A 71799-nucleotide genomic window follows, 5' to 3' on the forward strand; every position below is an offset into this window, starting at 1 on the left:
CCCTTATATATTTTAGATCAGATTTATAAATGTAGCATATTTGGTTTTATTTATAAACACTTCAAATACCTAAAAATCAGAACATTCCCCAATACTAAAACAATCCTATTAAGTATAATAAATTAAACTTAAAAATCCAGTGCATCTCAAGTTCTCATAAACATTCCAATATTGTTTATAAACCTAGTAAAATCACAAATCTAAACAATTACTCAGTTATACATTTTAAATTGCAATCATGAAGATAATATACTAGACTCCTTAATGCCAGCTCCTCTTAAACATTACAAACACTCAAAATGCCCAATATACACAAATCATTGCAAAATCCAATCGAAAAGTATTAATACTTAATTTGAACCCTTTCCAAGGTCAAAAGACACTTACTCATGGAGGAAACAGTAAAGTTGAACCAAGCAAGTTGTAGTTTCCATCTCAGCGGACTGAGGTGTTACAGCAAACAGAGATTTTGCTGTGGACACAGACTCCGGTTTTCCTCATGACCCACAGACAGGCTGAGTTGAACCCTTGCCTTGTAGAGGGGTTTGGAATCTCTGGCGTTGAGGGTATATATAGCCCAAGTCTCCCGTCTGGTCTGAGTCTGCAACTCTCTGCACCAAGGTTGCTTTATCTTATTTATTTATTGCCCAGTTCTGTTCAGAATCCCCCCACTCCCGTATATTCTTCCTGTCTAGTAGGACCACAACTCTCATGGCTATTTAATGATCCACATTTGCATTCTGTTTCCCTAGTGGCTTTGTGTAGCTCCACACTCGGGATCACAAAAGTCACGTTGGGGCTCTGAACCCACTTACTGTACTGTCTCTGTGACACACGAAGGTAGCAGATTGCCCAACCACGTCCCTGGGATAGGGCACAGGTCTTTTCTAACTCAAATCCCCAAAAACTGTCCTGGCCCTTGTCACCTCCTCACGTCTCTGTATGAGGGAGGGACAGAAGGCTCTTTATCCATGGACCACAGAATCTATATTCTCTTTCATGGCCTCTTGACCATGTTTCCCCTGTGAGTCCCTCAGCCCTAGGAGTATTTCCATGGTGTAAAGGTGAGTGGGGGACTTCCCTGGCCATCCAGTGGTTAAGACTCTGCAGCTTCCACTGCAGGGGGCAAGGGTTTGACCCCAGGTTGGGGAACTAAAATCCTGCCTGCCCCATGGCATGGACAAAAAAAAAAAAAGGTGAGTGGGATCACTTAACTCTTCTTAAACCCCCTGATCCCAAATACCTTGTGTACATCTCTTCTTTCCTCTAAGGAATGTTTTAAATTCCTAAATTTTTAGAAGACAAATGCAGAAAGAGATTCCCGGATTTCTTTTCTTTATCTTTTGACTTTTAGGAAACTATGAAGTATTTCAAGCATGCAAAAAAAGAATGAAAGTTAATATAAAGAATGCTAGCATAGGGCTTCCCTGGTGACGCAGCGGTTAAGAATCCGCCTGCCGATGCAGGGGACATGGGTTCAAGCCCTGGTCCAGGAAGATCCCACATGCTGTGGAGCAACTAAGCCCATGCGCCACAACTACTGAGCCCGTGCGCCTAGAGGCCGTGCTCCACAACAAGAGAAGCCACCACAATGAGAAGCCCATGCACCACAACGAAGAGTAGCCCCCGCTCATGGCAACTAGAGAAAGCCTGTGTGCAGCAACAAAGACCCAACCCAGCCAAAAAAAAAAAAAAAGAATACCAGCATACACACTTACTACCCAGTATGTCAGAGTTTAGCGTTTTTCCATATTTCCTTCAGAGATACATATATATGTATGTATATATATATAGGAAAAATATGAAAAACATTGTACAGTTGAAGCCCTTGCATACTCAGTGCTCATCTGATTCTCTTCTCTTCCCTGAGGATAGCACTATCTGGAAATTGGTGCTTAGCATTTTGTGTATACTTTTATACTTATATTTACTATATGCACGCATAACTAAGCATGAAATAGTTTTGCCACGCGCCACAGCTGCAGAGCCTGTGTGCCCTGGAGCCCGTGTGCCACAACGAGAGATCTCGTGTGCCGCAACTGAGACCCGATGCAGCCAAATAAATAAATAAATATTTTAAAAATTGGTAGGATGTGAATAATCCTGCTATTTTAAAAAAATAAAATAGTTTTACATATTATTGAACTGTAAATAAATAACATAGTGCATCTTTCTGCAATGTACTTCTTGTATTCAACAACACATTTTGAGACTTATACATGTTGATGCATATAGCAATAGTTCATTCCTTTTTTCACTGCTTTACAATAATCCATTGAATGAACATATCACAATGTATCCGTTCTTCTCCTGATGGACCTTTTGGGCATTTTCAGTCTGTTTATACAAACGTAATACACTGGTCGTTCTTACTCACATCCTCTCGTGCATGTGTGTGAGGATTTCTCTAGACTTTTTATCTAGGGTGGGGTTGTAGGGTCCTGCTGTCTGTGCCACTTGAATTTTTCTGGAGATGTCAAAGCTTGTACACTCTCTCCAGCAATTATGAGTTCCTGTTGCTCCACACCCTGGACAATGTACTTTAGACTTGTTTCTCTTTTGCCAATAGTATTAGGCATGAAATGATATCTCTTTGTGGTTTTAAATCCCATTTCCCTGATTAACAGTGAGATCTGATTACAGATCCTTGACTGTGAGGTTTTCTTCTCCTGTGGCCAAGAGCAAGGGACAGCCCAGCTGTTTTAAGGTGGGGGACAGACACAAGGGTGGGAAGGAACTAATAGCTTCAACAACCATACAAAGGATGAATTTTTTTTTTAACTGTTTTTTTTAAAAATTTTATTTATTTATTTTTGGCTGTGTTGGGTCTTTGTTTCTGTGCGAGGGCTTTCTCTAGTTGCAGTGAGCGGGGGCCACTCTTCATCGCGGTGCGCAGGTCTCTCACTGTCGCGGCCTCTCTTGTTGCGGAGCACAGGCTCCAGACGCGCAGGCTCAGTAGTTGTGGCTCACTGGCCTAGTTGCTCCGCGGCATATGGGATCTTCCCAGACCAGGGCTTGAACCCGTGTCCCCTGCATTGGCAGGCAGACTCCCGACCACTGCACCACCAGGGAAGCCCCAAAGGATGAATTTTGTTTTGTTATTCTATAAATATACAGTGGTTGCCTCGCCTGGAGGAGGTTCCATCCGCCACAGCCACCCTGTTGTCTGCCTATCTTTTTTTTATCACCCCTGCACTTCCCCCTCCAGCAAAGCTTCTCTCTCCTGATTGCCCATAATTGACCCGGAGTCGTAGATGAGGTTCTGGGGTATCCTTGGCTCTGAAGGCGTGGTACCTGTATGGAAAGGTCTTCATCTCTAGCCAGTGAGTTTTGTTTGGTTATCAATTCCAGGTTGGAGTCACCTGTGTGGAATAAGCACTGCAAATCTGGACACACTGCCTCCAGATTTGTGGTAGCTTCCTCTCCTCTCTAAAAGCCAGGATTCTAAACACACTAGACGCTCAGTGTTTCCTGGGGAAGTGCAAAGACTTTCATGGAATTCTAATCAGTGAACAACATCACTTTTTTATACCTATTGGTTTTATGACTCCACTCCTCACTGACTGGGGCCTTTTTTTTTTTTTTTTCCACAAAGAAACAAAGTGGTATTAGAATTTCAATCACTTCTCTTCTATCTTAATGTACAAAAGCCATTAATGCTGGCATCTGGTCTCCTCACTTGGCCCAAGAACTCCCTCAAGAATGTTAGCTTCTTGACTTATAGAATTCAAATTGGGCCCTGGCAAATTTTAAATGATGGCATGTTGTCTTCAGTACATGGCATGAGTATTCAAAGACAGGAATCCGAAAACTTGAATGGTAAAATTTTATTAAATACATTTATTTATTCTTTTAAAAAAAGAGCTTCATTGAAATATAATTTACATACCATACAATTCACTCATTTCAAGTGTACAATTCAGGGCTTCCCTGGTGGCGCAGTGGCTGAGAGTCCGCCTACCGATGCAGGGGACACAGGTTCGTGCCCCGGTCCGGGAGGATCCCACATGCCGTGGAGCGGCTGGGCCCGTGAGCCATGGCCGCTGAGCCTGCGCGTCTGGAGCCTGTGCTCCGCAACGGGAGAGGCCACAGCAGTGAGAGGCCCGTGTACCGCAAAAAAATAAAATAAATTAAAGTGTACAATTCAAGGAATTCCCTGGCAGTGCAGTGGTTAGGACTTGGCACCTTCGCTGCCATGGCCCTGGTTCAATCCCTGATTGGGGAATTGAGATCACGCAAAGCTGCGAGGCAGGGCCAAAGCAAATAAATAAAGTGTACAATTCAATGGTTTTGGGTCTATACACAGAGTCGTGCAACCATCATCACAGTCCTTTTTAGAGTATTTTTATCACCCCAAAGAAAAACCCCATACATTTCAGCCATCCCTCCCCAACCCCCATCTCCATTCCAGGTGTAAGCAACTACCGATCTACTTCCGGTCCCTACAGATTTGCCTGTTCTGGACATTTCATACAATGGAATGACACAGTAATGTGTCACCTTTTGTGACCGGCTTCTTTCACTTAGCGTAATGTTTTCAAGGCTCATTCATGTCGTAACACGTACAGCACATTCATCTGTTGATCGAAATGTATATTGTTTCCACCTTGCGACTGTTGTGAACAGTGCTGTGATGAACATTCATGTGTAAGCTTTTGTTTAAATACCTATTTCTAATTCTTGGTGGTCTATACCTAGGAGTGGAGTTGATGGGTCATATGGTAGTTCTGTGTTTAACTTTTTGAGGATCTACCAAACTGTTTTCCCTAGCAGCGGCACAATTTTACGTTCCCACCAGCAATGCACGAGTGTACCAGTTTTCTCACATCCTCGCTAACATTCATTTTCTGTTGTTGTTGTTGTTTTTAAATTATTATGATAATTATAATGGGGATGTGGCGTGGTATCTTCTTACAGTTTTGATTGGCGTTTCTCTAATGACTAATGACATTGAACATCTTCTCATGTGCTTGTTTGGTCATCTGTAGATCTTCTTTGGAGAAATGTCTATTCAAGTTCTTTGCTCATGTTTTAATTGGGCTGTTTGGTTTTTTACTATTGAGTTGCATGTATTCTTTCCAAACTTTTTTTTTGGCTGCGCCGTGCGGCATGCGGAATTTCCTTCCCCAATCAGAGATCGAACCCATTCCGCCTGCAGTAGAAGCGTGGAGTCTTAACCACTGGACTGCCAGGGAAGCCCTTCCATAAACATTTTCTGAGCACAAATTGTGTACGACACATGGGTAATGGCATTTGGGAGGAGAAATGCAAAGATGAATATGGTAAGATCCCTGCCTTTTTTTTTTTTTTTTTTTTTTTTTTTTTGCGGTAGGCGGGCCTCTCACTGCCGCGGCCTCTCCCGTTGCGGAGCACAGGCTCCGGATGCGCAGGCTCAGCGTCCATGGCTCACGGGCCCAGCTGCTCCGCGGCATGTGGGATCTTCCCGAACCGGGGCACGAACCCATGTACCCTGCATCGGCAGGCGGGCTCTCAACCACTGTGCCACCAGGGAAGCCCCAAGATCCCTGCCTTTTCATTGCTTTTAGCAGAGATGCGAACGGTGAGTTCCCCTAGCACAGACCTGGCACTCTGAGAGTTCAGCAGAGGGGGGGAGACTGCACTTCTGGTGGAGCAATTTTGGGGCCCTGTGGAAGGAGTGAGCCTGGGACCCCATGTTGGAAGTGGGAAGATAGTAGGAATGGCCTGTGGCCAAAGCTTAAAGAGCCCTAGGGAGACGGTAAATCCAGGACAATGTTGGGAATGGAGGCGGGGGGAAAACAGGTGTGGGTCGGATGCATGAATGAGATGATACACAATTAAGAATTGACGAGAGAAAGCTGCAGAGTAACAACAATAACGTGAACGGGAAGTTTCATCTGAGGATTTTAAGGGCCCAGAACCTCAGCAGCGACCTGCCAGGAACTATCCCCTAGATGCAGCGACAGAGCAGTTGTACCAGTTTGTGGTGTGGCCTCTATTACTCAGGTGCGTGAGTGTGGCTGAGAAAAGTTGGCCTGAAGACCTTGGAGCCCAGAGGTGTCCTGTTTCCTATTAGGTGACAGCTACGTTAGCACCTGGACCACTCTGCAGAGCCTGGGACAACTGGTGGCCTGCCCCCTGCCCTTGGGGTCCTCACTCGGATCGTCTGAGCCCACGGCTGGCTCTGTAGGCTGCCTGCGGGCTGTCGGTTCCCCACCAGGGCCTTAGCCTCGTGGTTTCTGGTCCTGCCTCAGGTCATTTCCAACTGAGGTGAGCTCTTGGGAAAAGTCGTTGTGGCTGCCATTACTTTCCACCCCAGGCCAGTCAGAGAGCTGGCTCCCAACTGGGTAAACTCTTTCCTCAGTTTGGGAAGGAAAACAAGTGTGCAAAGCAATAGCTCATGTGCCCTGAAGGCCTACTGGTTGCCAAACACTCAGAGGAAACCAAGATTCAAGCCTGATGCACGGAGAGCACTGGTCCAGCCAGGATCAAACACACAGAGGTGTAAACAGCAGCCCAATTCCCAGGGTGGCTGAGAAGCGGCTACCCCTCGGGACTGAGGGGTGTTCACGGTGCGCTGGGAACAGTCTCTGGCAGTGGAGCGCTTTTCTAGGAGCATCTCAGGAGACTTGTGGGGAAATGGTGCTGTATTTCCCGTGGGCGTGCTTGACATTATGAGTGGGGTGCAGCCTGGGAGCTGGAGAAGCCGCAGAAAGCCAGAGCCAGCAGCAGTGCTGGTCATTTAGAAAGTACACGTGGCAACAGTTTTTGCAATGCTCCTAGGGAAATCACTCCATCTGAGTGTCCGGCCTTCGATCCCCTGAGGATGTGTGTCCTGGTCACCTCTGCATCCTAAGTGTCCAGCATGTGGCATCAGCTTGTAGCGTTCGCCCTGTGATTTGAAACGCCGAGAGAGTGTTCGCCCTGTCTTGTCACAGGTAAGGAGGACGTCAGGTAAGGAGACCATCTGCTATGGCTACTTATGGATGGAATGTTGCCTTCTCAATAGTGGCCCCAAAGGCCAGGCCATTCAAGTGTTTTTTTCGTTTGTTGGTTTGTTTGTTTTGTTTTTAATCATAGTAAAATACACGTACAATTTACCATTTTGACCATTTGAAGTTTACACTTCCATAGGGTTAAGTATGTTCACATTGTTGTGCAATCAATCTCTACAACTTTTCCGTCTTGCAAAACTGAAACTCTGTACCCATTAAACAATAATTCCCCATTTCCCGTCCCCACTCCTGGCCCCTCAACCAGCCCCTGACAACCGCCATTCTACTTTCCTGTTGCTATGAATTTGACTACCCTAGGTACCTCATTTGAGTGGAATCATACAGTATTTGTCCTTTTGTGACTGGTTGATTTCACTTAGCACCATGATCTCAAGGTTCATCCCTGTTGTAGTATGTCTCGGGATTTCTTTCCAAGGCTGAAGACTATTTCATTGTATGTCTGTACCACATTTTGTTTATCCATTCATCTGTCAGTGGACGTGTGGGTGTCCTCCACCTTTTGGCTATCGTGAATAAGTGATGCTACGAACATGGGTTACAAATACCTCTTTAGGACCCTGCTTTTAATTGTTTTGGATATAGACCCAGAAGTAGAATTGCTGGATTACATGAAAATTCTATTTTTGATTTTCTGAGGGACCACCGTATGTCTTCCATAGTGGCCGCACCATTTTACATTCCTACCAACAGCACACAAGGGTTCTGTCTTTTGAAACAGCTGCTCTTCTAAGACTGAAGTGTGTTCTTTAAATAGCTGTCCGTTGAAGTTGGACACAGCAACTTTTTCTTCTCCTTTCCTTTTTCATCTTCCTGCCTCCCAAATTGTAACTGGTTCGACTGCAGATGAATCTGATTTTAGGGGTCTGATGCAATGAGAAAATACTAGAAACCCTAAGGCTGATTAAAGAATCTATCTCAGCCTATGAGCCTCCACTGCCAGAGGAGCCAAGTAGACTGGCCTGGGGGATCCGCAGTTGTGTGCATTTTTCTCTAGTCCATCGTAACTTCACTGTTCCCTCTTTAGGTGACACTTAACTGATCTTTGAAGTTACTCGATTTTTTTCATCCATCCATAAAATACTACTTCTTCTCTTCTAAGATAAATCATTTCAAATGGACATTTATTCATTGAGAATAGGCCAGAAGTACCCAAATTGCACACACTTTTTATTCTGTGGCTCACTGAGCTAAAACCTAGAGGTGCGAATGAAACTCATTCCCCAAAGCTCTGTCCCAGATAGGGGAATTGGGCCAGTCTGTCTTCTCCAGAATGTGCTGTGTTGCATCTGGAGCAGGTGAGGAGGAATGGTTCCTGGGCTTTCAGCTGGCTGCGGGAAGGTCTTCAGGGACAGACTCCAGGTGGTGGTGGAGCAGGAAGTCGGAGCAGCTGGAGGAACTGTGGTTAGGGAATCTCCCCCAGGGCCACAGGTTTTGCTCCATCTAGTTCTTTCCGTGACAGCCGGATTCATTTCTTCACTCCCTGGCCAGGTTCCGAGTTTCCCTGATCGCAGTGCTGGAGGGCCTCCCTCTGCTTCAGGAATGTTGAGGGCAGTGGGTTGGGCTCCAGAGGCTGTCATGAGAAAAGCATCTTTAGGTCCCCTCCCGGGGATGTTGCAAAGATCCTTTAGCATCCATCCTGCTGTAAAGCCCAGAAAATCTGACAATGCCATTGCCGAAGTCACAGCAAAGCAAGTAGAAAATGAAAGGCAGCGTCTGGACGATAGAAGCTTCTAGTTATTCTTTTTTTTCTTCTTCTTCTTCTTTTCCTCAAAGGATAAGCTTTCCATTGTCACTTCAAGCCAGAAGAAATGGCGTATTAGGAGTCCGATTCAACTTCTCTGTGTCTGTGTCAATGCTTGTCTTTTTCAAAACGTGGCTAACTTTTGTTTTTCTCTCTTGACTTTCCAAGACTGGTGAGATACTCAGAGGGGTTGGAAGGGCCAGCATCTGTAGGTGCTTTGCATACCAGTGAGGTTGATTGGAAGAAAGTCAACAAGGGCATGTGAATAGAAAATTCCTTTGTCCTTATAGTGCCTTTAGAAGCAACAGAGCAGAAAAAAAATTCCTTTAGTGCACAGAAGACTTGGGAAAGTTCCTTTTTATTTCACAGATGAGACGGCCACCAGGTAATATGTGTAAAGCACAAAGGTCATTCAGGTCAACATTGATTGAGCATCTAACTGTATGCTTGGCTCTATTTGAGGTGCAAGGACTAGGATGGTTGAGAAGAATAAACAGGACTCTTGTCCTCAGATATACAAATAATTGCAAAACAATTTGTGGTAGAATAAAAAGATAATATGTATATTTGTCCTTTGCCCCCAGTTCCTGGCATAGAGTTCCTAAAACTCTTGGAATTTCAAGAGTGAAGGAAGTGTCTTTTGTTATTCATAACAAGCCCCTTTCAACCAAACCTGAGTTTATGCTAATGAGGTGACAGAGGTTGGCATTTAGATAGTTTCAAGGAGGGGCCTGGCCTTGCTTAGAGGATTGGAATTTTCAACTACCATCTGTCACCTCCCACTTCCAACCTCTAGGGTGGGAAGAGGGGATGGAGATTGGGTTCATTCATCAGTGGCCCATGATGTAGTCAATCTTGCTTACGTAATAAAACCATCATAAAAAAATACTTTTTCCTTTGGCCACGCCTCGCATCTTGAGGGATCTTATAGTTCCCTGACCAGGATAGAACCCGTGCCCCATGCAGTGGAAGCATAGAGTCCTAACCACTGGACTGCCAGGGAATTCTTCAAAGCACCATAAAAATTCTTGAACTATGAGATTTGGAGAGTCTTCAGGTGGGTGCACACACTGAGGCGCTGGGAGGGTAATGTGTCTGGAGAGGGCATGGAAGCCTTATGCCACCTGCCCCGTCCCCTCCTTGATCTGTGTGTCTCTTCATCTGGCTGTTGATTCGTACCCTTTATAATGAACTGTCATCTTAAGTGCAGGGTTTACCCACGTTCTGAGTTGTTCTAGAGGATTAGCAAACCTGAGGAGGCACTGTGGGAACCCCCAAATTTGGAGTCAGCTGGACAGATGTGTGGGTAGTCTGGGGCCCCCGCTTGCAGCTGGCATCTGAAGTGGGTGCAGTCCTGTGAGACTGAGCCCTTAACCTGTGGGGTCTGTGCTAATGCTGAATGGTGTCAGCACTGAAATTGAACTGTAGGACACCCGGTTGGGGTCAGAGAGTGAGAACTGTTGTTGGAAAAACCAAACGGTATTATAAACAAGGTCTCTGTTCTCACCACCACCACCATCACTATCATTACTGTTAGGCTGGACCCTATGAAATTGCCTTTTGCTGTATGTAGGTCAAAACTAATTGAGTCACGGCGAGTTCATATAATTCAACCTAATGCCTTTTCTTCAGCATTTATAATTGACAGTAGGCACAGTACCGAGTGCTTTATGTGTGTCCTCTTGAATATTCCTTACAATACTCTTGAGATAGGTACTGCCATTATTCCCAGTTGATACATGAGGAGACTGAGACTTCCAGAAGTTAAGAAAAAGGCTGAGGATGAATGGCTAGGGAGGGGCAGAGCTGGGTTTGAGCTGAGGCCGGGCGTCAGCAGACTCTGCGTTCCTCTCCTAGGACTGCCTTAACAGAGTATCACGAACTGGACGCTTTTTTTTTTTTAATCTTAGGAGCCAGAGTAAATTTGAATATAGTTCACATGTTAAAAGAATAAACCTATGATGTGTACCAAATGAAAAAATACACAATGCGGTGAAACTAATACATATACAAAGTGATTTTTTGTGCATTTTTGATCACGAGGTTTATATTCTATATTAAATCATAAGATAAAAGAAGCTATATATAGTTTTTTTGGGTTTTTTTTTGTGGTACGCGGGCCTCTCACTGCTGTGGGCTCTCCCGCTGTGGAGCACAGGCTCAGCGGCCATGGCTCACGGGCGCAGCCGCTCCACGGCATGTGGGATCTTCCCGGATCAGGGCACAAACCCGTGTCCACTGCAGGCGGACTCTCAACCACTGTGCCACCAGGGAAGCCCTATATATAGTTTTTTGATAAATGTATTCTCTCACAGTTCCAGAGGCTAAAAATCAGAAATCAAGGTGTCGACAGGGTTGATTCCTTTTTGGAGGCTCTGAGGGAGAGTCTGCTCCTGGCCTCTGCCTAGCTGCTGTCCTTGCCGGCAATCCTTGACACTCCCTGGCTTGTAGCTGCATCCCTCCCCTCTTTGCCTCTGTCATCACATGATTTACTCCCTGCCTGTTTCCATCTTTCTTTTAAGGACTCCAGTGATTGGGCTTAGGGTCCCCCACCCCCCATGCAATATGACCTTATCATGACTACATCTGTGAAGTCCCTATTTCCAAATACCGTCACATTTACAGGATCTGGGGGTTAGGACTTCAGGACATTATCTTTTCGGGAGGGGAGGGACACATTTTGACCCAAAATGTTGGGGTCAGATGGGAAATCTATGGCTTCAGGATGCTGTGTGCCTGTGTTGGGGCCAGGATCCCAACATGCCCATTGGCCTCCTGGACCTCGCACGCCCTACGCACAGAGCCAGGCTAGCTGGGGTGACAGCAGAGGGCTGGGAGGGAGGGGCCAGGCTCCTCCTCTGCGGGGGAGGGGAGACCTCCCAAGTGCAGTCCAGGTGGACCACCCAGGACGCGTGGGCAAGGCAAGGGGGCATTTTTCATGGCTGCTATGACCACACATCTCTCCCTGCAGCATGGTTTAAATCACCTGGACAGGAAAACCTCAAACTTAGAGTCTGGGCTGAAGATGCTTTGTTTTTCTTGCTAATCAATTCTCTTGCTTTTGGCTAGTGGTTAGAAAGGTGTCAACACTGGACAGCTGAAAAGCCTGTTAGAAGCTCCTGGAAGACATCTTGGAAATACTCCACAGAAGCGGAGCAAGTTAAATGAGAAATAATTACCTAGCGAGTAGGACTCATGACCACACATTCTCAATGCTGCCCAAAGAGAGCGTCGGGAAAACGTGTTAAGTGTTATTGTAGTGTAGGAACTGTGAGGCCCAGGAAGGGTCATAATAAATAGTACCTAGGACTGTGGTCCCACACGGCTCTGCCTTGCCGTTTCCTGGGAGAGCTGGGGAGTGCTTGCATGTCCATCTTGACCTGGGGATCTGCCCGGAGCAGTTCTCGGCTGGGAGTTTAGTGCTTGCGGGAACCAGATAGGAGCGTGTCTCGTCAAGCAGACTGATAGAAGCTGGTTCTGTCCCATCTTTCTGGCACGTCAGAAGGAGTTCATCTGAGCTAACATGTATCCATCTGGTGATGCTTGAGAAGCATTTGGTTTTTCCCAGGTTCTCATGAAGCATGGCCTCCAACATTTAAGCAAGCCATGCTTCTGAGGCCAAGCAAAAAACACTGTCAAATGTTGAAGTCTCCAGGCTTCACTTAGGAAGAAATTCTACTTTGGTTATTTTAACAATGGCTTCAGTTACGAGGAACCCGGGTGCCCGGGTAGATAGACCCCTTGGGCTCTCTGCTGACACTACCCTTCACCTTTTGGGCCTCTGCCCCAGGGCTGGCCACACAGACTCTTTTTCTTGGGCCAGACTGAGGTCTCTTAAATGTGACTCAGACTGGAGATTAGGCCCAGCCAGAGGAGATCATTGTTTCTAGTCTGGTTTTTCCTCGGGAGGAGGAAGTTCCCCTCCGAACTTCGCTGAGACGTCACCCGTTATGAATTTCCCTTCAGCTGCTCCCTCCTGTTCCCCAGGTTTTGAGCACTGGACCTTGGCATTCTGCACGTCCCCGCTCCCAGTTTCCTTGAGCCCAGAATCCTAGCACCCAGCTCTCTCCTGAGGGCCAGGTCTAATGTCCCCGTGTCTGCCGGGGATCGATCATCACCTCGAATGCAACGTTTCTTACAGTCACTGTTCGTTCTGCGGCTCCCTTAGAAACGACCTGGCTCTCTCTGCCTGACTTACTTCACGTAGTATGATAATCTCTAGGTCCTATATTCACTATCTTGTAATAAACTATAATGGAAAAGAACACGAAAAAGAATATATATAGGTATGTATAACTGAATCACCGTGCTGTACGCCTGAAACTAACACAACACTGTAAATCAACTATACTTCAATTAAAAAACTTTAAGTTAAAAAAAAACAAAAAACAAAACCCTAACGACCTGGCCCGGGACGAGTGAGGCTTCAGTCACTCAAGCTTAAGTTAGATCTCATGGGCAATCAGCTGTTTGGCCTTGCAGGGTTCTTCTCCCTCCTAAATTCTCACTGTCTTCTTTTCCTGTCTCACCGCCAGGCTGGCTCACAGGCCTGTCACTGCTTGGCTGCAAGAGCTTCCCTCCTGACCGCTCTCTGGCTCGCGGCGACTCAAAATTCTTACGGCAGCTTGATTGGTGCTCTTAACTTCGCAACTCTGTGCTCCTGTCGCTTTCCTGCTAAGAAACCTCCCAGGGCGCCCCTCTTCTCCATCACGTGAAGCACCCATTCCTCCTCCTGGAATGAAGGCTCTTTTCAAAACGGGCCTTTTGTCGGGGAGGCATGGCATTCCCTTCGCGTGTTCTGTTTCAGGCACGATGACTATCATCGTCCTTTTTCAACCTCTGGGCCTCCCCTCTTTTTCTTCTTCCTGCCACACCGCGCCGCATGTGGGATCTTAGTTCCCCGACCAGGGATCGAACCTGTGCCCCCTGCAGTGGAAGCATGGAGTTTTAACCACTGGACCGACCGCCAGGGAAGTCCCGGGGCCTTTCCTGATAATCCATTCTTTGCAATGCCCAAGCTCTCATCCTCATCTCCATCTGTTTCATCACCAACCTTCAAGGCTTATCTCAGTTGCCTCCCCACCTTGCTGAAACCTCATCACACTTCTGAGGCCTCACCTGTGGTATATGCACAGAAAGGTACTTGTATTTGAACTTGTAACTTGCACGCTACCTGAGTCCCTGGGCCCCGTAGATGCCTGGTGTATCAAACTGAGTGTGGGCAAAGGCTGACTCCATGCTCCCTGGCCCCATGTCCCAGCCACTTCTGGCCCATCACAGCCTTGCTTTCTCTCCTCCTTTTTAAAAATTTTTATTTATTTTTTGGCTGCATTGGGTCTTTGTTGCTGCGTGCGGGCTTTCTCTAGTTGCGGTGAGCAGGGGCTACTCTTTGTTGCGGTGCACGGGCTTCTCGTTGCGGTGGCTTCTCTTGTTGAGGAGCACGGGCTCTAGGCTCGTGGGCTTCAGTAGCTGCGGTGCATGGGCTCAGTAGTTGTGGCGCACGGGCTCAGTTGCTCTGCGGAGTGTGGGATCCTCCCGGACCAGGGCTCGAACCCTTGTCCCCTGCATTGTTAGGCGGATTCTCAACCACTGCGTCACAAGGGAAGTCCTCTCCTCTTTTTAATCAGACACAGGCAATAAATTTGACACAGAAGGAACTGCCCTCCTCCCCCAACCCTCACTAATTTTATGTTTCGTTGGAGGCAAAAGCAAATTTCCAAGATTCAAGTCAATACCAATTTCGAATTATTTCTGCCAGTTGGAAAAGAAAACTTTGAAAAATACATGTGACTTTTTTTTTTCAACTTGGGAAAAAATTTGAAAGCTATAGCCTTTCAAGGAAACAGGATACTTTAAAGAAAAAAAACAAAAAAACACCAGCCTGGCTTTATGTAGTTCAATCCTGTCAAGCTAATCTAATCTTTTGTGACAAAGCAACAGACCTGGTAGATCAAGGGGGAAAACAATAGTTGGAATTTATCTTTGCTGCCTTCAAAACTTTTGATTCCTGGGCCCCAAGATGAGAGAGAGCCAGTTCTAGCTGGGGAATAGAAGTGGCCTCTTTAGGGGGTCAGCCTTGAGCCCAGTGGTCCTGAACATCGCCTAAAAGGGCCAACTGACAGAAAAAGGGAACATATTCAAAGTCAGCATTAATCTCAAGGTGGGGTCGGGGGTCTCGATGAATAATCAGCAAGAAAAGGAGCACTGGTAATTACTTAAATGATCAACACAAGTGTGTAGTCTTGACTAGAAGAGAGTTCACGTTTGGGGAAAACTACATCATCAATACAGCTTTAGGCTAAGAACAGGAGACTGGTATGAAGCTACATAACACGTAGGAATCCTGCAGTCCTAAATTTGCATTAACTGGGTCCCCTTCCAAACTCCACGGCTAAAGATGGGAAAGAGAATTTGGACAACATTCAAGGGAGAGCCACAGAGGTAATTCAACGAAGGCTGGGACATGGGAATTGAAGACTTCTACCAAAAAGTTAAATGAATTTGGTTTATTGAATTTAGAGATGGACAACCTTATAAGGGCAGTAACAAACAAGAATAGAAATAGGTTTAAGTTATAACACATGAGAATAAAATTAAATGTAAAGACGACTTTCCTTAGTCTTAAGATTGTTAAGTGGGTTGTTAAGAGTAGAACGGATCTCTGTAGGATGGTTGGAGGGTGCTAGGGGTTTACTGATGGGCAGACCCAGAGAACCGCTGAAAATAAGTCTCCACCCCACATTGTTATGAGGTTACTTCAAAGTACAGTTGACCCTTGAACAACACAGGTTTGAAATGCACAGGTCCACGTGTACATGAATTTTTTCCAGTAGTGAATACTGCAGTACTACACAATCCAAGGTTGGTTGAATCAGCTGATGGGCAATTGCGGTTAAGGAGGAACCACGGATACGGAGGGCTGACTGTAAGTTACACATGGATTTCTGACTACACGGAAGTCGGGGCTCTAAGCCCCGTGTTGTTCAAGGGTCAACTGTTCTTAAAATTCAAAATGGAAAGTAAGAGGCGGCCAGTGCCTCAAGTGTTATAATGGCTTCAGGTTTAGCTGTCATTTATAAAAAGAAATTCAAACACAGAATGAAGCTGTTCGTTAAGACCAGTGTTGGGGACACTAGCAGCGAGCCAGCACTATCCTGTATGTGGGTACAGTGCAGATTTGAGCTGTGGTGCAGCCAGACAGCACACAGGTATTGGGATTCTTTCTATCCTCTCACTTTCACTATCAACAAGCTCCTGATAAAGTCTCTAATCTAAGAAGATGGTAACATTGGAAATTTGAGTGTAGGGCAACCAAAGCTATCAATGTCTGTTCCTGAACACTATCCCGTTCAAACATCTCTCTCTGAGGTGTGATATGGCATGGAGGAAAAAAAGAACACAATGTCCCTGCAACAATGCTGGTAACTAATAATCACACAGTCATTTGTAGGTAAGTTTTCTTTAAATTTAATCAGTCCTTTATAAAATTTCCCAATTAATTAGTAAAAGATGGCTTATTTTAATAGCCTAAAACATTGGTCACTATTTAAACAGGACATTCTAAAAAAAAAAAAGCAATCACACAATAGTTTATAGTAATTTACAAGTGGATGGTATACATTTAGATACAGAGGTAGAAGTTCACTTTTACAACGTTTCACTGATACACATTTACCAAATTCAAGGCACAAAATAGTTTGCTTTACAAAAAAATACTGTAAAAATGTCATTTGCTGTTCTACAATGTGAATAAAACTTTCAAAAGAATCTTTACACCCTTCCATGTGTACTCCACAGTATAAGATTTTTTCCCCCTTGCTAATCATAGTTGGCACAAAAATGGGGACGTTTTTAAATGCAGAAGTTCCCATTTTTAGAAACGGTTTCTTTGCAGAGCTGCTATGTATTCTAGATCAAAGTCCATCCAAAGAAATGAAACACAGCAACTTCCTGAGGAAAGGGCACTTTCTGTATGCAGCAAAATTCATAGGTAGAAAATGTATGATCTTTTTTTGGATCAATAGGTCTCCAGGGGAATAGATACTCAAGGAAAGATCTCAGAGACTCATTTTAAAATTCGACCAACACTGTAGTCGTTATGACTTTAACAAAGAGACCTGATCACCTTTACTGTAACAATCAGACATCATCATCTACTTCCAATTGATAGAGATTTCAAAATGCCATTTTCAAAGAGCTGTACATACAAACACAATGAGAGAGCCACACAGGCTTTGCAAAACTGAAACTTCGAAAACATGAGAAAGTATAGCACTATCAGTCCTTGAAGTTGCAAGGGTGTCGATTGGCTAGAGATTAATTACAAGAATTAATAAACTCTATGGGAATTAAGAAAAACCACACACATGAAACACACTGTCGTTATCATCTCGAGACTCCCTGCTCATTCAGAAAAAATAATGGTAGCCTGGAGACATCACACAGCGCTTGTCTAAAAGATAAAACTGGTTTTAGGGTTCTGCCGGAAAAGGACCCCACTGGCAACAGCTTAAGCTCATTTACGCTGATCACATTTTCCAAGCACTCTAGTCGGTTAATTTACACTTTATTTTTTTAAAAAGTTGATTTGAAAAAAAAAAAAAAAGTCAATGCGGATTTAGAATCCAGAGAGTATCAGTCATGCTGATGTGGGTCGGAATGAGATATCTTGATCGTCTTCTGGTAGAAGTGATATTCCATACAAAAAAGATCCTTAGATTCCGTTTTTTGCTTCGTTATTGTTTGTGGCTTGTTTTCTCTGAGCGATAAAGGGGTACATACACTTGTCCGCTCCTAGGAACCGATACATACACACAACTGCTTCGAAAGGGAGGATGCTGAAAAGGAAAAGTCACAGTGAGCCCCCGTGAGGCGTGGTGTGTTCCTTACGTTACGGGGCGGACTGGGGAAGACCTGCCGAGGAGGGAGCCCCCTCACACTTACCTCTTCATGAAAGTCACGATGTACATGAGGCGGGGGGTGCAGATCATGGGCTGGTCCGTGAGGATGGCCTTCATAGCCTGCTTCACGCAGTAATCGGGCTTCAGAGGGGGCAGGAAAGGCTCAATTTCTTTCCTGAGAGTTACAAATTCAAAAGACGAAATTAAGAATGAACACAAAATAGGGAAGACTGGAAATACACATCAAAACACGAAGGATGACGTTATCTGAGCAACAGAATTTGGAATTCGTTTTGTTTACTTCGTTGTGCTTTTTCTGTATTTTCTAAATTTTCCTACTATGCACACATTTTATTTGCATAGTCTGGAAAACAAGTTAAAAAAAAAGCAGAATTGGTCTGCTTTTCTGTAAAGTGAGAAAGTCGTGTTTTCAACATGCCTTGAAATGTATTTCAAATTACTTTTTTTTTTCTTTCAATTGAAAAAGGAGAGGGTGTCTGGCATAACAGACACTAAACCCAAACAAGATGCCAAACTTTTAAGTATTAAGTGTAGTTCAAATGATGGTGTGTAAACACCAACATAACCTTTCGGAGTGAAATATAAGTCAGCTGTGCGCTTTCCCGGGTGCCTGGAGAGGGAAAGCCGTGGCATTTTCTCCGGGGGTCTCTGAAATGAAGTGCACAGAGACACCCTACCTTCAGCTGAATTCATCCAGGCACCCACTGAAATAACTTAATACAATTTATTCTTTTGACTTTTCATCGTCCCCCCCCCTCGCGCCCCTCCGCAGCGCTGGACACCTGCTGTGATGCTAAACAGGATGCTAAACAGTCTAAGCTCCTCAGACCCCCAGCGTCCGGTCCATCCATCCGTAAGAGGCAAAAAGCAAAGCAACACACACCCCGCCCACACGCGGGAAAAGAGGCAGGGCTGAGTCCGTTCCTGGTCCAGACTTGGAGTCAGCCTGAGATGGAAATGACTCAAATCACCTCCACCTGCTCAGAGCGTGGCCAGGCTCAGGATGTGTCCATATCGGCCCTGACCCATGGGGAACTCGTTTGGTTCTCTCGCTTTGCCTGTCAGATTCGTCCAAGCAGAGATCTCACAGTCAGCATGTCTTTACAAGTGTCCTCTTGATGAGTCACGGCTTTGTTTACTCCGCTTAGCTCAAGTCAGATGTGACTTGACATGGCTATTCCCACACGCCTCCTCCCTCCAAAGTGTGGTGGTATTTCATTTCATGTTTAGAAAATCTTAACGTTTCTTCTCATTCTGTCAGAGTGAATCTAGCTACATACACTCTCTGCAAAAAGGAAGTTCCCAAACCTGGGGTGTCTCATTCAAGGGGCTTTTTGGAAGAAAGACCACCCTCTTCTATGGCAGTGACATTGTTTCGTATCCAAACCAAAGTCGCATTTATGTACTAACGTTAATATTAAAGAAAGAAAATCACTCCTAAAGAAGTAGCTTCTAAGGAAAATCCTGAGTATTTGCTCCTTGAAGGTGCAGAGAAGCCGTTTCCTACTGATGCTCATAGGCCACCTTCTGTGAGCTAATCCCAGTCCTTGCTTATCAATCGTACACGCCTCAACTTTACAGACCTTGACCAACGAAAGCTACAAGTGAGCTGCCAAACGACAGATACTGAAGTGCGAGGTGGGTTACGGCTGGAGATCTGACTGATTCCACATATTCTCCCAAGATGGAAAGAGGATTTGTTAGAACCGCTTCTTGTCAGTATTAAGGCGCGTCCTTACTGACCTGATCCGGCAGCCCCTGAACATGCCAGTGTCTACAAGGTAAGGGCAAACCAGCGTGGTTTTAATTCCATCCTTCTCCGCAGCCTTTAACTCATGGCTCAGGGATTCATGAAAACCCACGACTCCAAATTTACTGGCGCAGTAATCCTGAGGCAGAGGGGAAAGAGCAGAAATCCTCAGTACGTGTCCACATCCCTGACCCATCCCAAGCTGCCCTGGTCCCGTTACTCCGGTTACATGTTTGATATAAAAGGTTACAGGTGACTAAGCAAAGAAAAGGAGAGCATTTTAAAAGACAGATATCTGATGTGGTTTGGTGCAGAAATAATATTTTCAAAGTAACAGCAGAAACAGATGAACACTTTCTGCCACATCAACGAAGTATCAGGTTACTTTGGGGAAGTTACCACAAAGGACTCTATGAAAGCGAACGAGCTGGAGTTAAAAATGGAGAGAGGCTTGCTTTGAAGTGTCTGGAAAATTTACAAATGGTCTCTTGTTCAGTAAAGGAGACTGAAAAACCAGTTTGTTTAAATTAATGCTAGGAGAACAAAGGCGAGTTTAGCTGGGGTTATAAGCTGTTATGATCCCATTTTCTTTTTAGGGCCAAGTGAAAATGGAAATGATAACTCTACCTTGTAAAGTTAAACTAGAACTTAACCCAAGGACTCACGGTATAGGAAGAAAGTTCTTCTCCATTACCCAACTTTAAAATTAGGAATTGAAACGTAGAATGTAGAAGCTGTCTCTTCTGCATCCTTTTGCATATTTGCATGGGATGCTGTTTTCAGTTTTCCGCTACAGGCACCCGTGGGATGAACAGCACGCGGAGCAATATACGTACACACGCTTTGTAACTTGAATTTGGTGAAGAACAGGGTCTGATTAAGCCCAGTTCTACAGACTTAGGATGCAGACACCTGGCATCAGCCCTAAGCATCTCATCTGATGAGCTAACACAAGACAGCTCGCTTTTGGCAAGTGGACCAAAACAGAATGTCAACCTTTGGCCTCATTTATCTGTTCCCTGTGGCACTGCCACTGCCCTCCAGTTTCATCCTGACCCTGCACCTTCCCACTATTGTCAAGCACAACTGCTAATGAAAATGGGGCCATACTGAGGATGGGCCCACCCACTTCTGCTGCTGCTGCTGCTTTGTCAAACTAGTAGAAGTGACTTTATGGCAGAAGACGTAGAGCCACGTGGGTTGCTGGGGAGCATTCCACAGGCAGCACACAGGTAGCGTGCTTCCATGGCCTTTCAGGAACATGCGGGCAGCAGGTACCCTTCCTAGGACTTTGGTGTATTCTTCTCGAGATAAACCGACTGAAAGAAGGACATGCTTTATCATGACAAACCTCAACTCCAGCAGTACTGAACAATCCCAGGGAACTTGCAACGGTCACAATATGACCATGATTAATCTCCAGCATGGTAGGAAGAAAAGCCTTAGTGGTCTGAAAGAAAAGGAAGATTCAAGCTTTAGAACTGACGTTATGGGTTTCACCTAAAAAACAACAGCAACAAAAAACAAACAGAAACCCCACAAACCCAAGATCACGAAACAAAGTTTTACCCACACGTTACATTTCCCAATCTGTTTGAAAATATTTTACATTTATCAAAAAGAGAAGATCCTTTAGGCGTCTGGTTCACTTAGCACCGTATCATCGGCATGGCAGGCCTGTTATAAGCCGTGACCAACAAGACTGTAACACAAGAGCTTTCGGGGACAATGTCCAGAGATGAAAAGAAAGCCATTAGGAGAAGGCTCTTTATCACCTTTCAAGTGATAGTTATCTGCTAATCTAAACTACTCCCAGGTCAGAGATCTTTTCATGCTCTGACACTTCAGTGCAGCCTCTCATGGTCTGTGAGGGACCTCCCGCTTACCCACGAATAGAAGCCTCGTGTACTGTTTACCTCATGGCTGTGTCTACACAGCAACAGACCCATGAATGAAGAGATATTCCAGAAGCATCTTCCAGCATCCAAGCTGTATTATCCAAGTATGCTCACAGGAGGTAAAGTATTTTAGGTGTAAAAAAAGGAGGGTAAGGTACAGAATCATTTTAATGAAAAATGTGTCCTAACACTAACTCTGCTGTGACAATTTATAGCATTTGAATGACCACACTCCACTGTGGGGTATACTGGGGGGTGACTTCCCCACGGAGGCAGGTGACTGGCCACTCAGGGGGCAGAGCACGTGGCAGAAGCTCCAGGGCAGTGGACCCAAAAGGCGGCGTCGATTTCTCATTCACTGAACTTCTCTTTTCTCTCTAGCTTTCTTGCCTTCCAGATGCAAGGTTGTATTTTTTTTTTTTAATTACTTCAAATTGCTTAACATGATCCATTAACTACTCCACCAGGCTCCCAACAGTTTTATAACCTGCTTCTTAAAAGAAAGCAGCAAAGAGCAATCTGTCCACTGCTGAGTTATAGCCCACTGCCAACACAGCTTCCCATGATTTATGAAGTCAAAGAAACCCAAACACTGACCAGTGGACTTAAAGGAGAGTTGCATTCCCTTCTCAGAGGATTTCCCGGCTAACAGATCGCTGAATTTTTGCATACATAGCTTATCTGTTTTGATAGCTTCTGCATGTACAAGATCAAACAGTCATTCCATTAGTTTTGAAATTTTTCCATGTCCCAATCCATGATGCGTTCAGTTGCCAGATGAATCTTTGTGAAATACCCCAAGGTCTTCCCCAGTCTGACTCCTGATCATCACATAACCCCCGGTCCCCACTTATATCCATGTGTCTGGGCCTCCTCACTGCTGTTACCTGTGTCACGCTTATTCTCACCTGTAAGGTTTTACCCATGATCTCAACTCTGCTCTGACAATCTACCCCGATGCCCTGCTATATAATTCAAAGTGTAATATTCATCACATATTTACATGGCCTCTCATGCTTTTCAAAGTGCTTTATGTTAATTATGTCACCAGAGTCTCTCAATAATTCTCTATCACAGGTAGTTATGGTATTAAGCCTTTATCTAATATTATCCTATTCACCTTGACTTTGTCCATATTTCTTTAAGACATATAATCAGTATCATTCACTGTAACATATAATTATGTTCTGTGGTGCTTTGCTTTGTTTTGTCCTTTCAGTCTACAGCACCTGGAAACTTCAGGCTTTAGAGCTTATATATGGGGATAGAATTTCAATATAGTAACATCACAAGGAAGCTTATCTATTCCAATCTAAACTACAAAACACATCCTTAAGTAATCAGGCCTATAAGTCTTATTTTAGATATCTGATTATAATTAATTGTTCCTCAATTAGCTAAAAGGTATAAAATTTAGTCTTGACATTATCCAGAGACCACGTCTAAGTTTTAAAAGTTTGCTCTAGTCTTGAAAGACAGGGATAGATTTAGTATGAAGGTCTTATTTTTAAGTTAAGTAAGTAGAAGGACTCAAGAGTACATCCTAAGAAATTACACACAGTACAGAATACCAGTAGGAATTTTCTACTTGGTTACCTGACAAATCCGGATCGCTGACCGTGCTCGTTCCCAGCCTGTTTCCACACTAACTCTACCCGGTGGCCAGGCCTGACTAGAAACCCAGACACCCAGTGGGCGGGCTCTAATGACTTCTCCATGTTCGTGTTCCATGTTGGTGCCTGCAGGTGTTAAATGACTAATCCAGATCCCCAGCACATATGAAGGTAGGTGACAGAAGATTACCAAATTCCTCACTGTTTTGATTTTATTTTTTTAAGCCTTCATTGAATTTGTTACAATATTGCTTCTGTTTTATGTTTTGGTCTTTTGGCTGCAAGGCACGTGGGATCTTAGCTCCCGGACCAGGGATCAAACCCGCACCCCCTGCATTGGAAGGCAAAGTCTCAACCACAGGACCGCCAGGGAAGTCCCTCCTCACTGTTTTTAAGTTTAATTTCTTGCAAAGTTCTGAAGCGGATTCATGTCCCCTCCTGACCTGGCAGAATTAGCTTATTCATTCAACAAGTTATTTCCTGAACACCTACTACATGCAGGTCTTGTATTATGATCTGGCCAAGCGATGACAGGTAACATGGCAGCAGGTCTCATTCCCGTCTCTAAGCAGAATTTATCCTCACCAGCATGTAACTGTGTTACATCAGTACATCAAATACATAAGTTTTAGTTTATCCTTTGCAAAAGCAGGGTGCTATAGCTACATATGCTAAAAACTGTGATTTGGGGGGCTTCCCTGGTGGTGCAGTGGTTGAGAGTCCGCCTGCCGATGCCGGGGACACGGGTTCATGCCCCGGTCCGGGAGGATCCCACATGCTGCGGAGCGGCGGGGCCCGTGAGCCATGGCCGCTGAGCCTGCGCATCCGGAGCCTGTCGTCCACAACGGGAGAGGCCGCAACAGTGAGAGGCCCGCATACCGCAAAAAAAAAAAAGAAACAAAAAACAAACAAACAAAAAAACAAAAAAACCCTGTGATTTGGGCCTGCTTCCCTCCCTTCACCCCCCCACCAAAGTAGTTTGGAGGGACATTTAAGCTACTGGTTTTGCACTTAAAGGAAATAAGAAAAGAGAAACAGAAGAATCCAAATATAGCTATGTGGCTAAAGTCTTTTCCAACTGTGGGTTGTAAACATATTTTTTAGGGAAATAGGCTTCACTTTAAGCTGCTAGTAAAGTGTGGCACAGGTCTGTCTGTTTTAGTATGAAGCTTTCTTTTAAGAGGAAGGGGTTGATTTTTTTAAAAAAGGGCTGTGGCAGGTCAACACTTCTTATAAAATCTGTGCCTCCTGCCTCATCCGGGACCTTCTGTAGAAACAAAACCAGCGCGCCACTGTGCTTTCTACATGCCAAGACAAAGGTCTATGCTCTTTATTTAGAAAGGCTCACCACTTACACGTCTACTGCTACAGTTATTACAACTACTAGCAATGTCGGAAACACCAGACAAGGTGCTGGGGAAACTGGGAGGGGAGGAAAGCCATCCAAGGACCGGGAGGCCTTGGGACCCAGACTGGTTGTCTTCCAAAGCTGGTGGCCACCACTCAGCTCCTACTGGATGCCGGGTGAAGGCAAGCCTGGGGGAAGAGCGTTCATACCGGGGACACTCAGGTTTCCTTTTAAACCCGAGCTTGCAGGGCTCAGGCTGGAGCCTGATCCATGTGACCGAGCACTGAGGCTGTTAATCATTTCCTTTGCTGCCTGAGTGGAGGCGAGCAATTACCGCCCGGGCCTTCTTTCCACAACCAAAGCCCTGCCTTGTGTCTGGGGCACATTACCAAATGAACTTTGATCAACACGAAGTCTAGTCCTTACGTTATGAGAAAAAGTGCTGTAAATGGGTGGTGAGAAAGCATCGCGCTCTCGGGAACTTTCCCGAGTAACCCGACGAGTTTTCTTTTCTAATTACTCTTGCCCTCAACAGTCTGGTGGGTGACATCTGAGCGAGCACAGCACAGTCTGTCCTTGACACCGTTTGACAGCACAAAGAAATCTGGCACTCTGTGATGAATTATTAATGTGCACAAATATTGTAGCACGTATGAAATGGGGACCAGCAAGAGGTGAAGTGCTAGTTGCCATGACACCAGTCAGTTCAAGCTCAGGTTCGTGATCTTTGTCTGAGACTCGTTAGAAGAACGAGCAAAGCTGCGGCACACACCCAAATGGCTTGAGTGTAAATTCACGCACGTGCTGCCGACAGTGAATCCGAGAGGGGCAGCTCCGCCGGACACCGGGACCGTTGTGTTCTCTTACTGTAAGGACGAATTATCCAGATCGGGAGTTACCAGCTGGTAAAGGGATGGCTAAAGGAAGTACATTTGATCAGTCACCAGAGTTAGCTGGTCCCAACAGTGGGTGGCAAGGTTAGCTAGATGTTTAGTCTAAGTCAGAGAACCGCACTCGGAGCTCTGTCCTCTGATTCAAATGTCTGAGACACAGGGGAGGACATCTAGATCGTCACGAGGAAAATGTGGTTGACTCTTGACCTGGGGGCGGGGGAGTCTCAGAGTCAGCAACCAATTTGTATGTTCAGTGAGACAATTTAGAATTGGAAGGGACCCAGGGATTATTTTATCTGCAAAAGAGAAAACTCTTTCAGTAATGGATCCTGGCTAAAAAGTATGCTGATAGACCTTTGATTACCTGTGATTAATTTTATCACAAGACCATATCCAATACCATAAGCTGCCAGGCTGACAGGGTTGCTAAGTGACTAAAAAGAAAAAAAAGAAAGGAAGGAAGGAAGGGATGAAGGAAGAGGATATTCAGACAGACACTGACATTCCTATGAAACATGCTTCACAAGTTTAATATCTCCATAGCTCCTCGGGGTTCCTCTTCAAAGCACTGGGCACTTTGAAAGATAACTGTAAAGGTCATATTTATAATATAAACAAGAACTTCTTAAACAGAAGTGTGACTGGACACAGACATGACATGTCATATCTTGAGAAATCTTTGAATGTTAGGTTTACGCCAAATTAACTCCCAACAGTTCCAACCCTCCAGATCCTTCTTGGTGCTCTTAATGACAGACTGCAATGCAGAGCCCGCAGCTGCACTGTCAGGACAAATTAACCTAAAGTTAAACAAAAGAGAACGCGAAGAAATGTGGTATCCGGCAGAGGCCGACTTTTGAAATTGCAAGATTGACGACACTTTAAAGGTATAGGTAAAACACTCAGAATGTTTTCCATATTTGCAAGCTATTCAAGGATAACGGATACTAAGGGAAAAGCAAAGCTAATTCCTCACAGTTAGGAAAAGGCCTCAAACTCTATTTTTGTGCATTGGCATGACTGTCCTGTGGTCAATTCAAGAAAAGGTATCTTTTTAAAAGAATCATTTTGAAGTGTTTCTCTCAGTTGAATGTCCAAGAAACAGAAAACTTTCATTTCTAAAGGGGACCAAAAATCATATTACAATGGGAAAAGGCTTAACACCATGAGCACATGTACAGTACAGTTTTCTGATGTATTTATGTTTAAGGATTTTCAGAGTCTCCAAATAGCAGCAATATATATGATCTGGAAAAAATACGATCAAGGCTCCATTGAACAAAGAACGTTTAACTGGACATCCCTATGGTACCCCTCCAAATGGTTCAGCGACTCTCCTCGGTGTTTTGCTGTTTCCGCCTGCCGCTGTGAGAGTAACTTATCTTTGTCGGGATCACAGAGGAACATACTGCTTATTTACAAGGCTAAAATGACATCTGGTGGCACTCTTCTATGAAAATTCAGTCACTTCTCCTGGAAAACGATGATTCAAGAGTACAAACTATTGAAGGTGCTGAAAATACAGGGAACTGGGCTTAAAAGGCGATTTAATACGGTTAATCATTAGTGTGCTCAAAGATTAAAGAAAGGGTGACATACTCCCAAGCTAATCTGGGAAAGGAACCCATGGCTAAGTATTCTTTATCCAGTAGATTTACAGATATCTGCTTCATCAACGTACTGAGCACCAAACTCCAGAAACTTCACTTTGACCACAGAAAGTGTAACTTGACATTTTTCATTACAAAACTGTCTTCAACTAGGGAGTAAAACCCAAATCTGTATTTGTTAGCAATAAACTGACTTTAAATACTTTCGTTGCAGTTGACAGCACAAATTCTGAAATTCATGTAATTCGATGACAGCTTTTTTTTTTTTCTTTCCTATGTGGGTGTGTTTGTAGAGACAAGAAAGGTCTCCAGACAAATTGTGCAACAGAGCCCCAAGGTACTGAAACCTGGAACGACTCTCAGACTTAAAATGTTCATGAAAATCTCTACCTGCTGGACACAAAATGTTCTCTCTTTAGCTATAGAGAAGAATTTGTCATAAACGTCAAATTCATATCAATGTTACATCTACTGTCCTTTTTGTTATTATTTTGAGGCCACAGGGATTGGTTTAACATTTAGGGGCATCAGCAGTTAATACTTAACGCACATGCACGAGTACACGCCTACAGTTGCCCTGCAACCAAGGAGCTGATAAAAGAGCGAGGCTTTTCAAATGAACACCTAGATGATGACGCCATTAGTTATTCAGCAAAAATAAATGCTTCATTAACTTGCCTTCCCACTGTTAAAACATGGGATGAATCTACCCCAAGGCAGCAACTCAGATATCAACACTCCCTGACACTTCAGAGTTCCCTGTGCAGAAATACCAGGAAGGAGGGGACTTAAAACTCAATCTGTCTGGAAAGTACACTGGCCTTCAGGGTCCAGAAACCACATGGTCCTGACTGTCAATCACTTAACCTTCCTCGTTACTTGACCTCTCTTGGCTTAACTCATTTGTGAGACAAAAAGGAGATCTCCGAGGTTTCTCAGCTCAAAAATGTTACGACAGCTTATATCAAATAATTCGTTCTTTCTTACCACGTGTTCGATACACAAGTCGTAACACAGAGGTATTAGCTGCCTAAGACTTTCATAAATGACTCAATAAGGTATCAACTCCATTAGTGCAGTTGCCGGCATCTGGTGAGCAGTAAAAATATCTATTCATTCAACACTTATATGTTGTCATGGCTGTGCCTTTTCAAATAATGCAATGTGAATCCATGCCTCTTACATGTTAAAAAAAACTACAATCATCGTTTTTCTGTCTTTTACTTGAGTCCATGGAAGCTCGATGTTTTAAAAGGAACGATGAATGCTGCACACTGGTTCTGAAAGGCTGCTTTCCCTGACCCTCCCCCTGGCTGAGTCCTAGATGATCAAAGGAGTGTTCCCCAAGCCCCTGACCCGATTTAGTAACTCTTTACAGAATAGTGAAAATAGCCCACAAAATTGCAGCCAAATAGCCTGCTAAACAACAGGTTGTCATTAATCCCTCTGCTTTGCTCCGAACTCAAATCACATCGCCGAAACTGTAATGAAAACAGACCTTCCACAGGGCAGAGGCTTCGGTTCTGCTCGAGTGACTGGCAGCTACTTCCATGAGGCATAACCACGTGCATGTGAGCTCAGCCCCTGCTTAGGCCATCTGAAGTGGCAGGACCCAGCCCGCGCCCAACCCAAAGGCCACGGCCCAGCAAGGCCCCCGTGATCCCCTTCCGTCATCCTTCGTATTTCATCTGTGCAAAGGGTTCAAATTCTTCTCTGCTTTCCAGGGTGCTTACTGTGGAGGCTTTATAGAAAATTACATCTTTACCTAAACTCCAGATACATAAAATCAAGAGGTTACTCCCGAAAACTCACTTTATTCTTAGGCACGCACTGTAACAACTTAGAACTTACTCACTGTGTAAGGGGGTCTAATGAGATACCTGTATTGTGCTAGGCATTGTTAAACAAACAAAACAAACAAACACTTTGCAAAACTCTTAAAGACACTTAAGGATTGTAAAAAGCCACCTTTTCTAGAAATCAGTTCTCAAACGATGCTACACATTGGAATTATCCGGGGGAGGTGTTCCTTCTGAGGCCCAGGCATACCCGGGAGGGAATCTGGCCGGGGAAGGCGACACTCCCCAGGTGACTTGACTATGCAGCCACGTTCGAGAGCCAGTGTTCTAGAAGAGGGCATCTCAGCCTCAGCCCCATGGACATTTTGTGCTGGGTAATTTTCCATTGTGGGGACTGTCCTGTGCGTTGTACAGTGTTTAGCAGCATCCCCAGACTCTACCCACTAGATGCCAGTAATAACCCCACCAGTTCTGACAAGGGGAAATGTCTTCAGATGTGGCCAAATGCCCCTGAGGGGAAAAGAGCCCCATGAGAACCACTCTTTAGAAGGAACGTGAACATTAGCAAATCAAGTTCCATATAGTCCCGTGATGATTTTTTCTAAGCTCTAAGTCTCATATTGTAATGACATTTTCTAGCTTTGCAAGACATTCTAGGCTTAAAAAAATTTCACGTCTTAAATATGGGCTCAAAAGCCCATTGTAGTTTACATGCCAATACCTTCAAACCACCACTCTACCACTAAATTCAGAAATACCATTGAAGGGAGATAATGCTGACAGTCTGCAGGGGCTAGGAGCAGAGAAGCAGGGTGCACGAGAGGCAAGGTCTCTGCCCTCCTGCAACCTATTTCCAGACAGCTGTTTGGTCCTGGGCAGGAAGAACATATCTCTTCAGGGCATAGCCTTGACTCTGTACCATGATGTTTATGGCTTTGGAAACTCCATCCTGGGCACAGCAACCAAGGGGGATAGTGAGCAAGAGAGCACCTGGGCTCCCCCTTTAACAATGGCCTGGAACCCAAATAAAAAAACAAAAAACACCTAGACAAGGTGGACCCTAGAGTGCATGGTGTAGTATTTTCCTAGTCTACAAAATCCCTAAAGGGCTAATTAGCTCAGGGAATAAAATAAAATAAAAAGCAGAGAATATTGAGAAAGTGGGAAGGGAAATATGTGCTCAAGAGCCATTCCTCCTCACACTTTGATGTGCACAAGAATTACCTGGGATCTGAATCAAATGCAGACTCTGATCCAGTAGGTCTGGGAGAGGAGAGGGCCTGAGAGCTTGCTTTTCTAACATGCAGCCTGATGGGGTGATGCTGTTGCTGCCATTCTGGACCGCAGGCTGAGCCTAAGGTTGTAGCCTGAGCCAGGTCACGTCTACGCTAAACCTCAAGTGGCTTCAGATCAATTTCTCCTAGAAATTCAGCAAGTAAAGGCAGACTAACTTCTCTGCCCTCTATCCTACCTGTGTTCTCTGAACCACAGTATTTATTAGGGGTTGAGAGGCCCCATTCTCCACTTCCCACATCCTTTCCCCAGTAATGTTTATCAGACAAATGCCAGTTCAAATTGATGCCAAGATCCCTGGGAGCTTTGTATGGGCAACTATGGGAGTTTACAGACTGACTGTATGTATATTTGCCTTGGATCCATTTTTAGCACTAGCAAGCCCCTCTGCTGTGGTTTGAATGTTTGTGTCCCTCCAAAATTCATGTTGAAACCTAATGCCCAATGTGGTGTTGTTAGGTCAGGAGGCTGGAGCCCTCATGAGTGGGATAAGTGCCCTTATAAAAGAGACCCCAGAGAGATCCCTCACCCCCTTCCACCGTGTGAGGTTACAGCAAAGACGGCTGTCTACAAACCAGGGAGTTGGTCCTCACCAGACACCACATCTCCCGGAGCCTTGACCTTCGACTTTAAGCCTCCAGAACTGTGAGCAATAAATTCCTGTAGTTTATAAGCCACTCAGTCCATGGTAATCTGCTAGAGCTGCCCAAATGGACTAAGACACCCCTGACCCCATTAGAACAAGCTCTCAAAAAGAGACCTAGAAGATTTCAAAATCCTTCCCCCTTACTCACAGAGGCTTTGAGGGCTTAGCTTTCAAGACACGGAATTTAGACCCTTTTAGCCTCAGCATTTATTTACCTTTTAAATTTTCCACATTTACCTTTCTGAAGCTTTCACGCTTTGGTAAGCCTGTGAGAAAACCCTACCTAGGAAAAAGTTACCCCTTTAAAAGTCAGACACTTGGGCCACAAGTTTGGACACCATCAGCTGGCCAAAACTGCACAATTTTGAGAATCCATGATTAGCATTTCCAAAGCAAATCTCACACAGTTACCTGGAATTCTGCTCTCAAAAGAATATTATGTAACAGAATAAAGGTTTTATATTTTCCAGGAGATAAGCTTAAAACAAACAAAAGTCTAAACTAAAACCACACTGTTATTGCCATTTCAGTTCCAAGTATTTATAGAACTTTGTTCAGCCAGTCTTTGTAGAAGAGCCCTTTTTATTCATTACTTTTTATGTCTGTCCTGTCAATGTTGACATGCAAACTAGGAAGAGAAGGAAGCTGAGTGACCAAGGATACACCACACTCTTGTCAATGCAGTAACCATCTCAGACACAGACCATGGAAAATTACAGAAAAGGGAGAGAAGAACACATGAATTGGGCTTTGGTAATAAAATTCTAGTGTGGTATTGGGTCTTTAGAATTTTACATGTTTGTCTAATTTATGAAGCAAACTTTCAGGGGATATTAAGCTAGGGTTAATTAGTCATTGCTAAACTAACCATGCTAATAAAAAAAAAAAATCAACATTTGAAGGTGGATTCTTACATTATACCACAGGGCACAAGCATAAATGACTCCTAGGAGAATCTACCAGGAGCTTTGAACATGTAGCCCAGATAAGTATTTGTAGAGCTTCTAAACTAAGTCCTAGGCTGAGGGTCTGGGTCCTAGCTTCTTCCTTCCCCAGTGGTGACCTTAGGCAAGTCCCATAACCTCTCTCGGTTTGTTTCCTCATCCATAAAAATGGGGATATTGGCTCTACTTAATTCAGAGTTGCTATGAGGAGCAAATGAGAGAGAAGTGTTTATGAAAGGGCTTTGTAAAATTTAAGTGCTATGTAAAAGTAGAGTAAACGTACCCAAGGCTAATTAAGCATATATTTATAGGCAGGCTATTTGGGTGAGAAGTGCTATCTATTTTTGGTTATGTCGTTTCTTCAAGTTCCTGCAATTCCCGGTTCTTACTATGTACGGCTCGCAAGCCTCCCTGCCCTCCACGTAGTGTCAGACCACACTTCCGGCAAAAACCCAGGACCTGACCACTAGAAGCAGCCTCACAAACACAGGGCTAACAGCCGCTTCAGCTGCCTGCCCCCTTCCTCCGGAATCCTGGGAGATGCTGGGAAACAACCGACACTTTCCAGTAACACCACTTCTCGAATCCTTTTCTTTAGTTCTACTGGGGTCAGAAAATCAACGCTTAAAAAATACAAGTTACACTGCTTGACGGAGAAGAGTCCAGCAAATGTAAAAATACTAAAAGTTAGTACAGAACTATTTAAAAATACTTTATTACACCTGATGTTTCTCTTTCCCAAGAGATTGTAGAACTATCCCCATTTAAAAAAAAAAATCCTTGAGAAATCAGCAGGGGGCAGTATGTTAATTACAATTTGCAGGTGGGAAAAAAATTCAGGCTTTGAATTTTAAGTTGCACTTGTCCTCAAAATACCCATGTGCTTACATAAGTTACACCACAAATATTTTCCCAGTTACACTGATTTGGAAGTGTTATTTTGAGCCCCATTGTTTAGAATAACACTAAGAAGCTGAACCGTGTTAATATTCAGAAATTCCAGTACTAAGCCATTTGAAGGAAAGGCAAGAAATTCACATTTTTATGCAAGCAGCAAATGAGAAACACTGTGGTTTCCCCAAACCCCCAAAACGCCAATGTTCACGATGTTAACACCGTTGTCACCTTTCACACATCTTTGCGCGATCTTTGGAAGTTTCACAGACCAAGTCACGTTGTGTTTCCAAATGTGAATTCACTGTAAGTGGCTTGTCAGTTGGGCTCATTTGACAGCACTCAAGGTTGCAGCAGTAATTGCCCTTCCTTGTTAAATATTCTAGCAGCACTTGCTGCGGTGTTGAAAGTTTTATCATCATTATGAGAGGATATTCTTTTTTTTTCCCTGTGGTTCACTTAATTTTAGCTTCAGAGCATTTAGGAAAATGGTCCCTGACAGGTGTGAACTTGAGTTTTGAGGGAATTGACAAATAAAGTAAAAAAGAAAAAGAAACTCAAGAACGGGCCATGCTGGGTAAGAGCAAGTAAGAGATGTTGGCATCCTTCTGTTGGAAGGCACGCCTGCCAGTGCTGTGATGGTATAAGCCTGCGTAAACCCAGAGGTCCAGGTGATGGGAAGCGGTTGGCCATGTGTGTCAGGGTAAATGAGATTAGGTCCTAAGGCCGTACTCTGACAACCTCTACTCTAAACAATGGTGTCTGAACAGGGTTAGGTCAGCTGTATGCTTTATCTGTCTACCATATATTTTCAAAGAATGAAGTAAAGGACTCCATCCTCCAAGTTATTTTCTGGTTATGCTTACAAGGGGTCTCCGCCTAAAAGGAGTTTTTAGCTCAGTAAATAGAACTATAAGAAGGGGTTAGTTCTTTGAATAGCTAACTACGATAGTAACTTCTGAGATAAGAAATCAACTAATTAAACCAAGAGAGATTCACACATTTTAATCTGATTCCTAGAGTAACAGGCTCAAAACATTGGATTTAACCCATTCAGTTGAGGCAGGGAATAGGTCCCTGTTTCTTAAGGACTATCAGTTTGTCATACTCCAAAGATCAACGACAAAAGGCCCTTTATCTTGGGACAATTACTGGCTGTGTGCAGAAGGAAATAAGATACAAATCCACCCTGCCAGCACACCCCCTAGTGGAATTTCAGCATAGTACAACTTGGGGGTCCAAAACCATCCCGGGGATTTAGGACTTCACACAGGCTCGAGCGCACTTTTCCAAGTGCAGTGTCTGTAGCTGCGCCAAGGTCAGGAGCTTCCTTCCCTGAGCGCTCCAACACAAGCTAGAAACCGCACACGTCCCCTCTGCATCCAGCCACGCAGGCAGACAGTGGGGTTAGACAGAGGCAACTTGCCTACTTATCTTAATTGAAATAGGCTTTAATTTTAGTTTCTGAAAGAACTACAACAGAAATTTTAGATGAATCTGCTATTAATATTCCTCAACTCAAGAAAAAAACCTAAATAAAAAGGGGTTTCCTACTTTAAAAAAATCATTCCACCTTCCCAGTGAGGTTATTAAACTGCTTGGAAAGTGTTTTCTGATTGTCACATCTTAGGTATGTTCAAGTTACTCAAGTCAATTCACTAGAATTTGCCAAAGATCTTGAAAAATCTGAAAAATGGTTAGGGTAAAAACAAACGAAAAGAAAGAGAATAAGTTGAGAATGTGAGCAGTGAAGCATTTAACCGTAGGGTCTGTAGCCCTCCTGGGGCCGCAGTGACCCGATCACGCATCGGATCCAGTGGCTGAGGGCTCTACCGGGCATTCTCCACTCAGTCTTTCTGAAACAGCTGTCCCAGCAGTGTTAGCCTTAGCGCAGACTAACGGATGCTTCCACTTTGACGTGCCGTATAGATTAATTTCTACCTGGGCAGACACTGGATAAAGCCCTGGATGTAGAAATAATGAGGGAGAAAAGAATACCAAGTTTGCTTCCAGGAATCTAGATAAACAGCACATAATCAAACAAGAGAGGTCCATTCCCTGAACCAGGAACTTGACACTATTCTACAAGGACTGCCCCCTTAGTATATAAAGACACTATGAAGTCAACGTGAAAAGATTTTGAATGTATTCGCTTTTCTTTCTCAGGAGTAGTGATACATTTTGTCTGAACTATTCAACTTTTGTCTCCCCAGTAAGACAGGACCCAAATGGCAGAAGAGCTGAGTGTGCCGGGCCCCTTCAGGCCCAGCGTGGTGTCCAGCCTGCCTGGTGTTTACAGTCTGCCAGGGGGTGTAATAGGTGATGAGCTTGGAAGGCAGGTGGAAAGCAGCGCTGGAAGGCCTAAGCTGCCATGCTCACAAGCCTGGACTTCACGCTGTGGACAATATGGTCACACAGGGCTTGGGGTAGGTTCTAGTCAGCATCATCTTTAAGCAGGCATCTAACAAACTCAAGTCTGCTTAGATCACCCTGGGTTGGAGAGCAAAGACTGGAAACTGGAGAGAAGTTCAGAGATTCTTTGTAGAGGCCAGGCAAGAGGTGAAAGAAGCACGGAGGAGGAGGCGGGAACGGAAAGGAGGGGATCAAAGTACATGATAGCAACAGATCCGTCAGGATTTGGTGACCCATGAATGTGTGCGGGATGGAGAATTAAAGACACTGCTGATGTTTCCAAGCCTGGTACTGGCCACACCAGGGAGTTCAAGAAGGGGCGAAGAGGAATTCGTTCAGTTTTGAGGCTTGCTGGTTTTAGGGAATGCGTGGAAGAGCTGAGACAGTTGTATGAACTTGGGAACTCTTAGAAATCACAGTTGAAGCCACCGAAGTAAACAGATTACTCAACTAGAGGTGCACAATGAGAAGAGGTCTGCGCGTGCCGTACTAAACCACCATCGTATCTCGGAGGTAGGGAGGCTAAGAGGATTGGGAAGACAGGAAGAGAAGCAGGAGAAAGGGGGCTTATCATGGAAGCTAGAGCACCAGCGTTTCAAAGAGATGGTCAACAGGCTCACGTTCTGTAGAAAGGTCACGTCACACATTGGATGTGGCCATTAAGCAAGCCCCTGCTATTTTTTCATATGACACTGGTTACTTAGCAATATTTTCTAAACAACTCAGATAACCAGACACAGATTACAACATTTATCAAAGGTGTGGGGAAGATTTTTATAGGATGGTTCCCTGCTCACACCAGTTATGTAAAGTGACAGTTTATCATGTCATAGATGTTTATTTCTAGTAGCCCTAGATTTGGGTCCAGCATGTAATATATCAAATATAGAAACTTAAAGCTCAGTGAGCATGTGATCTTATTTTACGTTAGGAAAGAAGGCTGTGAAATGACCCTGATAGGTACAGAGCTCCAAGTATCCACGCAGTTGCTATCTAAAGAGATGTTTTACTCGGTTTTTAACTGTGACCGTGAGAATTAATAAGATAAAGTATGCTGACCCTATGTCAATTTACAGTTTGGTTCAAGACACAAAAAGTTTATTTCTGAAGCTCAAACATTTGATTTTTATGCATGTGAATTCATTTAATAACAAAAGCCAGCTCTAGTACAGACTTGAAAATACACCATGAATTTCAAGTTTTTAGTAGGGAAAACAATACTCCATAGAATTCTTAATATTATGCTTCGGAGTAGGAAGTATCAGTCAAATAATTTTATAAGAATAGAAATGTTTTTTTTTTTAAATTCTAAATCTAAGAAGCCTTGACCACAACTAGATTTCTCTAACCAGAGATCAGAGGAATATAGTATTTGAGATTAAAAACCAGTAAATCACGTAAGAACTTAAGCATTAATGATTAGGGACCATTCATGAGATATTAGGTACAACCACAGCACTAATGTCTTTAAGTGCTACATTACTCAGATCTAGCTGGTGGGCTTTTACTTTTCCTGGATGGATTTTAACTAAATAGACTTTAGACACTTGGATATAGATAAATGCCTAATTCAGTAATTAGTATTTTAAAACTGTGAAACCTTTTAAGTTAAGTGGTCTATTAATTAACTACCAATTATCTTGTCTGACTATCATATCAATAGAAGTAAATTACCGACTAGCGATTTGACAGATTTAGTCCTTTACCATGCAAAACTTCTTCAGAACATAAAAGGCCTGGAGTTAAATGCTTTTGCTTCCCCCTTTTGGTTAATCGGGGATCAATTTGCTGCTCTTGTATAAATGCCAAGTGCAGCTCTTTGGTCAAAAAGGATCTACAGATAAACTTTGTCTTTTAGAAATGGCAAGCAATGATTTTTTTTTTTTAAGATTCCTCTTAAAAAATAACAAATGAAGCAATACTTAATGTTTTGGGCGAAACATGTTTGCAGTTGCTATATAGAGGCCAACTCTCCATATTTCAAAGGACACTAGAGAGGCATTTTCAAGCTTTTGCATCTCACCCAGGTACAGAGAGAACCTGAGTGGACTGTTTCTCTGGCTTATGCCAACATTCAAGTGCACTGTACTGTACACATTCTCACGTTCTTGTCCTAACTGCGAATGTTGCACAACAGATTATGCTGATTAGAACCTACCTCAAATCTATCACTTCTTGACTGGTGACCAAGGGAAGGTTCCTAGGAGAGCTGCTGGTGATAGAACACTGGATGGTAAAGTATCACAGCAGACTGGGGGGCTGTGCAGAATAATGCCAAGTACTGCAAAAGCTTCTAACGTGTATGCAAATAGGTTCGAGGTTAAGAAGCAAGGAAAGAACTGCAGCAGGAATCCTCTCCTTGAGGCTCGGCCACTGGCAAATATGAATGACTGCCATATAGTCAAATTGAGCTGATTCAGAGTGCCTTCTCAAAGTCGCTAGCCTCGCACCAATGAGCAGAGTCAATATACTACAGTAAAAAGCAAGCTTACAGGTAGGGCAGGGAGAATGGAAAAGTTGTGGAGGGAAACAAAAGGAGACAGACACAATAACGAATGTGAGACAGCCTCACTTTGAGATCCCGTCAATCTTATGCAGCTTGAATTAGTCCAACATAAGGCTTACCCTTTGAAACTTCAGAAGCCAGACCCATGTGAGCATTCTCTGAATAGGTTACCTTCTAAATATTTAAGCGGAAGCTTAGCCTATACTATCAAACATTTACTGAGTGACTAGGAGTAGAGTTTTGTTCCTGGCAGGGGAAAACAAACAGACGGCCATAACAAACTGCCTACAGCCAGCTTGCCATCTACTTGGGGATCTCAGGGCACAACGAATCAGAAGTTACACCAAAGAGCATATACTATGCGCAGAGGATGGGGGAGACAACAAACACTGCGAGAGATCAAGGGAAAGAAGAGGCAAGTCATTGAACGGCAGCTTCGCCAGAAAACAACGGGTTGCACAAGATGGTCTCTAAGGATCCCTGCGGCTCTGATAAGCAAAAATGCCAGAAAAGGGCTGGAGTGGGGATGGAGGTTACATGAAGAACTTGAGCCAGGCCTCAAAAGATATGCGGAGCGGAGAAGTGGGCCTTCCAGGCTGGGGGAGTGGCACGAGGCATGGTTCAAAGGAGGAGCCCGCATAGCTCTTCAGTGAACGTCCGCATGGTTTCTAGTTCGCTGCCTATGACTTTACCTCTGGGTCAGGATCAACACGCTCTTTATTATGTTATGAACACAGACACCAACTGCTACTTAAAAGGCTGGTTAAAGATGATCTGCTCAAATGATGAACAAGTCTTTGCTCAGCTGATCCACTCTTTAAAATGTATGGGGCAACTTCTTTTCCCCACCCAGATGCAGCAAAAAGACATGCTGGTTATTTTTTCTGGAAGGGAAAAAGCACATGCCAATACATCTGAGAACAGTTACCGTGAACATTTTCACCTAAGGGGACTACTGGAAGGGAAACTGAATTCAGGTGGTAACTTGTACCACTTAAACCTCGCCCCTCAAAACACACAAAATAAATCACTATAAAATTATAGTAAGTCTTCTTTTAAATTTTGGTTGCTAGAGCTCTTCTTAAAAGGTCTGTAAGTCTTGGCAAGAAGCCAGAAATTCCAACTCTAAAATGAATTTTTTGACTCAATTTAGAAAATAAATTCTTAAGTTTAGATGCTTAGGGGAAAAACAGCTGGAGAATTCAGGAGCCTCCCAGATTTTAATATGAAGTGACGTCATTACTGTCAAAGCTTCCAAGAACTCTCTAAATTGATGTTAAGAGACGTTAAGCAACATCTCTAAGCAAAGTAAGGACTCTGAGAAGGTGGTATGTTCCTCCTTGGTATAGAGATTCAGGTCCACAGTAGTTTATTTCGTTGGAAATTTGATTTAATTTTCTACTTAGAAGTATATCAACTGATGTGCATTTTCAAAGCGAAAGCAATGGATTTTCTATGCTTAATACACTCTAATTAGCTCTCTTTTTATAGGATGTCTAGCAAAAAGAAGCTTCTTTTCTCTTACAAGTACCTAACTGCTTGTAAGAGCAATTGTATGGAGTTTCTTTAAAAATCTCGTTATGTTTGGGACTTCCCTGGTGGCACAGTGGTTAAGAATCCACCTGCCAATGCAGGGGACACAGGTTTGATCCCAGGTCCAGGAAGATCCCACATGCTCAGGAGCAACTAGGCCCGTGTGCCACAACTACTGAGCTTGCACTCTAGAGCCCACGAGCCACAACTACTGAGCCCACGTGCCACAACTACTGAAGCCCACGCACCTAGAGCCCGCGCTCCGCAACAAGAGAACCACGATAAGAAGCCCACGCACCGCAACAAAGAGAGTAGCCCGCCACTCGCCGCAACTAGAGAAAGCCCGCTCGCAGCAACGAAGACCTAATGCAGCCAAAAATAAATTAAAAGAAAAAAATCTTGTTATGTTTGAAATTGTACAATTCAGCAAAATATTCATGCAGAGAAGGTAGGCAAGATGGTTAAACTTCAGAGTATTTTGTGTAGGTAAAAGTTCATATTTTGGAAACCATACATCATCTCAGTCAAAGGTTATTGGAAAAAAACAATCCTGGTGTTGGTGGTTCATAACTAGCTGACCGACGGCTGGATATCTGTTTAAGGATGACAACGTGACTGAAATCAGCTGGTGTTTCTCTGGCAGCCTCATCCTTACCAGGCTTTAAATATGAAAACTACAGTCTACTTGCAATTTATGTGCATCTTTTATTTCAAGTGGTGGCTGTTTGTTTTACTCAGAATTATAAACACACAAGATTCTTGATACACTGTATTGCCAAGTTTATTCTGTTGTGCTGGCTTTTACTCACCTGATCCACTCCTTTGTCACTTGCCGCCTGTTCCTGTGGACCCCACGGCAGCAAGGACTTATATTCAGTTCCCCACCCCCGGTGCACACACACACAAGCACACTCAAAGCCCTCCAAACTGTATTTGGTAACCTCCTATGCGTTTAAAACATAGATATGAGTTAGCTCATGTCATTTAAATGTTCATTTCTAGAGCTCTGGAAATGAATTAAATAAAGCTCACGTTTAAAAATACAACATTAAAATAAGCTTCTTCCAGGGGCAGAGAAATGGTTTAATGTTCAAGGAGCAACATTTGAATAAGTACTTCTATAGCTAGATTAAGTTTTTAAAACAGTTGCTAAAAAATTAATGAGGTTTAATGTGACCTATTTAGGAGAAACAGTTCTTTGTTGCGTTCTGTTAGAAGGCTAAGCCGCCTATGGGAGAGAAAAAAAAAGAAAAACAACAAACCTATTTCCTTACCCTTTCTTTATTGGATCCTACCTGCCTACAAAAGAAAAGGAGAAATACTATGGGGGAAGAAAAGCAGAAAGTGGGTCAAGAGTGTACAGTTATAGGGGAGAACTTCACACCTACCATTACTGAAGATAAATTTAGTTGCAAAACTGGGGTTAGTTTTGCCCCCAGAGCAGAAGGCCCTCCCCTCTCATCTATTTAGATGATGTAATAGCTCTGATGATTAAAAGCCGACATGGTGCATGTCCCCGGTTTGCCAGGTCTCACAACACCCCTGCCCTCTACATAGGGACTCTGTGGTCCTATCAGGGTGACTTCTGTTCTCCAAAGAGACGCATCCTCTAAGCTGAGAAAGTGCTGAGATATACCCCAACAGGACAATGTCACAGACCCTGGGGACAGTCAATGGATGGTAAAGGAACTGCCAGGGTGGCCTGACCACTCCCATGGGACCACAAATGCTGATCTCAGAATCCCTGGCACTTTCTAAAATGTGGCTGAGCAGTAATTTGGAAGCCTAAACTCTGACTTTAGGAATTCATAAGAACAACCAAAGTTTTACAAACTCAACAGAAAGTAAAATAAACAAACCCAGGGTTTTATGCTCCCTCTTGTTATTTTTATGGCAATCTTCCAAACTAGTTCAAAATGTTCAGTCCTCTACTCTCTCCAGAAATACTGAATTGGAGGGGAAAAAAAAAAGAAAACAACGATTTAATAGTAACCGGCATACGTTGTAATTCACCGGGGGAGGAGTGAAGTGGAAGTAAGCTTTGTGGTGAAAGAGTGCAGGTGGCTTTCAGGCTGGTCCCGAAGTCTCACTCCCTCCCAGCCTTCCTGCTGAGTAGGGCCCAGTAATAAAAACAAGCATGTTTATATTTACCCAGAAGTGTGCGTGGCAATTGACCATCATGGTTCTCTCAATGAGCTCATCAGGACATTCCAGAAGGTGATGCCCAGAGACCACGCCAGCATTATTGACCAGGACTGAGACCTCGCCAACCTCCTTGCGGACCCTCTCCGCTGTCAGGTAGACATTCTCTCTCTTTCCCACATCACAGGTGTAGGTAAAAACCTGCAGGTTACAGTGGGGCAGAATTTCTTCCTCACCATTCCCAGCTGTCCTCAGAAGTCCAGATGAAGAAAAAAAAATGGAACAGAGAAGGGATTGGGGGGGGGTGCAAAACATGAGTCACGTGGCCATCAGCAGGACAAAGATCACACAAAACAAAAATCACTACAGTGAGCTTCAAATTTCTAACACCGTAAGCCTTGCCAATGACGGAGCTTACAGCTGCCTTCCTCCCCCAAAAGTCTTTGGGAATTACAGCAATTTACTGGATAACTCTGCTTAGGGGAAAATCATGTAATTGTGACAAGCCCAATACAAGTCAGACCTCATGGGATCGGCTTCCCGGAGCTAAAGACACCTGGAATGAACTGATCTCAGCCCAGAGAGTAACACCCCCTCCTCCCAAACACATGCACTACACACTCCTCTTTTTGGGGGAACAGTGGCCAGAAACAGCTCTTACTCTTTAGTATGTGCACCCTCAAAATGGAAACTCATCTCAAGGTTCACAAATCAAAATTGTAATTAATGATCTGAATTCATCCAAAGCCAAGAAATCAACCAAGTTTCTGATAAAAAAGTGGGACTCACACTGGTTTGGTCTAACTGGAGTAGCTGAACTCCCCAAAGAAGCATTCTTATATAAACCAAGTTTACAGGTAAATATGCAATTTTACCATATAAGAACTCAATTTAAAAACCAAAAAAACCTTCCCTGGAAAACGACTGTTCCCTTTTAGGTTTAGGCAGGGAGCACAAAAATCTCTATTTGCTACCCTCTTACCAATGGTGAAAACATACTAGTTTTCTGACCTAAAAGGCAAGTGCCAATAATTTTGGTGACAAATGATCAACATGGGGGAGGAGTGGTGCCCAAGTTAATCTTCCAGATATAGTTCAATGTTTTCCCTGGAAACGAAAAAATTGTCAAAAATGCAAGAGCCATTACCAAATCTCCCAGACCCAAACTTATGGTCAATTATGGTCTCCGCTTTGGCTTTAAAAAAAAAAAACTCAGATTCAGGTTAGTTAATAAATATCCAGAAATGCAGATTTCCTAAGGTTATCAAAAACATGGAATGAATTTTACAATAGGGCTTGAATCCTTCAAGCGTTTTCCCTTAAGAGAGGAGGTTACCTTTCAATCAGGCTGAGTATGTAACTAAAGTACTGACTTGTCTCTGGTGAAACAATGTTAATTATTTTCCCGTGGCTAAAGTTATAGTGAAATCATCAATGCCGCCCTAGTCTCAGCGGTTCAGACCACAGTAACATATACACATGCATCAGTAGAGTCTGAGAACAACTTCCCAAAGACACTAGTTTCCCGTTCGCAAACGAGACTGAGACATTTCTTTAGGATTCAAACCGGTGGTAACAAGTTCCCTCGCCTTCCTTAGCCTCCGAGGGCTTGGGAAACCCCACAGTCGTGCTCCAAGGGACAGGACCTCCGTTAAGACAAGGCTTTGGCGCACTTTCTCCCTCCTAATACAGAGGTGATCGTGTTCCTTTATTAGGGGACAAATTCTACTCGCAGAGGACCGGGCTGGGGTGGGGGTGGAGGGTTCTCTTCCTCGAGAGCAGGGTTGACCGTGACAGTGGGGTTTCGGGGCCCTCCAGGGTAGGGCGCGGGGGTGGGAAGAGGCTTGACCCAACAATGCTCGGGTGCAGGTCCCAGTTACCTTGCAGCGCCGCGGCGTCCGCCGCCTCCAGGTCGCGGTAGATGTGGCGCACCATGCCCGCCGTCTCCTCGTTGCTCTGAGTGTTGATGTCCCAGAGCACCAGCAGGGCCCGGCGCCGGGCGAACTCGAGCGCGAAGAGGCGGCCCAGGCCGCTGCCGGCGCCCGTAATGAGGCACACCTGGCCAGCCACGCTCTTTTCCTTGGGCCGCACCAGCCAGCGCGCCGCGGCCAGCACGAACGCCCAGAGCACTTTAAAAGTGACCACGAAGAACTCCACCACGATGTTCATCGCGACGTCCGGGGCCCCGCACGAGCCCAGCGCCCGCGTCCGCGCCCACCCCGCGCCCCGCAGCCCCCGAGATGCCCGGGGGCGCTTGTCAGAGCTCCTGGGACCAGAAGGCTGCGCCCCGCGCCCGCCCCCGAGGTGCCCGCCGGGATGGAGTGCGCAGCGCCGCTCCCCGCTTGCGCGGGGCCACTCCCGCCCGGGCTCGGCGCGGTGGCCCCGGGCTGTGCCCGCCGCGGCAGCCGCCCGGCTCGGCGCCTCCTGCCGGCTGCCGCCCGCCTGTCCCGGAGCGCCCGCGCCGCAGGCCGGTCCCGCTGCAGCGGCGGTGACAGCCGCGAGTTAGGCGGCGCGCGCTGCTCTCATGGCCAAGCCGCCGCCGCCGCCGCCCGAGCGTCCCCGGAGCCGGCGCGGCGGCTCCCTCTCACTCCGGGGGAGGGGCGCGCAGCGGAGACGGCACGGGCCGGCCGGCCGCCGCGGGAGTTGTCAACTTGATCCAAGTTGCGAGAGGGTAGAAGAGTGGGGTGCGGGGCAGCGAGAACGCCAGGAAGGGGCGACTCGCTCGGTGCAGGAGAGCGCTCCCCAACGTCTTGCAGCTGCCTCCGCGGTCTCGTGTCCCCCTGCCCTGCACTCCCCGCGGCTGTCACTCGGGCACCGGGCTCCGAAGCGCAGCGCCGCTTGCAAGTCGGAGCGCTCCCGACCGCCTCTGAGAAGGCTCCACACTCCGCGCTATATAACCCGCGACCGGGAAGAGCCGGCGGCGGCATCGGCCCTCCCTCGGCTCGGCCCTCCCCGCCCCCGGGCGCACCCCGCCCCCGGCCCAGCCCCCCGCCCGCTCGCCGCCCGCTCGCCGTCCGCCGAACCGCGGCGGGGCAGCCCCTCTCACATGGCCGTGGCCGCAGCCTCCAGCCCTCCTCGCACCTCCCTTCGCGGTTCACGCCCCCTGCCGTGGGGTGTCCCGGCCTCCGCCTGCCAGACCGGACGGTCGGCAGTGCCCTGGCCATCTTCCTTTGGCCGTCCGCTCCTCGCTTGTCCCCGTCTCGTCACTTTCGTTAACCAGGGGGCTCTGGGTGGCCCCGCCTGCGATCAGGCGCTGCGGAAGACAGCCCTGCAGGCTGGAGGAACGAAGAGAAGGACCTCGACAGCGCGGCAACGGGCGTGCCGGTTTTCTACTGGGGTTGGCAAGGAGCCGAGAAGGCGGTCAAAAGCCGGCAGCAACTTCGAATCGTAGGCTTTGGAACGTAGGCTCAAAGGCTCTCAATTTCCCCGGCTGGATTCACCACCGCCATGGTTCCCTACCGACCCGGTCAAGCGTTGCCCTCCCGCCAGGCGGGCCGTGAAAGTGATGCATGCCGGGATTTGTAGTTCGCGCCCCGGTCGCGCGTCATTTGCATATATTACTGGGTAGAATTCGAGCCGTATCCTGTCAACGCAGCCCAGGGATTAGGACCCCGAGTAGTCAAGGTATCGGCACTCTTTGCTCTCATCATATTGGTTAAAGAGTCTAACCAATGCATTAATTTTTCCCGTACAGATTTTACTTGAAACTTGATCGTAAGAGGCTGAATCAGGCAGTTCTTAATTCTGCTTCGGCAATACGAGTTCTCAGTTCTGAGTTTTTTTCTGGCTTATCCTGGGACACCTATGAGTCTTGGGGCTTCACGCTCGCCGTCTTTAAGTGGAACAGCGCGCATGCGCGAACTTCCTCTTTCCCGGCTGGAACCATGGAAGGTGCTGAGTAAGTTTCTCCTCGTCCTTTCGAGAATCCTCCTCCATCCCCGAAACCAGAGACTTTTGTCTTACTCTCTCTCGTCCCATCTGTAACCTGTCTCTTTGTCGACTTACCTGTGTGTTTGTGAAGTTGTGTGAAACTCCTGGTGGTCTTAGGCTGAAATGGGCTTCAGGAGGCCTTGGGGCGAGGTTTTGGAGTTACCGGGAACGAGATGTGAGAGCTGAATATGTGCGGAACCGACAGGTTGTCCAGTCTCTCGTCTTTTGAAGGAGGCTCAGAATCTCTGAATGGGGTTCTTTTTCCTTAGCTGGCATTTGTCCGAAGCGTCCCTGCCGTCAGGTCTCTGCTTATAGCATATGGAGCTTGAGGCTTGAACCAGGGTTGTCGTTGGGGGTTTGTTTGAGGTTTTTTGTTTTTTTTTTCTCTTGAGACTCTTAAGTTCTCTTAGACTCACACTCACTAATAGTCTAGGGATCAGTGTCTTGCGGCAGCCTTTTACTCTGCACGGTTTGCTCTCGGCATTTTTGTTGTCGTGGGACCCCGGGAGTGATGGTAGATTAAATGTGAATATCTTATTTTTGTGACTTGTTTAAAGAAAGTGGTCCGTGTTAAAGGTAAAGATTACTGGTATAGGAATTTTCTAAAATCTGCCTCTTACACCATAGTACGCTACAGCGGTTAAAAAAAGGTACGTTTGAAGTCAGTGGTGATAGTAGTAAGAGGGAGCGCTCAGTACAGAATGGGAGTGCTGCAGTGCTGTGAGCTTTCTGAATTAACGCTCTGTCTGCTAATGTTAGGGAGAAGAAAAAGAAGGTTCCTGCTGTGCCAGAAACCCTTAAGAAAAAGAGGAAGAATTTCGCAGAGCTTAGGATCAAGCGCCTGAGAAAGAAATTTGCCCAGAAGATGGTAAGTAAACTTTTTCGAGGCACCAAGTTAAAAGGCCCTACGATTGAAAATGAGGTGAATGTTTTTAACAAGGCTTGTTTACTTCAGCTGCTGTACCAGTGAGCATGGTTAACTTAGAACGACCTTTCCAAGTGAAGTTAGTTATCTCTCTCTTGCAATGTTAACGCATACTGTAGTGAGAAAGCTTCAAGGGAAGGGTTTTCTTGGAAAGAACTGATACTGCTAGTTGTGTTTGGGAGCTAAAAAGCAGATGAACAACTGATGTTGGTTTTCAGCTTCGAAAGGCAAGGAGGAAGCTCATCTATGAAAAAGCTAAGCACTATCACAAGGAGTACCGGCAGATGTACAGAACTGAGATTCGAATGGCTAGGATGGCAAGAAAAGCTGGCAACTTCTACGTACCCGCGGAACCCAAATTGGCATTTGTCATCAGGATCAGAGGGTAAGTTCAGTTTTTACTGCATTCTGGTTTTCAAGGGAAAGCTACACAATCCCAGTAAAATTTCACAGTACTTGTGGGGACCTTGGTTGTAAAACATTGGAATGAAAATATTTGGGTGGTGAGGAGAGTAATTTAGTGATTGTAAGCCCTGTACCCTAAGCATCTATCCATTTTCGAATTGAGCACTTGAGTTCAGTGTCCTGGAGGTTACCTTCAAAAGCAGTTAAATTGGAGCCTCATAAGTGCTGTGACAAAGATGTATGCAAAACTAGCAGTAATAAGAGTGTTAGGGAAAGTTGTAAACGTGAAAGGTATGTGTCAAAAGACAGTTTACTTGCAGGGGAGGTAAGCTGGCAGAGGTAATAGAATACAGCTAACTAAAGGGAAAAGTGGTCTTTGTAACATGCGAGGCTTCTTATTTAGGTGTGACACGTGTTGCCCAAAATTGTAATAGTTTCTCGTCTTTCACTAGTAAAAATTCTGATAAAAGCTAAATGAATTTTTTGTATTTTTTCATTGCAGTATCAATGGTGTGAGCCCAAAGGTTCGAAAGGTGTTGCAGCTTCTTCGCCTCCGTCAGATTTTCAATGGCACCTTTGTGAAGCTCAACAAGGCTTCAATTAACATGCTGAGAATTGTGGAACCATACATTGCATGGGGGTAGGTGTCTTTGATTTCTGTTTGGTAAACTGGCAGGTGTTTTGACAGTGATAGTCTTATTGGGTCATTTATATCTGTATTTCCATATTTAGGTACCCAAACCTGAAGTCAGTAAATGAATTGATCTACAAGCGTGGTTATGGCAAAATCAACAAGAAGAGAATTGCCCTGACGGATAACGTGTTGATTGCTCGATCTCTTGGTAGGTTCTACCTTTTTGGGGAAAAGTTACTATTATTAATTATAAAAGTTATTGTATCAGACAAAATGATATTTTTTGGCATCTTTTGGCCTGATTTTTCTCACTATTATGCATCTTCCTTTATTCCCTACAATATTTATGAAAAATGGAGGTATGATTTCGTTGGCTTGAGCTGTATCTTTGTAAATAAAGTCATGTGTTTCCTTCTTTGTTACTTTACTCTTGATTTACTTCTAATTCTTTATGTCACAGCCTATCTTAATGCCTTAAAAATTTAATAGTCTCAAAATAAACAGTTTTAGTAACTTTAAATCATCTTGATGATTTATGTTCAGGCAAATACGGTATCATCTGCATGGAGGATCTGATTCATGAGATCTATACTGTTGGAAAACGTTTCAAAGAAGCAAACAACTTCCTGTGGCCCTTCAAATTGTCTTCTCCACGAGGTGGAATGAAGAAAAAGACTACCCATTTTGTAGAAGGTGGAGATGCTGGCAACAGGGAAGACCAGATCAACAGACTTATAAGAAGGATGAACTAAGGTGAGCAGCTACATCCTGAAAGAAGTTTACTTAATACTGGAGGAAAAATGACTATTGTGGTAAGGGTTTGGTTTGAGTTCTAAGCAGTATTTAGTGGGGCGGGGGGGGGGATCAACCATCATATATGATCGCAGTTGGTTTGGTTTCTCCTTTTGAGGACATTTATGGAGGGAAGAAAAAGCCTTTTTTTCCTTCCTACTTAATAGTGGAAACTGAATTGGTGTTTCTTACAACTTCCTGGTTTATGTTAATTCTTAGTTATTAAGGTGTTTAATGGGTTTTTTTCCCTTCCTTTCAGGTATCTACCATGATTATTTTTGTAATCCGGTCAGTTAATAAACAGTGACTGCTCTCAAATTGAAATGTATTGTTGTCTTGGTGACTTTTTGTTATCTTTTCTCAGCCGTCCCCTAACTATTGTGGCACATCTTGGTGTGACACAGTTAAGTCACATCAACAGCCTGTTGCGTGTAAAACTTAGGGTCCAGTTTGTATCTTGTGAAAAACATTCCTGGGGTTTATTGAAGATTTTCCTGTACGAAGTCCTGATTTTTCACTTTTGAGTTGGCCAAAATGGGTCTATTCTAAGAAAGCCCATTTCACAGGCCTTTGTGCATGAGTAAAGGTTCAGTTTACGAATAAAAATCCGTTGCTGAAATTCCATTTTCTCAGGCTTTGGCTTGCCTATAAAGTAGTGAGTAAATGTGTCATTTTCTTTTTGTATTTCACTTTTATGTTTTTGCTTTGCATCTTCTACCCATACTTACGTGAGTTCCTAATAATTCCACTACGTGTTGTGTCTATCAAGAAGGAAGAAATGAAATGTGCCCATGGATGCAATTTATTTGGAGCACCTAAAGAACTCATGAGAATACTAGTGAGCAAAAACTTGAAATAGAAAGGCTTTTATAAATAACATTCCCTGTATGTTTTTATGTATCATCTCACCTAGGCTAGCAAACCTGAAAGTTTTAAGTGTAGTGTAACAGGAAGTACATAAAATAAAAGTAAAAGGGTTTATGATTCTCACTGATAGCGCCAAGGGTATTACGCCGTATGAAATAGATGCCCTATTCTTTTGATTTTGTTGCACCAGAATCATCACTTTAGTATTTGAAAGTTGCTAGACAACTACATTTAAATTCTTGGATGTTGGAAGCTATTTGGATTAGTGAGTTTAGGGTCAGTGAATCCTGGAGGGAAATCAAGGTTATTAGTTTATAAAACCAATGTTACATGTATACATGTCTATAGTGTTTTGCAAGAAATTTAATATCTTGGTAAACAGTTGGATCAATGTATAACAAAATCATACATTAATCTCTTGGTGGAGCCTCAAAGTCTTTAAGTTTTGAAATGACCTGTTTTGTTTTACTGCTTTGGTAGGTAACTACACAGTATAGCCCACGAGTCTTTGCACAACCAGTATTCTGAACGGTAGGAGTGGCTCAGAAGAAAACGTGTAATTACTGTAATAAAGTTGATCAGGTGGCATAGTGCTAACTACCTAGGCATGTAGGATTTGGAATAGTAATAGAAATGGCATTCTATATATGGGATGGTGGTATTTAATAATGTTTTTTTCAAAAGAATTAACTTTTTAAGAGCAGTTTTAGGTTCACAGCAAAGCTGAGTGGAAAGTACAGAGTTCCATTATACCCTTCTGCCCCTAAACAGCCCGTCTCCCCCACTCTCAGCATTGAGTGGCACATTTTTTGCAGTCCATGGATGTTGACACATCATTACCCAAAATAGCAAATACTGGTGAAGCAGGTGAGGGGGATAGGAAGATCTGTAGGTATATGGAGGGGAAAGAAACAGTGTTTGGGCTGTACATGTCCTCTGCACACGTTTGTTTTCAGTCCTGGAAATTCACTGTCCACATAGTTTCCGAATGTGGCTAGAGGACCAGAGGATAGGGAGATGTATGAGAGAGTTTGGAAGTGGGGAGGACATCTGGGAATATGGTAGCTAACTAAAGCAATGGGAATAAACAAAAAAAGCATGCTGTCAGGTGACAGTTACAGCTGTCAGATTGCTAGGGAGTAAATTGGGATAATCATTTGCCTTCACAGGATTGTAAGGATTAAAACTGAACATGAGAATATTTTGTGAACTATTAGAACCTGTTGAAATGCACCTTAATATCTTATTTTACTTAACTCCCCTGAAAGTGGTGTCACTTTCTACAGGAGATATCCACATCCACTAGAAGGCTAACCAACCTCTGATGAAAGTCTGGGCCACCCAGGTTCTACTTATACAAAGATTCACTTCACATAAGTACATTGCCTTTTTGTACCCTTCAGAGTTCCAGCTTTATTAGGTCTTTCCCTAGCTACCCTAGTTTAGTTGTTGCCGGTGTTTCCTGGTCTTGCTTACCTTTGAAGTTTCCTTTGTGGTAAACTGGATTAAGAATGCTGGCTCTGGAGCCAAACTGCATGAATTCATATCCAGCTTCCACTTAATAGTTTGAGCCATTAAATTACTTCATCTCTGGTTCCTTACCAGCAAAATGGGGGAAATAATAGTACCTAACTTTCATAGGATTTTAGTGAAGATTAAATATGTCAGGTCATGGAAAATGCTTAGGGCAGTGCCTGGCCCAAAGTGCTTAGTAAATGCTGTCTGCTGTGTAACTTGAGCACTTAGCAGGGGTGTACAAAGGAAAATAGCCTCTGCTTTCTTGTGTTAATGGGCAAGATAGACTTAACACAAATATAAGTGCTACACGAGGATGTCTAGGATGGGACAGATTCTTGAAGTGTCATTGGGGACCACCTGCAGGGGAAGATTGACAACTTTCTGTTCCCGCTGTTTTCCTTTACAGATTTGGTATCAAACTAGCCGAAACATACACGTGCCTCATTCAAGTGCTCCCTTCTCTTCAGCAGTTAACTTTTTAAGGTGGGCTTTTATTCATCCTACCCAGTACCTGGCATAACTTATAGTAGGCACTAAGTATTTGTTTTCTATCACTGCTGTCACAAATTACCACAAACTTACGTGACTTAAAACACAAGTTTCTTAACAGCTTTGAAGGTCAGAAGTTCAAAATCAGTTTCACTGTGCTAAATCAAGGTGTCATCAGGCCTTCCTGCCTTCCGAAGCCTTTAGGGGAGAATCCGTTTCCTTGCAGTTTCCAGTTTCTAGAAGCTGCTTACAATTCTTGGCTTGTGGCCTCTTCTCCATCTTCAAAGTGTAACCTCTGTTTCCATCCTTCCATCATCTCTGGCTCTGATCCTCCTGCCTCCCTCTTTTATGGACTTTTGTGATTATGTTGGGCCACCCAGATAATCCAGGATAATTCCCCCTCTCAAATTCCTTAATACTGAATATAAGTACATCTGCAAAGTCTACATAAGGTAGCATATTCACAGGTTCTAGAAATTAGGGCAGGGAGATATTTGAGAGGGCTATTCTTTGATCTCTAATTTATGGCTCTCAGCTATATTTTTTCTTGTTCCTCAAAAATGAAAAGCTTCTAATGTACGGTCTTGGCGCTTGAAATCTTGTGTCTGGAACACTCAGCCCTGAGGAGGTCTGTGTACTTGGCTTTTTCATTCTGGATAAAGATCTCTGACATCTCTTCATGTAACCTTGTTTTTTGTTTTTTTATAGTATCTTTTACTATCAGAAATCATTTTTCCATTAACTTGTTATCTGTTACTTTTCCCAGCCACTCAAGATTTGAGTATCAGGTTTGAGTCTTAGCCTCCTCTATTCCAGCAGTTAGAGAACAATGCCTAGTGCATTGCAGGTCCTTTGCTTTTTTGATTGAGTGAATCAAGCCTTTTATGGACAATAGCCATTTAAAATTTTGCATCTCCAGTGTTAGCACATTTTAGTCCTTGGGTGTTTGTGTGGGGAATGGTGAGAGGAGGAGTGGAAGCTTATGGAGATTAGATAGATATTGTTTTACTCAGGAGGACTTGGGAAAATGAGTTTTATCGTGTAGGGGTAATAGTATGTGAAAATATGTTAGAGGAATATAGGAGATGGTTCCTGCTGTGAGGATTAGGAAGTTTCACAGAGGAGGTCGAATTTGGGCGCCTGTTGGTAGAACAGCATGAGCCAAGGCAGAGAGTTGGGTAAGTGTCAGTGAGGGGTGTGGTAGCCAAGAGGAGGGGACAGCAAACTCAAAACAGACCGATTTAATAAACATTTGGTCATATATTGAGGGCTAGTGTACACTTAATCCACCTTATCCTGGGTGGGTGGTTCTCCACTGTGAGTGCAACTCCAGAACTGAATTCTTAATTGGTTTGGGGATGGGCCCAGGCTTTTTCCCTTTAAAGTCTCCATGTGATTTTTTTTTTTAACATCTTTATTGGAGTATAATTGCTTTACAATGGTGTGTTAGTTTCTGCTTCACAACAAAATGAATCAGTTATATATATACATATGTTCCCATATCTCTTCCCGCTTGCGTCTCCCTCCCTCCCACCCTCCCTATCCGACCCCTCCAGGCAGTCACAATGCATCGAGCTGATCTCCCTGTGCTATGCGGCCGCTTCCCACTAGCTATCTACCTTACGTTTGGTAGTGTATATATGTCCATGCCTTCCTCTCGCTTTGTCACAGCTCACCCTTCCCCGTCCCCATATCCTCAAGTCCATTCTCGAGTAGGTCTGTGTCTTTATTCCTGTTTTACCCCTAGGTTCTTCATGACATTTTTTTTTCTTAAATTGCATATATATGTGTTAGCATACGGTATTTGTCTCTTTCTGACTTACTTCACTCTGTATGACAGACTCTAGGTCTATCCACCTCATTACAAATAGCTCAATTTCGTTTCTTTTTATGGCTGAGTAATATTCCATTGTATATATGTGCCACATCTTCTTTATCCGTTCATCTGATGATGGACACTTAGGTTGTTTCCATCTCCGGGCTATTGTAAATAGAGCTGCAATGAACATTTTGGTACTTGACTCTTTTTGAATTATGGTTTTCTCAGGGTATATGCCCAGTAGTGGGATTGCTGAGTCATATGGTAGTTCTATTTGTAGTTTTTTAAGGAACCATGTGATTTTTTAATGTGCAGCCTATTCTATTAGGGAAGTATACCACTGTCCCCATTTTTTAGACGAGGGGCTAACTTTCCCGTCTCCCAGGGTCACACAACTAAGTGATTAGGTTCCAGGTCTAATGTGAGTTGGTTTTCTTAACCAGAGGAGCTAGGAAATGTTAGTATCAAACTTAATGAAAACAAAAGTGGTGTGCTGAGAGCAGTTTCAGGAGTTCTGTGGGATCCGAAACCACAGCCCAAGTTTGCAGCCCTAGTGGAGGGGTCAAGAAATGAAGACAGGGTTTGGAACAACTTGGCAAGAGTATATATACATAGGCTAAGCCACTACTGTCTTAGGCCGCTAGGCTTCCCAGCTAGGGAGGATACGTGCGCCGAGACTTTCACCAAAGAACCTCGACAGTGGAGGCGTAGAACGCGGAATCCGGGAGCGCACGATGAGGGAACTCGGGAAGGCTACGTCTCTTGCCGAAGATTGCTCTAGTCAGGTACTGCTGGTCCACTCTCAGCAGTACTCTGGAGAGCCTGGTTAGTTTGAATCTTAAAAATGCAACCCAGAGAACCGAACCTCACCAACCTTGTCCAACTGCCCACTACCCACCCTGTCTACAGTGGGTGGCGCCACTTTCGTGCCGCACTGACCTGGTGTCACGACTGAGGCTCGTTTCCGCAGCTTTCTGCCACCCCACCCCCTGCAGCCGTGACTCCGACTGCGGCGGCCCCCTACAGTAGTTCAGTGAGTCCTAGCGGTCTCCCCAACGCCCAGGCACCATCCTGGCGCGGCAACCTGACTTGCCGCCCGGAGTCCTGCGGGACGGCGCCGGGTGACCGCCCGGAAGGCATCCTGGAAGCTTCGGGCGCGTAGCAACGGGCGCGCATCGGGCTGGCGGGGTGGCGGCCGCAGCAGCCTCTCGCCGGGCGGGGCGGGGCGGGGGTGCGCCGCGCTCCCGAGCGTCGTCGGGCTGCAGCCCGCCGAGCATGATCGTCCCGAGAGCGGCGCCCGAGCGAGCGCGCGGCCGCCCGCCCCGCCCCGCCGCCGCAGTCAGCCCAGCGGTTCTGCAGGTCTGGGTCGGTGGTTCGGCTCAGCTCCGGGCCGCCAATGGCTCCCGCGCTGCCCGGTGCCCCCGCCCCAGACCTGGGCGCCGCCGCTGCGGGCCAAGCCGGAGAAGAAGCCCCTCCCCTCCACGGCGGAGCTGCGGGGACAGTGCGACCGGTCCCGGGGAACCCCGGCCAGGGGCGTGCCGGGGGTGGAGGGGACGGAGGGTGGCCGGGTCAGGCTTGAAAGGGAGGTGGGTCCCTGAAGTCAGCTGGCTGGGCCCCCTCCCAAGAAGGGCATTTATTCTAGTAACGCACACGGGTCGCCCCAAGGATCCTTGTGATACTCTTGGAGGGGAGCTGGCGGGGAGGCCGGGGCTGAGGACCTGACGGGGAGGCTCCGGGCGGCTCGGGTGCAGGAGTATATAGACTTAAGAGGTGAAAGCCCTCTTTAGTTTCTAGTCCTTTCTTTACTTTCTAACACTTCTTACAGTTAATTTAGTATTCTCTTTTCATTTGTTTTTGGTCATCAGTGGAATATATGGTTTCTTTTGAGAAATTGCTTTTTTTACTTAAGATGTGGAGAATACCTTTCACAGCAGTTTACTTAGGTCTTCGTTGAATATTTCATAGATGTGTCACATAGATGTATGATTATATGGTATAGATGTATCATAATTTATGTAACCATTTCTCCTGAAGATCGGTTCCAATTTTTCCTTATTACAAACAATGCAACAGTGAGCATTCTTACACATGGGAACAGTTCTATAAAGTGAATTCCTTGAAGCAGAATTGCTGGGTCAGATGTATGTACGTTAAAAACTTTTGGTGGGATCTTGCCTTCCAAAAAGTCTTTACTGATTAACATGTCCATCAACAGGCTGTGGTGAAAAAAACCTGTATTTATTATCATCTAGAAAACAAATCAATATCTCCCACTAATTGAGTGTTTATTACATGCCCAGCACTGTGCTGAACATTTTGCATGCATTTTACTTTTATTTTTCTTTTATAAATTTATTTAATTTATTTATTTTTGGCTGTGTTGTGTCTTTGTTGCTGCGTACAGGCTTTCTCTAGTTGCGGCGAGCGGGGGCTACTCTTCGTTGCGGTGCGCGGGCTTCTCATAATGGTGGCCTCTCTTGTTGTGGAGCACAGGCTCTAGGCGCGTGGGCTTCAGTAGTTGTGGCTCGCGGGCTCTAGAGCGCAGGCTCAGTAGTTGTGGTGCACGGGCTTAGTTGCTCCGCGGCATGTGGGATCTTCCTGGACCAGGGCTCGAACCTGTGTCCCCTGCATTGGCAGGCGGATTCTTAACCACTGCACCACCAGGGAAGCCCCTGCATGCATTTTATTTATTTATTTTATTTTTTTAACTTCAAAAGTAGCATTTTTAATTTTTGTGGTAATTTTCAAAGCCACAAAATCCTGCATGCATTTTAAAATTTAATCCTCACTAACCCTATGAGAGTCAGAGGCACTATTATTTTCTTCATGACCCCATGGTTATGCAGCTATTGAAGTGCAGAGCCAAGATTAGAATCCTGGTTCATTTAATTGCAATGCTTATGTTCTTTGTCGGATCTGAATTCCTGGTCAGTAATTGACTGGGCATTGTGTTTCATTGGGTTGTTTGAGGATTAAATGAGATCACGCGTTTGGTGTTACAGTATTATTAATATGTGGTTCCTTTCTCTACTAACTCCTGTAGAATTGGACATGGTCCGGTTCTTCCTACGATTCTGGTTCCTCTGGATCATTTGCCTTTCCTGTCACTTTTCTGCCTTTTCTTTATCTTCCTGGCTTGCATATATTTTAAGGGAATCTGGTTTTCTTCTCCCTGGAAAATCTCCTTTGCCAACTTTATCCAATCTCTGGCCTTAATTCTCACCAGTAAATCGATAACTCTTAAAAGCTTCATCTCCCAACCAAACCTATCGTCTTCAATATTCCTATAGCTTAGATCCAGGTTATATATCTCCACCTGAATGTCCTAGGCTAATTTTATCTAAAACTGAGCTGCTTGTTGCCCTCTGCCCCCAGACTCGCACTTTCTCTGAATTTAATTCATGGTTCCATAATTCTTTTGGTCACCCTAGTTCACAGCCTCAGTCCTCTTTGACTCTTTTTTTCCTTTCCTGAACCTCCAATATTCAATCAATTGTCAGTGTTGTCAAATTCTCTCTACTACTCTAATTTAAGCACTCTGAACTATTATATGTAGTCTCTTAACCTGGCTCCAGTCTCTGCCATCTTAATCTTCCTAAAGCATGACTGTGAATATGCCACACCTCTGTTCGAAAACCCTCATGCCTTCTCATTGCTAAAAAAGAAAGTACAAGCCACTTTGGCTGGCGTTCAAATGTGTCTGTGGTCCTGCCTCAGTGCTGAACCCCTCCTCCACTCTCCAGGGCAACTTTCACATCTTTACCTTTTCCAGCAGGGTCTCTACCCACATTTCTATCTAAATGTCATTTTCTAGTTTCTTCCGAGTCTTTTTTGAACCCCCTTGTGAAAGTTATATCTCCCTCCTTTGAATTCCTCAGATGTGAGATACTGTATATCCGTCCATCTAGCTCCCCTAAGGCTGTAATGTGACACTTTGCCTTATACTATAGTTGTATGAGTGGCTACAGTTCTTCCTTTTGGACTGGAAAATCTGTGAAGGCAGAATCTCTAGTTCGCCTTTGTATTTGTCATGCACATGGCACATAGACTTGCAGATAGTATATGCTTAGTGAATATATTTGAGTAAGTGAGCTAATATATTCACCCTTGGGAATAAAAAATTGCATGTATTAGGGTATTGATAGCTATAACGACAAACAGTCCCCAACATTTTAGTGATTTAGGATACAGAACTTTAGTTCTTGCTCACATAACAGTTCCAAGGCAGGTGTTCCTGGTCAGCAGGCAGCTTTCTTCCCATTGATAGTAGGACCCAGACTCTGCCATTCATTAGCTTCACTCTCGGCTAACTGCGGCCAGCAGGATGGGAAGGAGGAAGTATGGAGAAAGCAGGCCTGGGGGAATTTCCTGGCGGTCCAGTTGTTAGCATCCTGACTCTCACTGTCGTAGGGCCTGGGTTCAGTCCCTGGTCGGGGAACTAAAATCCCACAAGCTGTGTGACCTCAAAAAAAGAAAAAAAAAAAAAAAAGCAGACCTGCTTCTGAAGTTTCTTGCACAAAGTGTCACACGTTGCATTCACTCCCATTCCAACCACAAGGAGGTAACCACTTTCTAGGAACAACTGTATTCTCCGGAGGCACCAGAATTTTGGGCATCCAGTCTTCTCTGCCACAGTCCATTTCTATTTATCAAAACCCGTGGGACTTGGCTTGAACAACCCTTGCCCATAAACAACAGCAAAACTCTCCTTCTTCCCCAGTCTGGTTAGGTCAGCAAAGGCCCTGTTGTCCCACAAAATCTAAACACAGATTTATCATCAATATGTATCATAGTGAAGTGTAATTGTTTGGTTACTTTGTTCCCCCAGTAGACTGTACGCTTTTGCATCCTAATCATTTTTGTATTTCACCTCCTAGCACAATGACTGGCATTGCAAATATATAAATAACTAGCTTTCTCAATGAATCTACAACTTGCCTTTCTTTATGTTCACTTGATGATTATTTTGGTTTAATCAAAGCTAAAAATAAAGATAATCTTACCATCTGCTCTTTGATGTTGGGCTATTTTCAGCTTTTTTGCTTTTCTATTATAGAAAATGTAGGATTTGACATCCTTGAAGGTAAATATTTGGATGTATCATTGATTGTTCCTTTAGGATAAACTCCTGGAAGTGAAATTGCTGAGTCAAAAGTATATAAAATTATAAGGACATATGTATTGCTAGGTTGCTCTCTGGAAATATACTAATACTTCCACTGAAACCTTATGAGAGTAGCTGTTTCCTTGAACACCATCTGACACTGTCCAGTAGTAGAGAAAAAAAGTTTTGCTATTTTCAGGGCAAAAGTTGTAGCTCATTGTATTATTTTGCTTTTTTTTTGAGTATTAGTGAGGGCAAACTTTTATTGACCTTTTTTTCTGTAATGAGTTATCTGTTCTTTAATAAACACATTATCTTGGGGTCCACTTTCCTATTGATTTTTAAGTATCTTTACATACAAGAGAAATTAAATTCTTCAGTTCTTTATGTCATCGTTTGAAGAGCTATTCTGGGAACTTCTGGTCAGTGTGGCAGAGGAAGGCGACATGAAGAAATTCCATACTGCTTCCATGTATTTCAGATGCGGGGTAAAGTATATTAAGATAATTTATGGCCATGTGGCTGAGCTAGGAACCAAGAGGAGGAAACCCCCAGGTGGCAGAAATGAGGGAATGCTCACACAGGAAGGCAGCGTTGAGCATCTGCTGAGAGCTGGGAGTCACAAAGGAGTACTGTTCCAGTTGCCATGGATGCATCACAAACTTCTCCAAAACTTAGTGGTGCAAAACAACCCTTTATTGTCCTCATGGATTCTGTGGGACAGTGCAGGAATTTGGACAGTGAACGGCAGGGACAGCTTGGCTCTGTTTCACCATATCTGGGGCCTCAGATGGAAGATTTGAAGGCTCGGGGCTGGAGTCACCTGCTCACTCACTCCTGTGTCTGGTGGCTGATCCTGGCTGTGGACTGAGACCTCAGCTGTGGATGTCAGATGGACCCTTTCTACGGTGGCCCCTTCCTATCACTTAGCTTCCTCACAAAATTGTGGCCGGGTTTCAAAGGTGAGTGTCCTGAGAGAGCTAGCTAGTGGAAATCGTATCATCTTTTATGACCTAGCCTTGAACATCACAGTGTCAATTCTACTGCATTTTATTGACTAAGGAAGTTAGTTTCAGAGAAAGGAACACAGACCTCACCTCTTGATTGGAAGAGTGTCAATGTGACATTGAAGGAAGAACTTGCAGAGATGATATGTATTGGTGCATCCTTCTTTGGAAAATACAACCTGACACAAGTACCTTGACAAAGTGATGATAACTAGAAAAATACCCCTCATTGGCCTAGGGAGACTGTAAGGAAGCTTGCCATCCACTTGAACTATGGTAGGAAAGAGTCAGCTGCTAGACATTAGAGCATCATACCCCGCACCAGCTCAAGTCTGAGGTCTGAATTCACTTTACTATATGACTCAGGGACCACAGTCTAAGAAATTGGCATATTAACTGGCCTGACACCTCTGAAACCCAGGGCCAGGCAGAGACCAATGGGAAGTATACAGAGAGATGTATAGCACAGTTTCGACAGCTCAGGGAACACTGGACTCCTGTAGATAGCAATCTCTCTAAAGATGAGCTCGCAGTCAAAGATTACAAATCATATAAGGAAATGGAACCACAAGGAAGGAGACTTGGTGAATGCAGCAAATGGGAAAACTAAAAATAATAGACATCTTGGAAAAAAATTTAATATTATTCAAGGAGAGGAAGGAATGGAAACTGTAAGGCAAGAATGGGACAGTATGAGTAAGAACAGGAGAGATCTAGGGCTGCATATTTACCCTGACAGGGAAAGAAGCAGCACTGAGTCAACCAGTACCTCCTGGACCCCAGGTATTAGTTGACTCTTGTCCTATAACAATAACAGTCATGATGACTATGATAATAATAGCAGCTGTCGTTTGTTTCTGTGTATAAAAATACCTTACTGTGGTCTGAACTGAAGATTCTTCTTTGAGATTAGAGCAGTGTACTGGGCATTTAGCTAGGTGCTTTTCTTAAATTCCCTTTAAACTCCACAATAACTCTGTAAGGCAGAGATTATTATTCCCTAGGTAGGGAGACTGAGGCACAGAAAGGTTAACAAGAAAATAAGTGGGTTTTTTCCATCCAGGATTGGGTGACAGGCATGGGGAAGGAGCAGAGGGCTTTAGGGTGTATAGGTGGGTGTGGATATATTGTAGAAGCTATTGATTCTTTATTTCTTCATTTCTTTTTTTTTTTTTTTTTAATTTGGCTGCTTTGGGTCTTCGTTGCTGCGCGCGGGCTTTCTCTAGTTGTGGTGAACAGGGGCTACTCTTCGTTGTGGTGCGCGGGCTTCTCATTGCAGTGGTTTCTCTTGTTGCGGAGCACGGGCTCTAGGCGCGCGGGCTTCAGTAGTTGTGGCTCGCGGGCTCTAGAGCACAGGCTCAGTAGTTGTGGTGCATGGGCTTAGTTGCTCCGCGGCATGTGGGATCTTCCCAGACCAGGGATCGAACCCATGTCCCCTGCATTGGCAGGTGGATTCTTAACCACTGCACCCCCAGGGCAGTCCCTATTTCTTCATTTCTTAAATCACAGGCTAGTGTGTTCTTAACTTAGAGAATGCTTAAGTAACTCTTCCGGTGAGTTGAATATTTAAACACAAATGGGCTAATTAACTGCTTATGAATTTTGGGAAATGGGAAATACTTGTGTCCAGATAAGAACTTTGCATACAGTTTTAGCAGTTACTTTCCCTAGTATTTTGCATGCTTCTTATTTTTAATTTTGCTAGAGCTTAATCTTAATACTTTTTAAATTGCTTTCCTTTGTCCATCTGTCCTCCCTCCTAAAAAAATAAAGAGCAAGAATTTGATAAAATTAATAGTTATTTTTTTTGTTCCTTGTTATATACACATTAGAGGTAAAGCATTTAACCCTCCCAAACCTCAGTTGTTTAATTCAAAAATTAGAAGATTAGGTCTCTTACTGGTCTGTAAGTCAGTGATTTCTGTTGAACCAGTCCTTAATTTTCAAGTGAAATTGGAATTCAGACAGCAGTAAGATATTCTTTTTATACAGATGTATAGACCTGACTGAAAACCTATGCTTACCTTACTAAATTTCCAATGACTTTCACTTATCTCCTTCCTCATCTTTAGATTTTGGCTTGTGGATGTGGGAGTATGGACAATTCTAATTCCAGGAATTCTTCCATAAGAATGAATTTTTACTGCAATGACCGAGGCTGTTTTTATTTTTTTCTCTCTCTGTTTGTTTATTTACTTAGGCTGCACTCCGAGCCTTGTGCGATCTTCCCCGGGGCCTCAGGCAGTGAGAGCCCAGAGTCCTAACCACTGGACTGCCAGGGAATTCCCAGCCCAGGCTGTTTTTAAAAACAGAGGTTTTAAATAGTTGTTTTTCATTTCACTGAACAATTTTATTCTCCATCACTAAGAAATTAAAGATTTTCTTGATACTATAGGTTCTTAATGAAAGTTCCTATATTAACCTCAGCAACTTTTCATTAACATGCTAGTGTTCCTTCAGTGTGTTCAGTCTCTGTTAACAGGTACCTCTTACCTTCTTAGTACTTTCAAAACTAAAGATAGATCTAACCAGATTTCTGTTGAAGCCACCTTTTATTACATTTAAAACATTTTGGGGGCTTCCCTGGTGGCGCAGTGGTTGAGAGTCCGCCTGCCGATGCAGGGGACACGGGTTCGTGCCCCGGTCAGGGAAGATCCCACATGCCGCGGAGCGGCTGGGCCGGTGAGTCATGGCCGCTGAGCCGGCGCGTCTGGAGCCTGTGCTCCGCAACGGGAGAGGCCACAACAGTGAGAGGCCCGCGTACTGCAAAGCAAAACAAAACAAAACACATTTTGGCTAAGGATTCTGCTTTTAAAAGCAATATGCTTAACGGACTTCCCTGGCAGTCCAGTGGTTAAGACTCTGAGCTTCCAAAGCACAGGGCATGGGTTCGATCCCTGATTGGGGAACTAAGATCCTGCATGTTGTGTGGTGTGGCCAATCAATCAATAAATAAAATATAATACATTCTTAATTTTTTAAAAAAGCAGTATGTTTAAAATGCTTAGTAGTGCTGATCTTAAAAGAATAGTCCAGTGAAAGCTAAAGCTTTTTGATGCCTACTCCGTTCCAGGTGCTGTATTAAGTGGTTGTATCATGTCCTTAATGAGCTGGGTTGTTGATGTTGCATCATTGAAAGAGGCAGTAGTACATGCGGGCAGAGTCCAGAGGAACGCTTAGTAGATCATTCTTTAAATCTACTTACATATATTAAGTGCTCGGAAAGGTCTGATGAATGGATGAATTTATCATGTGACAGGGTCCCTGGAAGAGTCTGTGGCCCACATTAATGGAGGGGGATGTTGTGGCTTTGCCACTATTTACCATCAATATAGATTCTACTGTACTGATTATTCAAATTTTTCTATTGGGCTTGGAAAAATTCTCTATTATAACAGAGACTATCGTTACAATGTGGGTTATTGTAGTAGTATTTGACCTATAGTTAACTGGTAAGTTTTCATCTTGATTTTATATTTTAGGAGAGCAACGACTTATTGCCTGTTTTGTTTTTGTTTTTGTTTTTTGCGGTACGCGGGCCTCTCACTGTTGTGGCCTCTCCCGTTGCGGAGCACAGGCTCCGGACGTGCAGGCTCAGCGGCCATGGCTCACGGGCCCAGCGACTCCGCGGCATGTGGGATCCTCCCGGACCGGGGCACGAACTCGTGTCCCCTGCATCGGCAGGCGGACTCTCAACCACTGTGCCACCAGGGAAGCCCTTATTGTCTGTTTTTAAAGAGTTGTGACATAACGACCCAAAATCTGTCATACTCTGATACCTTTTGCTCAAATTCTGCTGGACCATTATTAAATAGGTCCTGTATTATGTTATCAGACATGGAGGGAGGGAAAGACATGTTCACATGTTTAAATAGATATTTTGCCTTAGCCAGTGTGGCAGGACTGCTAAAGTTTTCTCACAGCGTCTGTTCCCTCGTCTTTCTAGTAAAAGGACCCCTGATTTTTCAGCTGGGTACGTGATGCCCAGAATGGAAGATATTTTATCACTTCCTTTTACAGCTCGCTGTGGCCACGTGACTACGTTCTGACCAGTGGGATGTAAGCAGAATTGTATGACTTCCAAGAAGTGACTTTAAAGAGACGGAGAGTACCTCTCTCTCTTCCCTTCCTTCTCTCTGTAAGCTGGAGCTCAGTTTGGTAGTTTTTAACCGTGGAGAGTGCCCAGCGTATCCAAAGGTAGAAGGTGGTGGATAATAAAATCCAGCGTCCCAGCCCCTGAACTGTGACAGTTAGCAGCTCACGGCTGACCTTCTTTCATCTCTACTCTCACCACCACCGTCACCCTCTCACACCCGTTGTATTGAAGCAAATCGCAAACATTTTATCATTTTATCCATAAATATTTCAGTACGTCTCTTTAAAGATAAGAATTCTTTTAAAAACACAAACCACTATTTTCAAAACAAAACCCACTGTTACACCTTAAAACATTAATTGTGATCCCTTAACGTTACCAAAGATCCAGTCAGTGCTCAGATTTCCATGATGGTCTCATAAAGGATCTTCTTTTTTTTTTTTTTTTTAACAGTTTATCCAAATGAAGTCCATACATTGCAACTGTTTGCCATGTCTCGTCTCTGTTAATCTATATATTATCCCTCCCATCTCTCTATTTATTTATAACAATTTATTGGTTGAAAGAACAAGATTATTTGTCACAAGTCGAAACTCCACAATCTGTTATTGCTGATTGCATCCCTGTGATGCCATTTAATATGTTCCTTTGTGCTCTATATTTTTTTCTAAATTGATACATCTAAAATCTTGGTCAGCGTCACGTTTGTTTGTTTTGGCAAGAACTGCCTTTGATAAACATTGCTGTATCTGTCCGGAAATATATACACACACATACACACACACACACACACATATACGTGTGTGTGTGTGTGTGTGTGTGTGTGTGTGTGTGTGTATATATATATATATATATATATATATATATATATATATATACAGAGAGAGAGAGGGATTTCAAGGAACTGGCTTATGGGATTATGGGGTCAGACTGGCTGGAAACTCTCAGGCAGGAATTAATATTGCAGTTTTGAGGTAGAATTTCCTTCCTCAGGGAAAACTCAGTTTTGTTTTAAAGCCTTTCAACTGGTGAGACAAGGTCCACCTAGGTTTTTGAGGGTAATCTCCTTTACTTAAAATCAACTGGCTGTAGGTCTTCCCCACATCTACAAAATACCTTCACAGCAACACCTAGATTAGTGTTTAATTCAATAGCTGGGTTCTAGAGCCTAACCAAGTTGGCACATAAAATTAACCATCACAATTGCCAAGATCCGTTAATTAATTAAGGTTTGCAAGACTATAACACTGTAATACTATCATTTCTTCATTTAGTAGCTGGGATACTCTGTGAAGAGAAACTTCCCTATCATCATTCATGTGGATAAATGCTTGATTCCTCTATTACATGACCCGGGTTTCAAATCAAGTTGATTCTTTAGTGCCCTCCGAAGATGATGAGTGAGGTGTTGTTTTCTTAAAGTATCATTATAAACATTTAATATATTTGTATACCTTCCAAGTATATTTCATATAACATATACATGTTTAATATATTTCAATTCATTACAGTTAATATCTTATTAATATTTATACTCTTAGCTTTGGTTAGTTGGATTCTCTTCAAGTTGGTGACTATCATGATCGTAGTCATCTTAGATTCCTAGATTTCTGGAGTGAAAAGATGTACTAGGTTCATCTTGTACATTTCCTGCCACAGACCTGGAATTAAGTATTTCTTCAAGGGGCCCTAGCTGTTTTTAGTTTTGGATTTTTTTTTTAAGTCAGGAATGGGCCCACAATCTAGTTACTAGTTTCAGTGGACAGAGCTAAGAAACACTTTTTTTTTTTTCTTTTAAGATAGAAGTCTTATACTGATACTTCCAATTCATATTTAGGACTTTGGGGTTTTTAACTTATCATATTGATGTTAGATCTGTATCTTTTTCTTCCACACGATAATACTTGTTCACATCAGCACTGATATGAATGTTCATTTATTCAAACAGCCATCTTGAACTCTGAAGGTAGATACTGTTATGTTCAGGGTGGTGGAGCCATAAGATAAAAGGAGCCTGGGTCCCTGATACCTTAGCACCATCCCTGTTGTGGGAGAGGGGGGTCTGTCTAGGCTTTTATTTAAGGGAAAATCTTCTTGTTTAAGCCACTTGTTTTGGATTTTCTGTCATTTGAAGCTAAATAATACAGGAGCTATAGAGGGGTGGGATAGGGAGGGTGGGAGGGAGATGCAAGAGGGAGGGGATATGGAGATATATGTATATGTATAGCTGACTCACTTTGTTATACAGCAGAAACTAACACACCATTGTAAAGCAATTATACTCCAATAAAGATGTTACAAAAAACAAAAAAATAAAATAAAATCGTGATGGTTGTACACATCTGTGAATATACTAAAAACCATTGAATTGTACACTTTAAATGGGTGAATTGTATGGTATGTGATTTAGATCTCAATGAAGCTGTTAAGAAAAAATATAATAATACAGGAGCTACCATGGATTTCCAATTTTTAAAGGATTCATGTATAGTAAATGCATGTAACACTAAAATATTACTGAACTTAGCCTTCTCGTTGATAAAGACCTCTAAGAATCTTTCCTTCACATTGCTATGAATATCAGTAGTCATTACTGCACTGTAGAATTGTGAAGGTCCCAATTATAGCTATATTATCCTTTCTTTTTTTTTCTTTAGAAATTGGTTTGGTAGGAGTGAATACATTCTTATGTCTGCTTGTTTCTTGTTTTTTTTTTTGGCTGTGCCACATGGCTTGCAGGATCTTAGTTCCCCAACCAGGGATTGAACTCGGGCCCTAGCAGTGAAAGTGCTGCATCCTAACCACTGGACCGCCAGGGAATTCCCTATGTCTGCTTGTTTAAGGAGTGGTTTTTTTTCTTAATTGTCTCCAACACATATTTTATATTGGCTGTGATGTGTTATGTGTTAAATTGTACCCCTCTGCCCCCACCCCCCAAATTCATATGTTGAAGCCCTAACCCCAACCTTGGAATGTAACCTTATTTGGAGATAGGGTCTTTACAGAGGTAATCAAATTAATATGAAGTCATTAGAGTGGGCCCTAATATAGTATGACCAGTGTCCTTATAAATAGGGGAAATTTGGACACAGAAATGTGTACAGAGGGAAGACAGTGTGAAGACACAGGGGGAAGGGAGTCATCTGCAAACAAAGGAGAGAGGCCTGGAACAGATCCTTCACTCACAGTCCTTAGAAGGAACCAACCCTGTCGATGCCTTGATTTTGAACTTCTAGCCTCCAGAAACATAAGACAATAAATTTCTGTTTTTTTAAGCCACCCTGTGGTACTTTGTTATTGTAGCCTAACAAAGTAATATATATTTATTGTTTTCTTGGTTCTGTTTTCTTATTCTGTCTGCTACTGTTTAACGATGACATTTTATTTTTTTTATAGATCTTTATTGGAGTATAATTACTTCACCATACTGTGTTAGTTTCTGTTGCACAACAAAGCGAACAGCCATATGCATACATATGTCTCCATATCCCCTCCCTCGTTTTTTTTTTGTTTTTTTTTTTGCGGTACGCGGGCCTCTCACCACCGTGGTCTCTCCCGCTGCGGAGCACAGGCTCCGGACGCGCAGGCCCAGCGGCCATGGCTCCTGGACCCAGCAGCTCCGCGGCATGTGGGATCCTCCCGGACCGGGGCTCGAACCCGTGTCCCCTGCATCGGCAGGCAGACTCTCAACCACTGCGCCACCAGGGAAGCCTGACATTTTATTTTTTATCTTGAATTTTAAAAAGCAGATGTTCTTGATCCTTACTCTTTCATCTCCCCCAGGAAAATGCTTAATCAATTATTTTCAACTTCTGTGTTTTCAGTGTCTCTCTTTTAATTGTCTTCATCCTCAAAATACTATACCCATGCTCAAGAGTCTCTCGTGTTTAGATATAGCTCTTTAGACATTATCGTTCTCCAATGAAATTGTTCACTGCTTCCTTTTTCTTAAAACTCTCTTTGCCTTTGATTTTTATCGGCACCCCATCTTGGTTCTTCTGTCTCTTTAACCTTTCCTTTTCCATCTCCTTTGTGGTCAACCTATTCTTTGCCTGTCCCTCAAATACTGGTGCCCTTGGACTTGCTCTTATTCTTAACTTTTCACTTGTACCCTCCACTAGCCCTGGACAGCCTTGTCTGTTCTCAGAACTTTAACTATGCTGATGACTACTAAATCTGCATCTCTTGGCTAAACCCACTCCCACCTCTGGACCACATGTACCTTGAGCTCATTTTATCCACAGCTGAATTTCGCTTCTCATTCAAGCTGGTTCCTCATCCCTCACTCTTAACATCGTGAATGGTGCCAGTCAAATACAGTTCCCAGGTCCTCTAGATGCTACCACATTAAACTCTACCCAGCTTGTGTCTCAGTCTGCTCTTTCCTTGGTTTGGGCCCTCACTACCATTCACCTAAACAAGTGTAATAGTTTCCTAATTGGCCTTCTCATTCCCATCTGTCTTCTAATATTGCCAAAGTTAAAGCAATATTTTAAAATCTTAGGTCTAGTCCTTCACCAGCTCCCACTGTTTATAGCTGTGGCCTCTAAACTAGGGTGCATGCACCTCAGGGTATGATCCATTGAAAAAGAAAGTAGAGTTCCTGTAACATATATATTTTAAATTTCAGAAATTTCATCTAGCATAACACCTAGTAAGTACTCAGTAGATGCTTGTTGAATGAATTAGAGCCGGGGCTGGCAAAGTTTAGTAAAATATGTACAGTAAGTATTTTAGACTTTGTGGGCCATTGAGTCTCATTTGCAACTACTTAACTCTGCTCTTGTAGGCCAAAGGAAGCTATAGGAAATATGTACAAATGGACATTTGTTTCTGTGTTCCAATGGTACTTACTAAAACAGGTAGCAGGCTGGATTTGACCTGGGGACAGTTTGCTGACCCCTGAATTAGAGTATGGGAGAGGGGGAACTGTCTAGTGACAAGATTGCAAAGGTAGGTCGGGAACAGATCCTAGGGGATTCTGTTTGCAAAACGAAAGAGCTGGCAAAATAGAGTTTGGAGTTTTATTCACATACCTGTGTCAGAGACAGACAATAAATAATGACATATAAATACATTATTGTAAACTATGATAAGTGCTGTGAAGAGAATGACAGGATGCTATTAACATGTAGCCGAAAAGCCCAGAAGGCTGCTTGTCCACTCTATAGTGATACTAACTGAGGCAAGAACTGGCTGAAAGGTTTTAGCTCTTCTGCTCCCCCTTCTGTTCTCCAGGCGAATAGAGATATGTGAAGAGGTAAGAATCGTCTTTTTAAAAAGCAGCCTTCTGGGGCTTCCCTGGTGACGCAGTGGTTGAGAGTCCGCCTGCCGATGCAGGGGACATGGGTTCGTGCCCCAGTCCAGGAAGATCCCACGTACCGTGGAGCGGCTGGCCCTGTGAGCCATGGCCGCAGAGCCTGTGTGTCCGGAGCCTATGCTCCGCAATGGGAGAGGGCACAGCAATGAGAGGCCCACGTACCGCAAAAAAAAAAAAAAAAAAGCAGCCTTCTGGGCTTTTCACCTACATGTTTATAGCATATTGCCCATATAAGTGTGGGCTCATTTCTGGCCTCTATGTTCTGGTCCATTGAGCTATATGTCTGTTTTTGTGCCAGTACCATACTCCTTTGATTACTGTAGCTTTGTAGTATAATCTGAAGTCAGAGAGCATGATACCTCCAGCTTTGTTCTTCTTTCTCAAGATTGTTTTGGCTATTTTGGACCTTTTGTGCTTCCATATACATTTTAGAATTATTGGTGGGCCAGGGGGCCCACAGGATCCTGGGGCTGGTGCCCACCCACTGGTGGGTGAGTCTGGGTCCTAGGCCTAGTTCTGGCCCACTGGTGGGCAGAGCTGGGTCCTGGGGTCTCTGGCTGTAGGGCCTTGCATGTCCCAGGGTTGGTGTGTTGGCCTGCTGGTGGGTTGGACCAGGGCCCTGGGGTCCTGGGGCTGTTGCCTGCCCACTGGTGGGTGAGGCTGGTCCCAGGGCTAATGCTGGTACACTGGTGTGTGCAGCTAGGTCCTGGGGCAGCTGTGGGCTCAGGGGTTCTTAAGGCAGCCAGCCAGCTGATGGGTGAGGTTGCCTCCCTGCCTGGCCAGTTGCTTGGCCTGAGGCGTCCCAGTAGTGATGTCAAAAGGCTGATGGGCAGGGCTGGTTTCCAGTGCTAATGAACTAGAGGAAGGACTCCAAAAGGGCACTTGCCAGCACCACTGTCCTTGTGGTAGAACGAGAGTCCCTGAATGGCTCCCATCAGTTATGTCCCCAGGGTGAGCTCCAGGGGACTCCTGCCTCTCTAGAAGTTTCTCCAAGATAAGCAGGTGTGTCTGACCCAGGCTCCTTTCAGATTACTGCTTCTGCCCTGGGTCCTGGATGTGTGAGATTTTGTGTGGATTTTTAAGAGTGGTGTCTCTATTTCCCACAGCCCTCTGGTTCTCCTGAACTTAAGCCCTACTGGCCTTCAAAGCCAAACATTCTGGGAGCTCATCTTCCTGGTGTAGGTCCTCCACACTGGGGATCCCAATGTGGGGCTCAGATTCCTCACTCCCTGGGGAGAACCTCTGCAAACTGTAATTATCCTCCTATTTGTGGATTGCCCACCTGGTGTTATGTGGTCTCAACTGTACCACATCTCTGCCCCTCCTACCTGCCTTGTGGTTCCTTCTTTATAGCTTTAGTTGTAGATCTTTTTCTGCTAATCTTCTGGTCTTTCTCATCTATAGTTGCTCTGTAAATAGTTGTGATTTTGGTGTGTCAGTGGGAGGGGTTGAGCTCAGGATCTTCTTACTTCACCATCTTGGCCACACCTTCTTTAATCCCTGTGTTTTCTTTTAGGAGTTTTACACTTTCAGGTCCTAGGTTTATGTCTTTAATTCATTTTGAGCTGATTTTTGTGTATGGTGTAAGATAAGGGTTAACTTCATTCTTTTGCATGTGGATATCCAGTTTTTCCAACACCATTTGTTAAAGGGACTATCCTTCCCCTATTGTGTATTCTTGGCACTCTTGGCAAAAATCTGTTTACTGTATATGTATGGATTTATTTCTGGAGTCTATTCTGTTCCATTGACCCAAATGTCTGTCTTTATGCCAGTATTATATTGTTTTAATTATTTTAGCTTTGTGACATATTTTGAAATCAAAAAGTTTGATGCCTCCAACTTTCATCTTTTTCAAGATTATTTTGGTTATCTGGGGTCCTTTGGGATCCATATTAATTTTTATTTATTTATTTATTTAAATTGAGGTATAGTTGATTTACAATACTGCATTTGTTTCAGGTGTACAGCAGAGTGACTCAGTTATACATGTAAATGTATATATCTGTATTCTTTTTTTTCAATTCATTTCCATTATAGTTTATTACAAGATATTGAACATAGTTCCCTGTGCTATACAGTAAATCCTTGTTGTTTATCTATTTTATATATGGTAGTGGGCATCTGTTAATCCCATACTCCCAACTTATCCCTCCCCCCTCTTCCCCTTTGGTAACCATATGTTTGTTTTTTATGTCTGTGAGTCTGTTTCTGTTTTGTAAATAAGTTCATCTGTACTTTTTTTTAGATTCCACATATGTGATATGGTATAATATTTGTCTTTGTCTGACTTACTTCACTTGGTATGATAATCTCTAGGTCCATACATGTTGCTGCAAATGGCATTATTTCATTCTTTTTTATGGTTGAGTAATATTCCCTTGTATATATATTTACCACATTTTCTTTATCCATTCATCTGTCAATGGACATTTAGGTTGCTTCCATGTCTTGGCTATTGGCTATGAACATTGCAGTGCCTGTATCTTCTCTAATTAGAGTTTTCTCTGGATATATGCCCAGGAGTGGGATTGCTGGATCACATGGTACCTCTATTTTTAGTTTTTTAAGGAGCCTCCATACTGTTTTCCATAGTGGCTGCACCAATTTACATTCCCACCAACAGTGTGTAGGAGGGTTCCCTTTTCTCCATACCCTCTCCAGCATTTATTATTTGTAGACTTGTTTTACAATGGCCATTCTGACTGGTGTGATTTGCATTTCTCTAATAATTAGGGATATTGAGCATCTTTTCATGTGCCTGTTGGCCATCTGTATGTCTTCTTTGGAGAAATGTCTTCTGCCCAGTTTTTAATTTAGGTCTTCTGCCCAGTTTTTAATCAGATTGTTTGTTTTTTTGATGTTGAGCTGTATGAGCTGTTTGTGTATTTTGGAAATTAAGCCTTGTCGGTTTCATCATTTGCAAATATTTTCTCCCAATCTGTATGTTGTCTTTTTGTTTTGTTTATGGTTTCCCTTGCTGTGCAAAAGTTTATAAGTTTGATTAGGTCCCATTTGTTTACTTTTGCTTTTATTTCTATTGCCTTGGGAGACTGATCTAAGAAAATACTCCTACAATTTATGTCAGAGAATGTTCTGCCAATGTTCTCTTCTAGGAGTTTTATGGTGTCATGTCTTATATTTAAGTCTTTAAGCCATTTTGAGTTTATTTTTGTGTATGGTGTGACGGAGTGTTCTAAATTCATTGATTTATAATCCATATGAATTTTTAAATTGTTTTTAGTAAAATTTTAAATTCTTTTACATTGGCATTTTGATAAGGATTGCATTGAATCTCTGTAGATCATTTTGGGTAATGTGGATATTTTGACAATATTAAGTTTTCCAATCCATGAGCATGGGATGTCTTTCCATTTGTATGCATCTTCTTTAATTTCTTTTATCAATGTTTTATAGTTTTTCAGCATACAAATCTTTTACTCCCTTAGTTAAGCTTATTCCTAAGTAGTTTACTCTTTTCGATGCTATTATAAATTGGATTGTTTTCCTAATATCCTTTTCAGATAGTTTGTTGTTAGTGTATAGAAATGCAAGTGACTTTTGTTTGTTAATTTTGTATCCCTCAGCTTTCCTGAATTCCTTTATTAGTTCTAACATTTTTTTGTGGAGTCTAGAGTTTTTGATATATATAAGATTATGCCATTTGAAAACAGGGACAGTTTTACTTTTTTCTTTCCAATCTAGATGCCTTTTCTTTCTAATTGCTCTGGCTAGGACTGCCAATACTATGTTGAATGGAAGTTGTAAGAGTGGGCATCCTTGCCTTGCTCCTGATCTTAGAGGAATGCTTTCAATTTTTACCTTTGATTATGTTAGCTATGGGCTTTTCATATACAGCCTTTTTTATGTTGAGGTAATTTCTCTCAGTTCCTAGTTTGTTGAAAGTTTTTAGTATGAAAGTGTGTTGAATTTTATCAAAAGCTTTTTCTGTATC

At 43.8% G+C, this 71799-nt stretch overlaps 2 protein-coding genes across 2 annotated transcripts; one reads left to right on the forward strand and one right to left on the reverse strand.

Moving 5' to 3' along the window:
• Nucleotides 1–15252: 15252 nt before the first annotated feature.
• RDH10 (retinol dehydrogenase 10) lies at nt 15253–43107 on the reverse strand (the record flags this gene model as incomplete). Its single annotated transcript, XM_082674789.1, has 6 exons — nt 15253–17573; nt 17680–17811; nt 19401–19546; nt 20759–20857; nt 40948–41183; nt 42819–43107. 6 exons carry the CDS (start codon nt 43105–43107, stop codon nt 17450–17452), a joined length of 1026 nt encoding a protein of 341 aa, XP_082530915.1. The 3' UTR covers nt 15253–17449.
• Nucleotides 43108–44073: 966 nt separating this feature from the next.
• On the forward strand, nt 44074–47952 carry RPL7 (ribosomal protein L7). The gene is made up of 8 exons (XM_082674890.1): nt 44074–44325; nt 44633–44836; nt 45628–45736; nt 46012–46178; nt 46701–46838; nt 46931–47040; nt 47376–47585; nt 47884–47952. The coding sequence occupies exons 2-7, from the start codon at nt 44823–44825 to the stop codon at nt 47582–47584; spliced, it is 747 nt and encodes a 248-aa protein (XP_082531016.1). The 5' UTR covers nt 44074–44325; nt 44633–44822; the 3' UTR covers nt 47585; nt 47884–47952.
• The last annotated feature ends 23847 nt before the right edge of the window (nt 47953–71799 follow it).

The sequence above is a fragment of the Grampus griseus genome (assembly GCF_964374135.1).
Source record: "Grampus griseus genome assembly, chromosome: 17".
Classification (NCBI taxonomy): domain Eukaryota; kingdom Metazoa; phylum Chordata; class Mammalia; order Artiodactyla; family Delphinidae; genus Grampus; species Grampus griseus.

Coding starts and splice junctions, on each gene's coding strand:
- RPL7 (XM_082674890.1), top strand. Junction 45,737..46,011: donor AGAAATTTGCCCAGAAGATG/GTAAGTAAACTT, acceptor GTTGGTTTTCAG/CTTCGAAAGGCAAGGAGGAA. Junction 46,839..46,930: donor GAACCATACATTGCATGGGG/GTAGGTGTCTTT, acceptor TTCCATATTTAG/GTACCCAAACCTGAAGTCAG.